This window comes from Pocillopora damicornis, chromosome 2 (genome assembly GCF_964200805.1).
Source record: "Pocillopora damicornis chromosome 2, jaPocDami1.2, whole genome shotgun sequence".
NCBI classification, from domain to species: domain Eukaryota; kingdom Metazoa; phylum Cnidaria; class Anthozoa; order Scleractinia; family Pocilloporidae; genus Pocillopora; species Pocillopora damicornis.
The window spans coordinates 4,571,456-4,642,819 of NC_142671.1; the positions used below are offsets into that span (position 1 = coordinate 4,571,456).

The window sequence follows — 71,364 nt, forward strand, 5'->3', positions numbered from 1 at the left end:
GCAATGACCTCAAGGGAGAGTTTTGGCTCGGATTTGACAAGATCCGTCGCTTGACAAGAAATGAAACAAAAAACAGACTCCTTGGAGTAGCACTCCTTGGAGATCTTGGAGTAACCCTGAATGAATCGCTCCACGCTGAATATGAGTGGTTTGGAAAAGGAGAAGAAAAAGATAAGTACCGGTTGTGCCTTGGAAATCCATCGGGTAAGTCAACAGTCTCTTTGTTTATTATTCGTTCAATTAGAGGAATCGTTGAAGTGTTTAGAAGGAACGGTTCCAATCGCGTCAAGGCCTGACTTCAGTTTTCAGTTTTCAGGCCTGTTTTCAGCAATTTCTTTAATTATAGCTCACCTGTGAAGAACCTTTCTTTTCTTGTAAAAGGCAGTTTCTTATGAACGGATGCATATATATATATATATATATATATATATATATATATATATATATATATATATATATATATATATATTAGTTCACACGGCAACCAGGTGGACAATCAGACATAGTTTGAAGCTACACTGGTTTGCAGATTTAATGAATGTAACCGAAGAAGTTACAATTCATAGACCCAACGTTTCGACACTCCTGTCTAGTGCCTTCATCAGGGGTGATCTAAACGCTGCAACAAGAGGTCCTTTTATATGATCACTAATTAGCGGCCTTTTTTCTGACGAGGTGTAAATAGGCGTCAGGAAGCAGACCGCCATCGTCACGATTTAAAGGAGCGTGGGCGGAGTTAATGTGCCAAGCCTCCAAACAAAGGCGCTGGTGGTAACGCCGATTAGTGGTGATAATTTTAGAATTATCCCACCCAATTGTATGGTTGGTTAGGCAAGTATGCTCTGATAAAGCTGAATTTTCCTTTTTGCAAAGAAAAACCGCTTTTTGGTGCTCTTTTAACCGTGTACCAAACTGGCGTTTGGTCTGTCCGATGTATTCGTTATCACAGTCATTGCAAGGAATAGAATAAATGGCGTCGGTTCGTTGTTCTTTCGTGACAGGATCCTTAGGTTTGGCGAAAATATGCCCCAAAGTCTGAAAAGGTTTTTGAGCAACTTTAACGTTGTGGCTATTCAAAATTCTCTTGATTGTCTACCATCATCACTCGATTCGAAGGCTGAGGAGAGGAAATATGTTTCCAATGTCCTAAAGGCAAATGGCTATACAAAAACTTTTCTCCGTAACTGCCAAAAACCAGTTATAAATAGTAACGCTCTTGATGAAAGGGAACCAGCGACTGGTTTTGCTGTTATTCCTTACATACAGGGTGTTACTGAACCCATCAAGAGAAAATTGACATTGGAACGGAAATGGACAATGAGTAAAGACAAACCCAAAGAAATAACACGTGATAAATCCACGCAGATAGAGAATATTTTAAATAGGCGAACAGTAAACTTATCTGACATTCAACTTACGCAGTCGGAAACAAACCTTCTACGTAAGAGACTTAACTTTTGCCCAACACCACCGCCACCAGGAAAATATGACATCAGCAAGGACATTGATGCCTTTGCCCGCAGACTAACCCTTAAAGAATATCACACTCCTGAGACTATAGAAGACGTAATAGACGGCCCTGGATACCAACCATCGATTCTTCAAAAATTGAACCAGAAGGAGCGCAAGGTGTATACTAGACCTCAAGGGAACCATACCTTAATACATATATTGACAAATTAAGGCAAGAAATCAGTGATGAGACTTTGCACAATCTACGATCTCCACGTAATAATCTAACCAAACGTGAGGGAGCAGCTTTGCATAGACTAAGCAATAACACGGACATAATCATCAAGCCCGCAGATAAAGGCGGAGCTACGGTCATCATGAATACAAAGGACTATGTAAAAGAGGCTAAACGCCAACTAGACAATGAAGTATATTACAAGAGAGTAGGAAGAGATCTCACTCTTGAACACGAACAGCTCATAAACCAGTGCTTAGACACACTTATGGACGACGGGGAATTAGAAGAAGAAGTAGCTAAACTCTTAAGACCAGCACAATCAAGAACTCCTATATTCTATATGCTCCCCAAAATACACAGAGTTAACAATCCAGGGAGACTAGTAGTATCCTCCGTAAACAGCCACACGGAGAAGCTATCAGCTTATGTGGACGAGTTTTTGAGACCTATAGCAGAAAAGCTACCGTCATACATACAAGATACCAAACACTTCATTAAGCGAATACTGGCTTTGGGCAAGTTACCCGAAAAGTGTTACTTAGCAACACTGGACGTATCAAGCCTATATACGAATATAGACACAGACGAAGGACTCACTATTGTGGAGGAAGAGCTGGGCAAAACGAACCAGAATAAGCCATCACCGAAAACATTATCGTGTCTCCTCGAGAAGGTTCTCAAACTTAACAATTTTACCTTTGGCAATGAACACTACATTTAAATCAAAGGAACAGCCATGGGAACCAGAGTCGCACCCAACTTTGCAAACGTATACATGGGAAGACTTGAAGAAAGAATCGTGTATCAAACAGAGTGGGTAAACCATATTATACTCTGGGTACGCTTTATAGATGATATATTCCTTATCTGGAAAAGTGATCAAGACTCTTTGATTAATTTCATAAATTACCTTAACAGTGTAGCATCCTCAATCAAGTTTACACACGAAATCTCTGCACATTCAGTGAATTTCCTTAATACGACCGCTCTATAGGATAATCAAGGCAACGTTAGTACAGATGGTTATCAGAAACCAACTGATACTCATCCATACCTCCACTGGACATCAGCACATCCACCTCATCTGAAACGGAGCATCCCATACAGTCAAGCCTTGAGGTTGAGGCGAATATGCTCTTCAACAGACACATTGAAGAAACGAGTCCTGGAATATTCGGATTTCTTTGTAACGTGTGGTTATGTACAACGCAAAGTTATCCACGAAATGCAGAAAGTGCTAACATTGACTCAAGAGAAATGTTTACAGACCAAAGAACGTGAACCAACAGACCGAATTCCTCTGGTTACTACATTCAACCCCCATACCACCTTTATTACAGAAATTGCTAAACGAAATTGGAACTTTCTCCAATCAAAAGAAAGATTATCACTCATTTTCAACAAGCCACCTTTAGTCGCCTACCGACGACCGAAAAGTCTACGAGACAGACTTGTGCGTTCAAGATTTGTAAATGAAACACCTCAAAATTATACCAAAGGGATGTAGAGCATGTGAAAGAACGAAGTGTAGTTGGTGTAAAATGATCAACCAGACCACAACTTTCACCAGTCCCAATAACAACAAGACCTTTACCATATTCCATACAATGGACTGCCAATCGTCATGGATCATTTACATAATCGAGTGCAACATTTGCAAACTTCAATACATTGGCAAAAGCGAAACGGCATTTAACCTACGGTTAAACAATCATAGAAACCATATTAAAAAGGGAGTGAGTAGCTGCGAACTCACTAAACACTTTTTACATAACAAACGAACTCACGACTTTGACAATAATGTTACCATAACCATTATAGAGCAAATCAGAAAAAATCATTTAGAGACTGACAAAAAGAAAGAAGTCCTTAGAGAAAGAGAGATTTTCTGGCAAAGAACATTAAACTCCATTCAGCCATATAGACTAAACAAAAGAACTGGATAAAGCTTTTACGCGAAAGCCTTTATAAAGTTTTGGGTACATAAATTGTTTGAAACATATGTTATAAAGGTTTTAAAACTCTTAACCAATTAGAAACACTAATTGTTTCCGAGAGATTTTACTCAGGATTTAATTAAGCAACACGCATTGTACTACGTCACACAATTAACCAATTACGACTCTGTAACAATTGCATGTTAAGGCCCCTGAGGAAGGCAAATGCCGAAACGCGTCGGGTCTTGAATAAAGCGTTGAAAACGGAAGCCCATTCTCCATTGTGCAAATTACATATATATATATGTGTGTGTGTGTGTGTGTGTGTGTGTGTGTGTGTGTGTGTGTGTGTGTGTGTGTGTGTGTGTGCATCCGTTCAAGCATATACACTTCTTAAGTGCTCTAACCGCTTCCTGCGTGCTTTACAACAGAACAGAGCACAGTCAAGGCTTTCCCGCGCATTACTTTCAAAATAAATTTTAATTCCAAAGTGAACATCAGTGTCGTTAGCATGCTCTATACTCTCATAAAGTACGCTACAATAAGGCAATCAGAATCGTTGATATAATATTTCAAATAATCTGATTGCCCGTACAAGACTAAATCTGTCAAAAATGTTAAACCATCAAAGTTCGGTGTTAACGTTAGAAACGACCCCGTTAAAGTTGATTAGGATATATTTATTGGTAAAGAGTGCTCTACCTACGCATCAATTTGCTAGCTCAAACGCGTTAAGCAAGTATTATTTACCCTTCCAAGCAGTCGGAGACACAAAATCCCGCGTCAAGGGATGAATTTTTGACCAATTTCTGAATATCATTGTTGTTGTTTTTTATTTGTTTTTGTTGTTTTGTTTTTGGTTCTTGTGTGAATTGTATCACCTCAAATGGCTCAGAACAACTCTATTTGACTCCCTTATCTATATTTCTTCAGGTAAAAAATGAGCGCACTTTGCGATCAAAAGCCTAAAGGATTTACATTGCTCGATCAGTGCTATGACTGCTATTTTTCATATAGACTTACTAGACACATGATCGTTAAGAATATTGGGACGTAGTGGCGTAAACCTTCTGCAAGGGAGACAAGCAATCATGGCGTAGTTTAAGTTTTTTTCGTTTTTTTTTTTCTTTTTTTTTCCTGGTACCTGTTGTCTGTTGTGCGTACCTCTATCAATCGATATAAGATCATTACTCTTTTTAGCGTCAAAGGGAATATCAACTCTAATAATCTATTGTTATCGTATAAATGTAACTGCCAACTGTTTTCATCTTTCGTTTAGCTCTTGCACATCGGCGTTGTTTTTGTAAGTGAATAGGCGCGATTCATTAGCAGCCATTCGTTCTTACTGAAGTGAATAAGATAAAAGTTTTGTTCGACTTTTTGATGCCATTAGCTGCTTTATCCTATAACGTTGTAGTTTTAAGAAAATGAACGACACTTTTTAAAAACGTGTTTCGACAGTTCTTCTGTCATCTTTAGTTCTGAATGATACAAATTACAACGTTGAATCCAAAGTGTGTAACAGACTGCTGATTGGACAAGACAAACAATAGTAACAGAATAATGTATGCATTTACAAGGAAAGTTTGAAATTAACATGATAAAGTTGATGATTAAGTATAGGTTTCTCCCACTAAATGTGGATAGCTTCTTTGATTTTAAGTTGAAAAGTCGTGGAAGCGTGATCTACATGATTCTCTCTAATAATCAGAACTGAAGATGACAGAAGAACTGTCGAAACATGTTTTTAAGAAGTGTCGTTCATTTTTAAAATTCGTTACATATCTGCTTCTATCAAGACCTTTTGATAATTCTGTTTATTGAATGCACTCTACTGAGAAATAAGTATTATGGATTTAATCAAAAATGTGAATTCAAAATGCAATAAACTGTTAGATGGTTCTAATGTTTGGTGCAAACTCGTACAAATGTAAAATGTCAAGGGTAGGAATTAAATTATTACAATTTTTTTCTTTATTTTACGCGTTTCAGGTTTTTTTATTTTTTATTATTATTATTATTATTTTTTTTTTTTTTGCTAGGAAGATAGGAACTTCTCATTTTTCTTCTCCAAGCTGGCTCAAGTTCAAAACTGACACCATCAAACATTAGTTATATAGTAACTTAAACTAGCAACAGATAAGTTCACATTATTTGGATATCTTATACAAAGTTAAATTGAACCAGATGCCCCGTCCCCATCAGTGCTCGGAAGAACTGTAAGCTTAAAAATGTTTATTTATATATGTACTTTTATGTGAACAGATAAGAACTGAAAAAAAATAAAAAATAAAAACAGCTATTTGCAGGATTTTTTTTGCACTGGTGTGGAACAACGAAGGAGTTTGTCTCTTGTTGGAATTGGAGTTCCGCCCAGTTTTTATGTGGCTGTCAAATGCTCTGAAAAATGGCTGCAAAAATTAAAGAATGCGGCAATCTCTCTGTAAGTATATGTTAATTAGCTCTTGCTGGAATAACTGAGCATCATCCCTAGATTCAACCTGTCATTTCTGCAATTCTTTTCTTTGATTCATCAATTTCAGAGGACATGTACTAACATAAAAGAAAATAAACTTACTGGCAGATTTGGAGTGAAGTGGAAGCAGGGAATACCTATGTTCAAAGCCCGTGCCATGTATTTAGTCAATACCGAAAGAAAATGCTTACTTTTGTCTAAGGCTATCTTAGATCGACTAGGTTACGTTTAGTTTCCTCTGCAATGTTTCCTTAATCAGATAGTTATCAGTTGTTATCTTAATGTGGATTATTGCAGTAACAATTCCAGGGCGAACTGTTTCAAAATCGGTCTAAAGCTTAGCAATGTTTTAGTTTTAGCTTGCTAAAGCGACTTTAGAATCAATAAAGGTAATAAGAAACTTTCATATGATCTCATCTTCCTAACATCATTTGGCCCATTTCTTGATCAAAATCGATCTTAATATAATTTAGAGCCTTCATATAGTCTTCTCAATTTGCGCGCGAGTTGGTTGGTGTGATGTCTGTACAGATTTTACCAACGTAATAAAATTAGATTTAGATGTAAATGAGATGTCACTGTCAAATATTTGATACGCGTAACATTCGAGAAATAATTGACAGCTTTGCACGTGGTCCGTATTATCATCTTTTTAAGCGGTATGTGTTTATTTTGTTGAAAAAAATGCAGATCGAGACCAAAACTTTTCCTTCGACTTTATATATTTTTGACGTTAGTAAATCACATCATATTAACTTACCTCCGTAAATCATTTGTCCCAGATAACAAAATCAAATCAGCTTGCTAACGATGGTATCTGAATTCGTCCTTGGCCAAACACAAACGACTCCACAAGATCACTTTCTCCAGGCATCGAAAACACACACAAAATCGCCCATAGTTAATTTTAATCAGACATTCATCTAGAGATAGCACCGAGCAAACCGATCCAGGAAAATATAATCGGCGCACTCTAAAATACATGAATCTTGCAACACAGCTTACCGTTAAAGAACTGCTCAAATCAAAATGTTTGGTGCAATTCATCAACACCTCAAGTAATATTTGATTAAAAATTTTTCCACCGCTCTCGTCATGAAGGAACAATAACCATGATCGTGCTACAGTGCACAAGACTCCATTTTCTCTCGAACAACTATCCACCATTTTCACAGCATGAGTAACACGTTTACTATAGGTAATCTGATATATTTCATCTGTCTAGCAGTATCGCATTTCTCATAAAGGGCGACAAAATAACAAACTTCCACTCTGTATATTTATATTCTGTAAGAGTTTACGCCGTTAACTCATGGCGTAATTTGGCTCAGTCGGTGATATATACTGTGATTTTTTACACCGTTAACTAACGGCGTAATTTCTTCGGTCTGTATATCTATATACTGTAAGAGTTTGCGCTGTTAAGTAACGGCGTAATTTGGCTATGTCGATGGAACACATACTGTAGGATTTTTAGCCATTAAATAGCGGCGTAATTCGAATCAGTCGATAAATATACATACTGTAAGATTTTACGCCGTCAACGGCATAATTTCTTTCAGTCGGTATATGTACATACTGAAAGATTTCATGCCGTTTACTTCGGCACATTTCAGCAATTTAGTTTGAATGGTTTTCGAAACAACCGTTATTTGATGAATTTCAAGAAAAGGTTTCTGCGCATTGAATCATAAAGGCTGTTGAAAAGAATGATTCGCCTTCAAATACCTTGATAACTCAGCGTATTTTTCTCGGATGGAAATGCCAATAATTCTCGTCATGAATATAACGAGGCTCAGTTTATAAAAGTACAAAGAGGACCATACTAAAACAGTTCGGGCCATAACCATTTCTGGATATCGGTTTCGAGCTTTGTGATTGGGTGAGATCAAAACCAAAACAAAGCAAATTTGGCCGAGAGGTAATGGAAACAAGAAGAAGCTAATTTTTTTTTTTTTTTTTTTGTGGCGGCCATGTTGTAATGCGGTAGTAAGGTAGTAAGCTGAAACAAAATTCGCTAATAAGGACTGGACGTAAGGTACCATTAAAAATATTCGTTTATTTCAAACATTCAACATGCATGTCCTCGACATTCTCGCATTCTGGAAGAGTAAAGCGGATTCTTTCTAGCCCAAATTCTTTGTAACGCTGTGGTCCTTCCACCAAGAGCGTCACAGGAATGAAAGCTCCTCCGCCAGCCTGTTTGTATCTGGAGAACTTCTGGGTAAAGCTTGACCTCGATGTTACTGTCCGTTCTCCGTTGATTTCACTATTTTGGGTTACAAGAAAACCAATTAAATAAAGTTGAACCAAATAACGCGCACTGATAACAATTGGGACGAGTGAGGTGTGAGATCGCGGAATCGGGACAATTTCATTTCTCTCCAGTATAGGTCGAGGAAAGACAATATCTTGCTTCTTTCCGATTTTTAAATAGAAATTATCAATTTCAGTCCAGCAAGCCTTTACGAAAAAGTAACAGTAAAGCAAGAAAACAGTAACTCACCCTTCAATTCCTGGTTTTTTTTTGCCACATCGAAGCAAAGCATGCAGCTGTATGTTTAGAAAGTGCTGAACCGTGCCGATCTGCTGCCCTTTGACATCTCCTAAAGTGTATGTCTTTCTCTGCGATTTGCTGAAAATCTGGACTTCTCGTAAAGCCTCTGGAATGCGTTCCATTTCTCGTGGAAGAAGACAAGCCAGTGCATGCGAGTCATACGTGTCGTCGTCTTCACTTTGAATAACAAGCGGTGTTCCACGTGGAGCTTTGATCTTGAAATTATGATACCTGGAAAATAAACGGCAATAAAAACATGAGTGGGATGAAATAAAATCAAGTAGTCACAATCTATATTAAGACAAATACACATGATCGAATTCAATGCAAGAGAATCATACAAGGTATTTTGCGCGCTATTAATCGATTCGCGGGAGAATCTAGGTCTCAGAACACTACAAATTCGGTCCTACAGCTTTTAGTCAGCAATAATATGTCCTCTACAATTACCCTTTGATTTGAACACCCTGCATAGAAAGTTTGTTTAGGTAATCACTGCAAAATGTGAAAGCACGAGCGGTGTTTCTAAACGAGTTTCACAATTACAGACAAGTCCCTTGTGGTTTTAGACGAAAATTTCACTCTCATCAGTTCGTGTAGTTAAACTCTAACCTTTGTTTCCGGAATGCTGTAATAGAGACACTTCGGCAAGGCTTTCCACCAATGTGATTTCTTTATTTTCATCTTCATGCCGCTCTTATCGCACATTTCCCGGATACGATACCTAAAGGTGTGAGAGCTCAGTGAACGAATACCTCTTTGTTTTATATTTGCCCGAAGGAGCACTTACTCGCTGGATAATCACATTTATGTGTTAGATCCGTGGTTTCCTGAAATTATTTTTTAGTGTGCATTCGCCTTGGCTGAATGAATCTCTCTAATGTCAAGATCGACATTGATTCGAAATTTCATCCAGAGCTCCGATTTAAAAGATTCTGTGTTTGTAGCACTGACCCAGGTCCGTGGCAGATTTGTGCCACAAAGACAACAAAGTGTCTCGAGATACTGAATGTGTTCATCCATGCTGTTGGCTTGATATGAAATTCACAATGTAGGATTATAAAGGTCCGATAAATAATTGTCCTTTTACTTTAAATTGGTCGGCCACATCGTATGGTTAAAATTTATGGTTTACACGATACTCCGATGGATCTGAACAAAGGAATCCGTCTGGTAGTTTGCACACTAACAGACTTTCAACATTCGTGCACTCGAGCAAAAACCTCGTGCACTCGATTGGAATTTTGACAAATTGGAAGCAAATTTATTCTAGTTTTTTAAAAGATTTTTTTTAGGAATCAAAAAAAATGTTGCATACCTGAAAACCTCAACTAAATGGAGGTTATTCCTCGATCGAGCCCTTCGCAACATGGACCTCCACCCGACTTTTCATCTGAATTTTTCCTTCTCGTCATCGCGACCACCATCATTGCTTTTTGTGTGTAATTGCTTGTCTTCTGTAATTTTGCAAGGTTTCATGTGATATGGGTAGGGAACTATGTCGCTAGGGCTCGAATAAAGTAATGAGTGAGTTTCCTCGATGTCCCACTACGACATCCATGTTGGTGACGTCATCAAGTATCCAGAAATGGTTATGGCCCGGACTGTAAAAACGTGTAGAAAGATTTCGACTTCTACGAATCCTGATGATAACCGTGGAAGTTCAAATTTTAACACTTCACTTCATAGGGCCGGAACCTATGCAAGAGTTTTTCCTTTTTATCTCGTGAATTGCGCGCATGCGCAAGAGCGAGTTGTAGATATGATGTGGAGAATGGCACTCGCTCGCTCGCTCGATTGGTCGATTCCTGTAAACTTTTTTTCGATTTTAGGCTTTTGAGTGCATTTGATAGTGAAAATGGCAGCCTTTGTTGCTAAGAATAGTGGTGCGATGAAAAGAAGCCAGTGATAATCTTAAAATAATTTTTTTTTCGTTTTAGTTTCAACAAGCGGCGCCAGCGACTGGCAGGCGTCCGAGGATTCACACTGAATTAAGAGAACAACCTTCGTTTTTCATAAAATTGCAATTTACAATTCTTGAACTTGAAAGCAATCCGAAGATTTATTAAAAATATCACTTTCTCCGAAGCGCTCCCGAGTTTAAAGGTGTTCAAAAGCTTTCCTGTTATGGCGTGAGATTGGGGACAAAATCGATCATTGCATTTCGTATCGAGTGTTTTTCGATGTGAAGCAACATAAAGTTGTGAAGTTGCCGGCGACTGACGAAATTACAGGTTAACACGAAAGTCAAATAACACAAACAAATAATTTTGGCTACCGATTTTCAGTGAATTTTTAAAGAACAATTTTCTTTTAAGTTTCAAGACAATTTGAAGATTCAAAATAAATATTACGTACTTAAATGCGAAAATTGTTTACCACAAAATTGATAAATAGGCCTGAAATGAAATTCTATCTTGTTCTTGATTATGCGTTGCCTAGCACGTGACCAAAATCTACCCATGCGGAAATCCAAAATGACGGTGGCAGTCTGGGCTTAGTTATATCACTCAAAACTCGTTCCCGTTTGTCCCATATGATAAAGAGGGAATCATTAATGTTTTCATTAAGACAATATTGCCTTTATTTTCCAATATTTACAATGATAGACAGTAAATTTCACTTTTCACCCACATTTACTTCCAACATTTTCTTTTGAACCAGAAACAAAAATGATGTGTTTAAAACACATGACATCATGATCATTTCGGTTGTAATGCCATCTTATCCCAACGTTACTTTGTTTCTTTGCTACATTAGAGAACACTGAACTACTGCCTGTGCTCTAAATATGACAATCAATCACACAATTCACCAAACCAGATAACATTAAACATAATTAAAAAAATCATGTAAGTCATCTGTCAATTCACGAGTTTGCTCACAGAGCACTTTGATTACTTTTTCTGCACGAAATATGAAGAAGACTGGAGAACACAGAAAAAATACTAACGACTTTGCCCTACCAACACAGCAGTTGACGCAAGGAAACTTTGAATTCACAATTTAATCAGAAGTTCTTTCACAATAAGAAAAGGTGAAGTCAATTTTTAATTTTTACCAAAAGTTAGACGTAGAGCAAAATGAATTGAAAATTCATCTCTGGTTACCGCTTCTTAAACTAGTAGTTCAGAAATGGAAAGATACCTAATTACACCTTTTACACTGTACTATGCCTTTTATTCTCATTGAGTAATAATAATTTTTGTGTCAAAGAATAGAACATTGTGAATGTCATGTTAACAAAGGAAGTTCTCTACTCCTACCCCTTGCATCTGTTTTCATGTCGTTTCCATGGCAAGGGGCACGTCAACAATGACTAATCGCTATTAAAAACTCGCTCGTCCAGTTTCATATAACACCTTCGAAATTAAGCTTACTCGACGCCTTAGGAACCCACATACCTTTAATTATCATAAATTAAAGTCAGGGTTTCCTCTTTACATTTTATTTCAGGACTATCTTCCTCTTGCCGATTGATCTTGTCTGTCACAAAGCTCCTTGATATTTTTTTGTATCTAAACTGCGGATAAGAACACGAGCTTCACGAACATAACCCGGCCAATTTTTTCTGAGTTATTTCCTATCGCCGATTACGCCCATGAAAATGAAACTTCAAAATCGTGAGGAGGGATGTTTTTAGTCTTGTCAACACTGTGGGCACATTGTAATAATTGTGTTCTAACATGAGGAATCAAACCTCGAATCTTCGGATACTCTATCGATGAGCCACGGAGATTCTGTGGTTAGCAAGGCTGTAACAAGGTTCATTTTTAAACGGGCATACAGAATTCACGCCTCTATAGGACACGAAAGATATCTGGGTCAATAACTCATGGGCATTCATATCTTTTTGTGCGTCCCAAGCTCTCGCCGAGACGAAAAGCATCCTCTCTTATATTATAATTAGCGAACTAAAAAATCATATCTAATTCGTTAACTCACATGGGGCTTAAGGTATTGCTGATCCAAGCAATACTCAGGGCGTGTGTCTCATGTGAAGGTAGTCGCTTGTAATAACGTTTGGTCAGAGAAAAATCGGCGGCCAAGGGATAATCATTATCCACCTTGAGCTTCGTAGATCGTAGGTAATCTGATATCTTTCATCTGTCTAGTAGTATCGCATTTCTCATAAAGGGCGACAAAATAACAAACTTCCACTCTGTATATTTATATTCTGTAAGAGTTTACGCCGTTAACTTATGGCGTAATTTGGCTCAGTCGGTGATATATACTGTAATAATTTACACCGTTTACTAACGGCGTAATTTCTTCCGGTCTGTATATCTATATACTGTAAGAGTTTGCGCTGTTAAGTAACGGCGTAATTTGGCTATGTCATTGGAACACATACTGTAGGATTTTTAGCCATTAAATAACGGCGTAATTCGAATCAGTCGATAAATATACATACTGTAAGATTTTACGCCGTCAACGGCATAATTTCTTTCAGTCGGTATATGTACATACTGAAAGATTTCATGCCGTTTACTTCGGCACATTTCAGCAATTTAGTTTGAATGGTTTTCTAAACAACCGTTAGTTGATGAATTTCCATTTTCTCTCGAACAACTATCCACCATTTTCACAGCATGAGTAACACGTTTACTATAGGTAATCTGATATATTTCATCTGTCTAGCAGTATCGCATTTCTCATAAAGGGCGACAAAATAACAAACTTCCACTCTGTATATTTATATTCTGTAAGAGTTTACGCCGTTAACTTATGGCGTAATTTGGCTCAGTCGGTGATATATACTGTGATTTTTTACACCGTTAACTAACGGCGTAATTTCTTCCGGTCTGTATATCTATATACTGTAAGAGTTTGCGCTGTTAAGTAACGGCGTAATTTGGCTATGTCGATGGAACACATACTGTAGGATTTTTAGCCATTAAATAACGGCGTAATTCGAATCAGTCGATAAATATACATACTGTAAGATTTTACGCCGTCAACGGCATAATTCAACGGCATGGTAATTTTTGGGCTACCCGGAAAAATAAGCATATTAACTTAGAAATTCGATCAACAGCCGTGTTGGAGTTGACCCTAAAAAAATTCGGCATTTTAGCTCGTCATTTTTTTGAATAGCACTTGATTCGCATGTATTCTTTTCTTTTCTTAGTGGAGATTATCCGTTTCCCTTTTTTTTCACTTTTATTTTGGTTTTCTTTCTTTTCTTTTCTTTTTTCTTGTTTTTTGAAAACAGAACATTAAAAAATGTTAACTGCCCGTGGTGTTTGTTTTCTTCTTTTCAAGACATTCAAATTTATTCAATGGTTCGTGAACAAATACTAAGTAAGTCGCCCATTCGAATTCGAACCCTGGACATAAAGGCTTCATTTCATCGATAAGACAAACGAGGAAAACATTACGATCCCTCTTTTAAAACCTGGCTAGACCTAGTCAGTACCATCGGCGGAAGTATCAATTCTCCATCAGGCTTCAATGAATACGAAAAATAAGTGGGCCAACATCCTAATCTTCTCCACATCCTGGTATCTAGTGTTTAATTGAATCCGTCAACTTTGAAATTCTCGCCCACTAAGGTTCAGTCTTGGAAACAGCTGGCATTCTTAACTCATTTTTAATTTGGGCCTTGACCTGTTTTACTTCCTTGAATAGCATGTTGATTTTTACTTAGTTTGAAGTTCACACCCCCCTATTTGAAAACAGCTGGCGTTTTTTTTTTTATGTTTTTTTTTTTTTTTTTAACCTAAGTCAACTTCAAAGAGTGTCCACTGCACTGTAGAAAATATGGGAAAGACATCATCAATCTTCCACTGACTAACACTAAACAATTTCATCTTAATTGTTGTATATTCTGGCAACATTACACCGAGAACCAATAATATCACTATGAATCCAAAATAAAACCTGGACATAATTTTTTTTCTTTTTGACTTGGTCAAATGAAAATTTTTGAACAAAAAAAAAGGAGAAAAAGAGCTGGTTACCTATATTACGAGGTGAAGTAAGGGCCTTTATGAACATATGTTCTCCTTTCGGAGCAAATTCCTACTGAAGAGTAAATCCACCGTTTGAACCTACAGATATTAAATTAAACAATTGTAAAAAGGAACGCGAAGCATCAAGCTTTATGCTCATAAAATTTGTGTTCAGTAACATGAAGCATCAAACATGTATGTTCATATTTTCTTGAGCATAGTTAAAAGAGGAAACAGTCGCGAACGTTGGAAGTCTAAATATTGAGCAATAGTTTCTTCAAAAACGAAATTTAAAGCGTGGGATGTTTTTCGTTCCTTCCACTAAGCTTCCGCATGGCCATAATAAGAGATCATTGAACTTCTATTTAAGCAGCTATCTAAAATTAAATTGTTGAGTGCGTTGTACTAAAATAGCTGTTTAGCACTGACAAGTATTCTCTTCCTTAAAAATGGGTTAACATCAGGGAGTATAAATTCAGTTGGCTGCAGCAGTTCTGCCATCATAACTTAGCACTCATTACTTTCAGAAGTTTAAGTCTAAGGTGGATTCAACATTCGAACAATGCCACTGTCTCTCCAGATTTTTTTGCTCCTAACGTTGGCTTCTAGGAATCAAATATTGAGTCGTTCAATCACATCATTTGCGGGTGAGTACTTCGTTATTTCTGTTTCCTTGCATAGAATTTATATTTCCATACAGCAGTACCTACATGGAACTACTTTTCTCGATAAAACTTTCCATTGAAACTTGGCTTTGACTGTGTCCGTTAAATTTTTTGACTTATCATATTTTTTTACAGCTAATTGTGCTGAGCTTTACAAGGCTGGAAATACAACCAGCGGTGTCTACACGATTTATCCTGATGGTTTAAGTGCCTTTGATGTGTACTGTGACCAGAGCACAGGTGGAGGAGGGTGGACAGTCATCCAGAAGAGAATGGACGGCTCTGTAAATTTTGATCGTAGCTGGTGTGACTTCAAGCGTGGCTTCGGTAACTTGAATGGCGAGTTTTGGTTAGGACTGACCAAAATAAACCGCCTCACTTGGAGAACAAAGAACAAACTTAGAGTAGATTTGGAATTTAACCTCACCCAGGGCATTCAACGAATTTTCCAAGAGTACAACTTGTTCGTTGTTGAAGCGGAATTAAAAGATTATGCCTTAACTATTGGAAGTGTTTTAACAGGTATTCACATCTGTTGGGTGATGATTATTATCATTCATACAAAGTCTGAAAAAATGAATCAATTTACCAACTGGATGTTTAAGCTTAGAAAATTAGCTTTATACTGAAAGCGATGACAGTCGAATTGTAATGAAATTTGAATAATTTCGCAGTGTTTCGAAGCAGTTTTGCTTACGTTGTAGGCAAACCATATCAATTTGGCTCATTAAATTGACTGAACAACAACTAAAGTCATTATTTTGTCTTCAAAAATTAACTGTGATACGAGCCTATTTTCAGCTGACTGAAATTGAGCGTTTAATAAATGCCGTTATGATTCTGTTGATTTTTTTAATTATTTTTTTCTTTTCTTTTCGCTCTGTAGGAAACGCAAGTGATTCTTTTGATTACAACCGCAACGCTTCGTTTTTTACAATGGACAAAGACACGCAGCACGGTTGTGCTAAGAAATTTGGAGCTTGGTGGTATCCCAATAAAGAAATTTGTGGTAACTCCAACCTTAACGGTCAATACAAACAAACAAACGGTTTAAGATGGGCACTGTGGAGTCAATATAAGCCTGATGAGCCTCAATATAAAATCACCAAAGCCGAAATGAAGATCAAGCCGGATTGCCTAGGATAATTTTTTTTTCTCTTAATGTGTATATGTATATTCATATATGTCCGTAAATAAAATTTGAGAATCAAATTTATCTGCAATGTGAGAGGAGATTTATTTATAACTCGTTAGAAGTGTGAAGTGTAATAATTGAGTTAGCATATGTAATGGCAATAGGACTGAGTGGGGTCCAAGAATAGCCAGGTTATCAAAGAAAGGGAAAATTTGCATGAAAAGTCTAAGTCTGCACACTGTTTCAATGGCGATTGAAACAAGGGCTGGGATTGGTTGATTTAAACTAAAATTTTGAATATGATTGGCTCCTCCAAGTGAACTGTCCGATAACAACTTAACGAATGAATAAGGGTTAAATAGAAGTTTTTCGAAACCAATCACAATCGAGCGAATTGCAATTGTTTGATTAGTACTGATTGTTTGATTAGTACCTAACGTTCAAGGCACGCCCTGATTGACTGCTCGAACTACGAATATCTTTTGCCCCCCACCTCCGAGAAACTCGCGCGGGATTCGCGGCTCGATAAATATCCATCTCTAGCCACGGAGGTTAATAGTTTTTAATTTATGAAATAAGTAAGTGAGAGGAAAAACGGGAAAATATTTCTGACCAAGGGGATGCAGCGAGATCGGGGGGTATTGACCGTCCGTGATAAGCGTAATGACCGTAAATCCGAAGACAAGAGAGAATTTCAATCCTTTTCCATAAATGTTCTGTAAGTTAAATAATTATCAGCATGTTAAATATAGATGAGCGTTAACTAAGAGGTCACCCCTAGTTTCCTCCTCTCACAGTAAGCTAGGAAGAAACAGGTGTCCATTTAATGCCTTTTAAATATTGTTGTTACTTTTCCTCATTAAATACTAATAATTACCGTGCTCGATTAGAATCGTAATTCATGTGTCAAAGAATGACACATTTAGAATTAATAACATGTATTCTTAATTCCATTTTTTCACACCTGTTTTCCTGGTGTTGCATATAAAGGTGTCAGTGGCGTTTAGTCGCTCAAAATTCCGTTCTTCCTGTCTCTTACAACATCCGCACGGCTAAACTCAAAGCCTACTGAACGCCCACATGTACTCCTATTTTTAGTTTGCATGAACAAAGTAGCCGAACTCACGAAACTAACTGAAATGCAACCGGGCCTACATTTCTGTCATTTATTTCCTACCCCTACTGTCGCCCTGTTGAATTAAAAAAAGAAACAAAAAAATGCTGTATTCGTTCAAAATATTGTAATGCTCTTGCAAGTGACTATGCAAGCAAAGTAGATCTTATTAAGGAATAGCAATATCAATAACCTATATTACGAGGTGTAAAACAATATTCTGAGATGTAGAGAATAATACATGGGCACGCGTAGATCATTCGAAGTCGAAGTCGAAGAGAAATTCCATAGTATGGAATTTCTCTTCGACTTGAACACGAGAAGAGAAACGGCATATCTACAAGCAACCAGGTATTATTTTGTTTATCATAGAAACACAATAGCCCTTTATTGACAAGAAAAGCCGACTTCATTAATGAATGAAAATAAAAGAATCCACAATCCTCGAATAACAGATCGTTGATAGCGTTGGCGCTGACCCTTAAGATGGAAAAATGCGTGGAATCATGATTACAAAAACAGCAATGGTCGTAATTTTCAATTTACAAAATTCTCATTTACTAACTTTGTCCTTGCCGACAGAAGAAGTCTTTCAGGTAAACGGCAAAAATCGGCCGGTGGCAAATCTTCCAGTTGTCGGTTTTCATTCTCAGCCCCGCTTATCTGCCATTTCTGCAGGCTAATTTAGGATAATCGCAAGATCTCCTCATCATTCGCAAAGGTAGCATGAAGCCAGATCTTCACAAAATCGCTTTGTCCGTCTTTAGATTAGCTCTCTAGAACACAATTGATCTCAAAGTAGACTGGGTATCTAAATCTCTTAACGAGCACGTGGTTGGCAGGTTCATTGATCGCGATGACTGGGAGGTTTCCTTACATTTTTTCACTCAGGTGGATGGTATCTGGGGTCCCCATTCTGTCGATCGGTTTGCAAATTCCCACAGCTTTAAACTAAGCACTAGGTTCTATTCGCGCTATTAGAATCTGGTGGCGAAGGAGTCGATGCCTTTTGCTACGACTGGTTTGGGTAAACTAGTTGGCAAGTGCTAGCTGTGTCCTTGATTGATTCCTCGGTTTATTAGGCATTTTGCAAATTGTAAAGCTGCGGGTACTCTTATCGTACCCGAATGGGTTTCGTTCCCGTTCTGGCCCATGCTCTTCGAGTTTGAGCCTCCTTACCATTCCCCTGTCGAGGGCATTATTAATTTCACTGACGTTGCAGTAATTTTTATAAGGAGCTCCTCCGAGTCCATTTATGACGGAAGCAAGTTTAAGTCTTAGTTTTTCGATAATCTCCCAGATTTGTTCTATTATGTCTACGTTATTGTAATTTTCCACCTCTACATATTCACCTCGTTTTATATTCTATTACATTATATTGCAGTTGTTGTAACTCGTTTTCTGTTTCTCATTCTTGCAGTTCCCATCAGGGATTTTTTCTTTCTTCCTTTTTTTTTTTTTTCTTTCTTCCTTGTAGGCTTGAGCATATCTAAACTTTAGCCTGCTGGGGACCCAAGTGAAAGGAGGAAGTTAACTTGAAGATCTCTAGCTGCTACGCTACCAGTGGACCACAAAGCTCAAGTTTGTTGTTGCAAACCTCTTCCAGTCCCCTATTCATCTTCCCTATACCATAGTTTGGTCGTCTTTTTGCCCGCCTGACCGCCTTTATCCACTCCTGCTCAAAAGAAAACTTCAGCTCCAGTTCACTTGCGTTCCAAAATGTTTTTCCCCTCTCTGAAAAATGTGTTTGGCCTCTTATATCGAACACGACTACACTTAAATTCGCCGCCATCTTGCTTTACGTTGGAACACTAATGGCAATTACCGCAGACATTCACTCGCCCGCGCTTCCGGGAGGAAAAAACTTAGCAACGAACCACCGTGTATTACCTACGCAACCGATGCTAACGAAACCTGACCAGAATGTAAATTGAAGGTCTGAATAAAGCCTCATGAAAACAGCCGGTGGGAGATTTTGTCATGAAAGACCCAAGGGAAAAACGTTAAAGAAATGAGAAAACCTCATTCGCTTACCCTGTTATATTTTTTTATGATCGTTGTTGATTGTTTTAATTTATATTTTTGTCAAATGTCATTTCCCACGGAATAATTTAAGAAAGTCTTGCAAAAGCTTAAGATGTTCGTCATTTGAAGAAATGTCAAGTTTCTCTCTGATCACTAAAATTGCTGAATCTCCATGAGTTTTTGGCACTTAGAGACAGCTTTGGTGAGTTTTCGCGAAAACAAAGTATTTTAAAATAAATAAAAAAAAATTAATAAATAGTAAAAGTCATGATGCGAAAAAGGTCATTCAACCCACCTGAAGTCTTTTGCTTGCCACAGCAGACAAGACAAAGTGTGAATATACTCAACTTTCATACGTTGAAACAAACATAAGGGAAACAAGTGTATTTGCCCACATATGTCACAATGTAGGTCTTTTTCGATCCAATAGTATACCTAGCAGCTATATTTCAACCTATTTGACGCTGCAGGAGGCCATGCTTAGAGACCATTTAGGCCTCCACTGATGTCCATTAAACATGTAAACGTTTGCTACTAATTGCTATGATATCTGACGGTTATGTGATTAATATTAGCTGAGCTGCACTAGTACTTACGCTGATAAATCGTCCGTCAAGGGCGCATTTTTTCGTTCGCCATGGCTTTGCGTTGTAACCTTACTTGAGAACAAAATTGAATGGGAGATCTCTCTATCACAGTGGAATTAGTTCAAAATATCTGGAAAAACAAGCAAAACACAGTTCCATGAAAGAGACCTACGAAAGCTCGCTGTTGTCCATGCTGGTAACTATATTATTGTAGAAAACAGTAAAAAATGCATAAAATCTTGTGACAGTCAACTCGGTGTAATGGCTCATTCCGAAAATTCTGCCTTGCATAAGTGTTTAGCCTTAAGAAAACATGCCTTTTAATGATTTTGATTCGGTTCCTATCTCGTTCCAGTCACTCTCACACTTTAAGTAGGCGAAAACTTTCGTTGAGTTTCCAAAATAAAACTCTCTTTTGTTATTCATTCGGTTTACCAAAGAGGGTTTTCGATAAGTTAAAATACTTTTCCATCGTAACATCGCCGCACATGCTAAGCCAGGAAACTGTTTGAAATAATTTATTTCTGTTTGCCCCGAATTTGGAGGTATTTAGTTATCCTGTAATAGGATTCAAACAAACAGTTGTTTCTTAGCCCACTTCCTTATGTACTGTGCTCCGCTCACATATCGAGAATCTGGAAAAATGTCGAGTAGGAATTCTCGTCAATTTCAGTCGTACATAACAGTTCCCTAACACACTTAACATACGCCCCACGATCAGTTCGAGAACAACGCTAATAACGGCATTTTTCTAAATAAATTCCCACAATCTTCTCTATTAACTAATTGGAACTTCCACTTTCTAAAAAGTCTACAATCTCTCATTACTTTCTTAAGTAATATTGAATTGCAAATTCAGGGAATTCACGTATGCCCTTGCTAGTTTACGGTTAAGTATAGAACGCAAGAGTAAGAGTATAATTAATTAGTTGAACCAACAGAGAAAAAAAAGGAGTTTGTTAAGGTGAAGCTTTGTTCACACTGATACATTTTTGCCGTTCTGTTAGTCAGGTCATCAGTCTCATTGTTGTCACCTGAGGCACATGTCAAGGAACAGCAATGAATAGGATATGATACAAGACACATTCAACCTTAATTCGAGGGTGGAAAAAGCCATGACGTAGATAGATAACTGAGTTATGGCGAAAGATAGATCCAGAAATAATGATTTTATCAGAATTATCGCCAACAAAGAGAGAAAAATAGCCGTCTCCAAAGTTCAACGAGGAATGAGGTTGTAGCAAATACCAGAGTCCATAGAGCGACAGAAATTTAGCCAGCATAACAGAGATCGTTGTTGAGAAAATAATATGGAATGCGGCCGTAGTGTTATTTCTGGTACAGCTCATCTACCTCCATTAGATTGGTTTAGTTTGGAGTACCTTAAACTGGTCAACCTAACTGCAGACAACATTCAGTTTTGACGTTGTGTGGAAATGAAGAAAATAATAATAATAAATAAGTAAGCGAATTAAAATAATATGAAAAAAAGGTTCAGCATTAGACAAATTGGTGAGCCTTGAAATGCAGTAACAAAGTATTCTTAAACATTCTAGAAGCATACGGAACAATTAATGTCAAACACCATTGAAAAAATATCGATAAGTGATCCAGAACACACCATATCATAAGAAAAGGTAAAGGCGTTGGCGTGATCCCGTTCGAGCTAGATAACTTCTTTTTGAGGATAGATTTCACATATTCGCTTCGTTTGCCTTTATTTTACTCAGCTTCGCGTGGTTTTAACCGCGCTCGCCCAGAGAACAACAATCTTGGAAAATTCCGTAAAAATTTGATCCCTAACTAGCTGTAATCAGGATTCACTTGCAATTGCATTCTGTAATTGCAAATGACTCCGTTTTTTCAAATCGACTTTTTGTTAGTGATGGTATGTACCAGATTCTGCTACTTTTCTTTACGCGCGACCAATGGCGAGTCGAGTTTTTATCAGACTTAAACTATAACTTTAGTGACAGCTGCGGTAGATCAAATCCTCTTAGCTCTCAGAGTTGTTCCTCTAAAGGAATATCATGGTGGAAAATCATCGAAAATTGATAAGGAAGATTAAAATTTTCAATACGACTTTTTGCGATCATTCGAGTTCGCCTTTTTCCAGAAACAACTATCTGCCGATTATGTAATGAACGCCTGATATCGAAAGAAGAGCAGTGAAACTACCTTATTGTCTGAGTACGGTATAGAGGATCGAGGAATTTGTTGAGCTGAACACAAATCCCTGTCGGGAAGCGCTCAGTAGTAACACCACCTCGAGTTATCCAAAGGGTGGCGTGGAGAAAGGTTTTTCTTTATAAATTTTGAGATCAACAACCCCCCTAAATCTGAATCCCAAGTGACGCCGGATGTGGTGAACAAACATTTTAAATAGCTGATTGTCTTCCTAGGTCGAAAAAAGACAACGGCTGAGGACATTTCGATAGAGTTTTCGGTTAAACCTTCTACGTTAAGACAGCAAAAAGGTGCAAAATATGTTTGGAGAGCCTGGAGTTTACATTAATGTTTCTGGAGTTCTAAAACCAATGGAAATTGTCGAGATCTTTGGCATACACGTCAATCAGTAATATTTTGTTGCGAAAAGGTCATAGTGCATGCGCGACCAACACCGCTTAACCAACAACTTCGGTAAAAGCAGCCCAAACTCACAATTTGAATACTCAGTCAATCAGCAGTATACTGATGCCTTTCTGATATTGCTTAGCATAAGAGCTTATTGAATTTTATGGAAAACGCGAAATACTAAAACAGAAAAAACCTTGTGTGATATTGATAATTCGCAATGCTTACAAAATTTATACGAGATTAGGCCTCCTGTACTTGCGGTTTATGTTCATACCACCCAAGGAAAGTAAAGCAAGGATTTTACTCCGAGACAAATTATGCACTGTCATTTAATTGAAAATTTTTCTTCTCTAGACAAATTTGTGCAGTTGTGTCCTATCTTTCTCTGACAGTTTTCACTTATCGGGTTTCATTTGATGTATCGTTACGGCTTAGATTGGTAGCTTTTGTGGTTAAACATTCTTTTAGAACAGTTGTATTATTTGACTGTAACAAAGGTGCCTTGTTCTTCTCTCAGATTATAAATCAATCGCGTGACTGTTTTCAGAAATGTTGTAGAGGAGTTACTCTTGGGTTAGGAGACTTCTTAAGTTCATGTGTGAACTGAAACAAATAGCAGTGTGTGGTATAAGAGGGAATTTAAATACTCTGAAACAGTCAGATCATTCTCTGAACCGTAATCAGGGAATTTGTTCAACGAAAAAATTACGAAAAAAGCAGCAGCTGTCCGCCTATTGTCCACCACATGATTAAAGGTACACAACAGCATCACACGAATATAAACGGTGGGCCACAAACTGAGTTAATATAGGTCTTTGCTGCAGATTTCATCAAACCATACAGAAATAAGTAACTCTTATCAAGCTCTTTTTCTACATGTATTTATTCCAACTGTAAATTGACTTTTTTTTGTCAATGACCAGAGGTACTTTCACAAACTGTACTCTTAAAAGGACGTTTTTTTCAACTCAAAATCATGTCTGTTTTTATGTAGCCCTAAACAATTATGAAACACCAGGAGACAATGGTAAGGGATAATGTCGTGCCTACCAGTTATAACCTGACTGTGATATCTGTTTTACTTAAATCTTTTTACCATGGGGATGTATGAAAATAAAACCATTCGTAAATGAGAAATAAATCGGAGCTCGTTTTAAGTAATAAAGGCTGATTTTCTTCGATATACCCTGCCATAATTGTAGCTCAATTACGCCTTGTTTCAGAATAGGTCGTCTTCTAAAGAAAGACAAATTAAAACAAAGCAAAAAGGATCCCTCTTGGAAGGCAGTATTCCTACGATTGTAAATCTTTATTTTTTTTTTTTTTTTTTTTAATTTATCTTCGCTCAGCCAAGAGATCAGTGTCTACGCTATTTATCATAGCTCGTATTATTATCTTTCTTGTTATTTTTGGACCGAATTAATTGAAATCCACTGGTCAATTCAGTGTTTGCAGGAGCACTTGCGCTGGGAGTGCCTCCTAAAAAGTCCCAGTAGATGCGGCTCAAGGGAGTTTCTGTTCCTCTACGCGGATGAACACCATTGATGTTTCACGTTACCGCGTATTTTTACCATACCATCAGCCTCCCCAGCGTGTGTCGTTGTCCTTCCCATCACCAGGGTCTCTTTCCCAAGTCCCACATGTACGGTCTTCAAAGTTAAACTCTAATCAGGATACTTTGCGTCATGATGACAAGGTGGCTCCTCAAATATTGCTCTTAAGTGCGGTTAGTTTTGAGGGATGTTCTTACGTATGTTCTTAAGGTTGGGTAACCACTGGAACCCGGTTGCGGTGACGTTCAATTACGATATATTCCACTTTTTCGAAAAATTTCACTCATGGAAGCACCTTTGAATACTGTAAACAGCTCGCCGTAGTATAGCAGGAGGTCTTGTGGGCTCGAGTACTGGACGCTGTTCTGTTTAAATTGTAATGATCTCGCAATCCTCCCCAATCATAAAGTAAATACCTAGACACGAAATTCTATAATTAAATGAACCTTGAATTTAAAGTATTTAACCCCCTAAGCTATAAAGCTCTTCTTTCTGAAAACAAATATCGATACTTCTGTCGTTGGTCAGTGTTGTATTGTTGCTAATTGGCAATTTTTCTCCGCGTTTTGTTCGGTTTGACACAATTTTTTCGCTTATATTCACATAAAGTTTCAATAACTCAAATCGCTTTGTGATGCACCATGTTTTAACGAGTCTTAGATATTCTCTATAGAATCTCCTGAAGACTGCTAAGTGTATTTAGTTAGGGTGGAAAGTTAAGAGGAGAAGTGCTTTTTTGACAAGTAGTATTGAAAGCTAATCATCACACAAAGAAAATAAACTAATATTTGTGCACTAATGGATTTTTTTGTTTTAAAAAAGGATTGTGGATTTTAAAAATTACATCGCTTCAAACCAACAGATTTCCTATGTTCGATCTCGTGTTGTGGATAGAGGCAGCGTTGCTTTTACAATAAACATAACACCAGGTAAACAATCGATTTATTAAAGTTCAACCAAAAGAAAAGGAGATGAAATTTGTAAGAGGGAAATGTTAAAGTGGGAAAGAACTAGTTTTCTTCCGAGGGGAAACTCACAGTGGTTGTAGAGAGCTATGGGGTGAAACTTTCGGTTATTAGTGAAATATTTACGCAAATGTTAACTGAATTCGAGGATATTCGTGCCAACCAGATCTTGAGTGTTACCAGAGGCAAACGCACACTTGAAACTTAAATGTTGGTGCAATTAACGAGTGTACTTAGAGGAAATAATACTGTTATTTTTATGCCAATAGTTAGTCAAACGTCTAATGAAGAGGATGTAACTACTATCTTCATGTATAATCGGCAAGAAAGAATGAAGCATGAAATAATACCCACGCAAAAGTAATCTTATCTGGCGAAGTTTTCCGCTTTGACTAAGAACTTGTCTTCACAGATGTCAAAAAAAAAACAAAAACAAAAACAAAAAGCAATAAGATCTTATCTAACGCCCGATCAATTGAACTCAATCGAATTCGTTTGGGTTTAGTGATCTGTAGGGGAGATAATCAAGTATCATAATCTTGATATCCGACTCGCTAAAGCACAGACAAAATGCAGACTTCCGCCGTTTCAGAGCACGTCCGCAATACTGGACACTGCCTTCTCTGAAACGAAGTAAATTTTCTTCATAGGGATTTTCACTGTTGCAGTTTCCTTTCATCCTTCTTTTTCCGTTTTCGTTGTCTGTGTAACTGTCAATCTCGATTCTTATGTATTCAATATCAAGTCGATCCATCCGTTCGTCATGCAGCACACTTTCGAAACAGCTAAGGCTATCCAGATTTGATTCTATACCCAGCTCTTTGCATATTTTAAGCTTCGTGTCAGTTATGGCCTTAGAGCAACCATAAAATTATACATAATCTGACATATTCGCTCTAAAAATTATACCCTTGTAGGGTTCCATCTGACTAATTCTACGATAAAGCCAAACATACAAAAGCAAAACTAGGACAAAAATAGCATGCTTTTCTTTAATTGAATGCAATTAGTTTGATAAACCATTCCGCACTCATCCTGCCAGCTTTCCACGCAAGCAGTTTACACAGACGCCAGGCCCTGTGGTATAAATATTTCTCGTAAAATCTGGTTCAATCAAAACAGTATTCTTGACAAGCGTACTAATATTTTTCTTTGGGTTTATTTATATTAAGTTACACAAAGCAAATAACTGAACGGATTGTGTTCTAAACATTTTATTGCTAGATTTCTCCTTGCAACTGATATAAACAATCGGTCTAATGATCGCATTTTGTTCATGAAGTAATCGAATAGATGTAAGTGGACCATTACATGTATGAAAGAAAGAGTTAAGGAAAGTCCACAGTTTTAATTTTCATTTCGGATGTCGTTGGAGCGGTTTCTCCTGCAGTGACAGCTAAATTACCCCAATGGATCTTTTGCTTAGCCCAGACCCTGGCTGTGGTCTTGTTCTCCTTTCCACAATGCTGATGAGCACCATTGAGATTTGACAACACAGCACACTTAGTACTTTTGACGTACCACCAGCCTCCCGATATATTATGGACACAGTGTTCATTAACTTTATCCCGGGTACCAAACGACGAGCCATTATGATACTTGAGAGAGTCATGGACAGTCGCATCTACCAACAATAACAACAACAACGATGATATTGATAGTAATAATATTAAAATAATAATAATAACATAATAGTAATTAGGATGAAGAAGACGACGATAATGATATCAAGAACAAATTATGATACCATTTAATCATTAAGTGATGGTATAGTTATTAACATCGATATAAGTTCGAGAATGACGAGATTGATGATGAAGCTCGAGTTGCACTCAGCTTCGAATCGAGCGACTCTTACGCATCTTTCGTGCTCTATAGACTTCCCGACTAGTTCGTATCTCGACGAATGTTGAAGTATGAAGCTCTTTTTAAATAAAGAAGCGCAATACAGTCGTTTGGGAGACATGCATGTGCCGTAAATGCTAGTTATTGAGGTTGTCATGGCTGCAGTTGACATAATTGCCTTAAGGAAGCTAATTGACTTACTTGCAATATTTCCAAGGTTTAGCTGGTACATGGCTTTCTCGTCTCCGATCTTGAACCACGAATATTCAGCGTAGACCGCATTGTTCTTAACTCTTCCCAGATCTACTCGAAGTCTGTTTTCCGTCTCATTTTGCGTCAGACGATAAATCTTGTCCAATCCGAGCCAATATTCACCAATAAGAAAATTACCAAAGCCATGCTTGTAGTCAGCCCAATCGCGGTTAAAATCCAAGCAACCATCCAGTCTCCTCTGAAACACTGTCCATCCCCCACCTGCTGTTGTCTGGTCACAATACACTTTAAAGGGACCTAAACCATCAGGGTCTATTGAATAAACGCCGCTGATTCTTTCTCCGCATTTGTACAGCTCAGCACAATCCTTAGCTGTTGAAATTAAAGTGTGTAGTGTAAAGGTAAAGTGACGAGAGGTTCATTATAGTACTTTGAAAATAACAGGCAAAGCGTGAAAGAGAGAGAAGTGAGGGGGGAGGGAAAGTAAACGGGCGGAGATAAGGAAAAGAAGGATGCAATGTCGAAAAGTGTGTTTTAAATTCCCGTTCCAGTCTCTGAGGTTTAGAAAAATAAAATATATGATAAATCTCTGTCCATTTCACGGAATTTGCGAATAAACCTCTTTTTTCTCATGAGTGGCAAAGGCATTAAACGTTTTCACAAAAGAAAAAAGTTTTCTCTCTATAAAAAGCCACTACCTTACTCTCTTACCTTGTTTCAAGCAGTTTCCAGGTCTATTTTTGTGGTCTATCGGAGCGGTACTCGTTGTTGCTAATTTTTGAATCAACGCAAAAAGAGTCACGAGCAGCAAATTATTAGTTATTTGTAAGGACTTCATTATGGGATGCACTGGCTCACTCCAAGTAGTTTATAAAGATACAGGTTGTAAAGCAACACAACATGTGCAAACAACTGCAGAAACTGAAAGGTCATAATCGTGTATTTATATCTTTTCGAGCGGTTTCTTATCCTTTTCTGGAATTTTGGGTCATCGGCGTGTCTCACGAAAAAGGGACTTGAACAAATAAATAACTTAAATATCCTTTTGTAAACGGATCAGTAAGACGATCACAATAAACTCCGTGGGAAAAAAATTGAATTAAGAATTTATGACTGGGTCAGTGACACGTAGCAGGTTGAATATACTCGACAAAGTATAGAATCGCTCCCTAAAATCCACACCTCCTCACAAATCTGAAAGGGATTACAAATCAGTTTCACGGATCATTTGGATGTGGTTTCCATGGTGACGATTAGTCTGAGATTAACTCACAATACAAGAAACGACATACAGGTCCTGAGACTCTATTGCGAAAAACCGTATAAAAAACTCGGTAACAGCGCAACACCTTAAATCCTAATACCCCAGTTAACAGTTTGTTTTGTGTTTAAACTGTTTGGTCCTAAAGCAAAACTCCGTCTGTTAAACACCTGTAAATATATGAAATCATATATGCAACTGCGGTTTTAGAAATGAACTTGGAAGCATCTTCGCAGTACTGTACACTACTTTTAAGTAGTGTTCTAGTGTTTTTTACTGTTTAAAAGCAGTAGTGAAAATAAGGCCTGTACGGGATTTGACCCCATGACCTCTGCGATGACGGCGCAGTGCTTTGCCAACTGAGCTAACAACCAAGAATTTTTTTAGGCCTTTTTAATACTACGTTATCCTGTTTACTCTGAAAATGTCGCTAAAACTTTCACATGACTTAACTTTCAAGGAGCTTTGCGTGCTCAGGAAATAGACCTCCACCTTTTAGGAGAAAGGGACGATACATCTTGTGTTAATAATAAGTTTCTACCTACTTTTATGTAACCTCTCGACTCAAATGTATGTTTTATCCCTTCACTTTCTTATATCGAAAAAATTAATTCGTGTCACCACTGTTAATTAGGAAGCTGCTGTGCCTTTTCCTGGGCGTTTCCGTAACTTATCTCCGTAAACCACAATCCGTATTGCATCAGCAGGACTTAATATGAGAATTTGAACGTTGCAGGTAAATGTTTTTTGGGACGATAGAACACACATCCACTCGCGAAACTGTACTAAATGTGTACTTTGTGGTTAAAGGCGAGATCTCTGATAATGAAATCTCCACAAATCAATGAAGCACAATGAAAGGAACATTGCTCATTTCGTAACTCATTGCCAGAAAAGTCGAATCAACATTTTCGTGGAGTAGCACTTTCTTAGAATGCACAACTGCCTAGTTATGATCATACATTTCCGATGTTTTTTCAATGCTTTGCCTGGCATGAAACAAACAAATTTCGGTTCGGTTTTGCGAATTTTGTTCAGTTGCTTTTTGCGACGCCGTATTGTATGTTATTGAGTCAATGATCTGGGCAGATGCGACTTCAAATTTCTGTTTTCTAATCATATGAAAGCGTAACAAACCTTTAATATATCCATTCGATAAAGAGCAATATAAGACGATTTTGAGGCTATATTTGTTAATTTTTTTAATTTGGAACTCTGACCGGTTTTGAGGGTCAAACACGTCTCGATGCGGCTAGAGGATTAACAGCTCATTTGACGAGGCCACCGATTTTGGATCCACTTTTCTGGCGATGACAACTTATTGTTAATTAAATCGTTCAACGGTGATATCAGTCAGATTGATTCGCCATAATATGAATGTTAAAATAGAACATTGTTATGGGCGTCCTCCGTACAAAAAACTAGGACTGTATTGTTTGATTTATGATAACCTCCTAAGGGGGATTAACAACCCACCAGTGCTCTTGAGCTTAAAAAAAAAACGCCGGCTAAAGCACGATTTTATTTTATCTCCTCTCCCCTAACCTCTTTTTTTTTTTTTTTCTTCGATTATTCCGTGCAGCACGTGCATGACTAACTCAGCTCATGAAACTTCTAACAAGTTTTTAATTTCAGCAAAAAGCTGTGCTCAGCTGTACAAATTGGGTGAGAGAAACAGCCGAACCAGCAGTGTCTACACAGTCGACCCTGATGATTCAGGTGCCTTTGAGGGCACGATACTATACGATACTTTGAAGCACAAACAACAGCACTCGAAATTTACACGCCATAATCAGTTTGATGCAAACCAGCATACTCTGGTGAAATGGTGTGGCTTTTTTTTCAGCAACGAAAAAAAATGGCTTCACCGAAGCGTTCTCTGCTGACGCAAATACGAGTATATATATTCCACTCTCTATGTCCTCCATACGACAATCCGTGGGCGTAACTAACGTTAATCCGATCAATGATGCTTCTTCCACTTGATCATAACCAATACGTTGAAGCGGATAAAGGAGAACTATGCTCAAAGGCTTCCCTTTATAATTTCCTTTGTACGAACCAACTCCTAAAGTTTCAGGCTTTTCCTAAGGCCATTTGGCAACACGTCAAGTAGATTCTTTCCAGAACCTGTGCAGAAATTGCTTCTTTTTGTTCCGATTTTAATGCGGGAGACATGTTTAATTCAGAAAGACACGTAAGAGAGTGTCTCTGTAAGAGCGGTCCGGTCGATTTTGCTTGAGACACAGATTTCGCCCATTTCTTGTGTGTTGTAAGACATTTGTGTACCTATACTAAAACTACAATCCGTTTGATCGGATCTCTTTATTTTTCAGAGTTTTACGGAAATTAAAATTCACTCGAGCAAAGGCTTGTCGTGACACTTTTCAAGACTTTAATTTAAGACAACTTTAGAGGACAATTTACAAAAAACTACGGAGCTCAGCAAAATAAAAATACCCCAGCTATATATATTTACTCCATCTTATCTATCGAGAAGACTTTCGTGAACATCACGTTTTAATCAAGCAAACAGGAAGACTTGAATGACAACTTACCGGTTCGCCTAAGTCACACACGCGAAAACCGATCAAATTCAAGGTAAATTATAGAGTATAAGATCTTTCGATCTACTCGTGGGCAGTGCCCGAGAACTCGCCGAATCTGCAAGCAATTTCTATGACACATTTGGAAGGCCACTTCCCTGGCATGTGAGAACCAAATCCTGGTTACATTTTTGAATTTGATTGGTGCCTGATTATTTTTATCGGTTCATTTATTGAATTTTACCCCAGTCTGAATCTACATTGCACCATAACCGTTTTCAGTTTATACTGAGTTTGATTAAGCTTCAAGCATGAAAATGACTTCTGTTTCCTTAAGTTGGACTTTACTGCTTGCGGCGCTTTTCGTGATGACAAAACATCTTGCTTCGACGTATGGAGCCCCTTGCCATAACGACACCCGAGGATTCCTGAAAGAAATACAGAAACAACTTGGACAGCTTTTAATTAATTGCAAGTTAAAATTCTAAAGGAAAACAAAAGAGAAGGAATATGTAAGTTTAATAGATCATTTCTCTTGTGTGTAGTCACGTAATGAATTCACGCTTTTTGCGATTTTCACGAGAGTAGGAATTCACAGTAAAATCGCATTATCAGTTGTGAGATATAATCATGAAATTTATTACACTTTTTTCGGAACAAATATAGGCTGACCCATTCGACAGATTTCAGCGATTATATTAGCAGCAATCTATCCCCAATCAAGGGACAATAAATCCTCCCTTGCTCACTACTGAATTTACCTGCTAAAACTCCTGACTTAACTTGATGTGTTCCCAGCTTTTAATAGTAATACATCTGAAGACCTGTATCACTCCATACACTCCAAAGGGGCAGCTGTCTATTAACTCCAATTACCACATACAAGTTCTCTCCAGCGATAATGTTATCCTTCATCGTGATACCGGGATACTAATGTAAGAACGATTCTATTACGCAGTTCGCAGAACCGCATGAGCGTAAGACTCGAAAACAAAAATTCAACCATTTATTTACAGGTGTTCCAATGAAAATCCACAAATGTTCTAGTAATCAAGCCGAATAAACACACAGTTAGACAATAAGGCAGGTTTTCTACGAACAGAAATTACAACTTAGGCGAGCGAAATTGCAATACACACGAAATACGATAGAACTTACCGACTGTTTCGAGTTAAGACCATTATTGACCATAACTCAACAATTTTAGGTAGTACAAATACGGCGACAAGTTCTTTTTCGGCAAAGCACATGGCTGATGTCCCAGATGTTGACGTCAAAATGCAGGCACGCAATGGGAGCTACAGATTCAGTTTGTATCTGAAAAATAAATAAATAAATAAATAAAGGAAACTTAACCTTGCGTGCAGAGAATTATAAGACCTTCAAGCTTGAAAGCAAAATGGACATAAGCATATTAGGCTTTTATCATCCAACTGCACAAAGTAGAGTACAAATAGCACGCGAATAGAGCACAAACATTTTGCAATATTGCACGGTTATATGGACAGTTTGTTCTTTTGTTCTGTAAAAAAGCTTGTTTAATTATAACCAGTCGGCAGCGCACGCTACGCTTCTCTATCCGCTTCGCTTTTCTACCATATGAGAAATGAACAGAAAGACTTGGCAGAAAAAAAAAGTAGTTGGATAATGAATAACTTGTTAGAAGTTTTGGTGTGTAGTGTGTTGAGTATTTCTCCTCATTCTTTGCCCATAGGACGAGTCAAAATACGGTACGACGCGTAAAAATACTTAGCGATACTACATCCCAAAACGCCTAATACGGCATATTTAAAGGAATATTTCATCCCCCAGAAGAAACAAATTATTGAAGGAGCCTTGCGTGCAGAGATATAGATGACCTTCCGACTTCAATGAGACACACTACTAAAACGGAAATGGCTGCTGAAAGAAGGGAGGAGACTCAAACTTTCTGAGTTTTCTAGGTACATTACATTCCTGATATGTAATTCCTGATATCCCACTCGATTTTTTGTTTTTTGACCTGCGGGCTCGTCAAAATACGGCACAACTCATAAAAATTCTCAGCGATACTATACACCAAAACGTGTAATAAGATATATTTCTCCCAGAGACCTGTGTAATGATCGCTCGGCACAACGCAGAACAGGAATCATCTATTTTATCAATCCCCTAATTTTTTCACTTAACAAACCAAAGACGTGTAATAGAGAAATAAAAAAACAAAGCTGAACTTATGAGTTAAAGGGAAGTTTCAATTTAACTCGAATCACTTCCATGAGAAAAATTGGACATTTTGTCAAATTCGTATTTACAGATTTACCTAGCTTTGTGTGCTGAGAAATTAACTTCTAACTTTCTATGGTTGAATTAGATGTTATGTCCTATCGGATAAGTAAGAAATAAAACAGTTGAAGAAAGATTGTTTGACTTTTCAACTTTTAGATGAAAGAGAAAAACACGAAGACATTAGGGGAATGTCATCAATGTTTCAGAGGTATTTTCATTTAGACTCCTGGACGCCCCTGGATAATTAAAAATCACTTACCAAATAAATATGTGGAGAGGTCAGATTCCGAGGCACCTACAGTTAAAGCGTGTAGAAAATTTGGCGGAACCAGAGTTTTTAATAAATGATTAACATGGGATTCATTGTAACATTCTCTGCGCAAAGTTCTTAAGATACGTAAGCATTTTACGATGGCCCATAGAGGACACGCCATATTTTTTTTATCGCGTGATAAAATCAAAATATCGCGCGATAAATGGGACACTTGCCAGGTCTCACATCATCGACTGTCACGCACGTTGTTTCCGTGGACTACAATTGCTGCCACAGTTGAGGAGGTATGTTTTGAGGTCAATAGTTCGTTTTATTTTCGTGAAAAGATTATTGAGCAATACTTTGCAATACTTCTACGACACATAGCTCTGTGAATCAGTACAGTAAACCTTCATTTTGCGAAATCTTAAGAGACACTTCTTCACAAGGCAACTCTTATAAGTGAACCAGTTTGGTCAGTCGTTTTGCCTTCATAAACAGCTTTATCATTATGAGCTACTAGCATGCATCTAAGGCGATTCCTTGTTGCTATTCTACTTTTCCTCACGAAATCTAAATACTAAGACGTTAATGTCGTTGATACCTTGATGTTAACTTTAGAAACGACTTCGTGTAATGTTGATTGGGATATATTTTATTGGTAAAGAGTGCTCTACTTACGCGCCAATTTGATAGCTCAAGCGTGTTAAGTATTATTTTCCCTTCCGAGTAGCCGGACACACAAAATCCCGCGTCGAGAGTTGAATTTCTGACCAAATTTCTGATCATTGTTGCTATTGTTTTTTTATTTTGTTTTTGTTTTTGTTGTTTTGTTTTTGGTTCTTGTGTGAACTGTATCACCTCAATTGGCTCAGAACAACTCTATTTAATTCCCTTATCTATCTTTTCTTAGGGAAAAAATGAGCGCTCTTTGCGATCAAAAGCCTATCACACATATGATCATGATCACTAAGAATGTTGGAACGTGGTGGCGTAAACCGTCTGCAAGGGGAACAAGCAATCATGGCGTAGTTTTAACTTTTTGTTTTTTGTTTTTTTTGTTTTTTTGTTTTTGGAACCTGTTGTGCTTGCTATTTATCTATCGCTGTAAGATCATAACTCTTTTTATCGTCAAGAAAATATGTGACCCTCCACGGGATTTCCGGGAATAAGGTGAACATGCACATGGTACGCTCGCACGCTAAGACAAAATGACTAGCTTTTACCACATGAGCTTCGTCTTGGTTACTTGCTTCGTTAATTTTGCAGCCATTGTCTTGCTTCGCACGGTAGAAGCAAAGGAACTTGTTAAGATCTTGCTCGCAACTTTGCTCGATACAACATAGTGACCGTGCCAATTTTATAAGGCGCCCCTTAAAGTTAAAGTTGCTTTCGATTTGTACATGGAGCCGGAAAGCTTGGCTTATAAACTGCGTAAAGCGATAAGGATTTATAGTTTACAAGGTAAGAATTAAGTTTTAAAAGAGTAATTCATGTGTTCAAACTGAGCTCCTCTGGGTCTTGTGAAACACGTCGTGCTCACTGAATTCCTTGTGAAAATCTTGAGGGAAAGAGCCGTGATTTGCCGTGAATGTTTCTTTTTATTACAACTATCGGATAGGACAGAAGATCTTTATTTCCGCTTATATTCTGTAAGTAATATACTTCACAAACACCATTCTCACAATTAAGATGATGGCAAATACAAGTAACAAAGTGAGCTAGGGTGTACAAGATAAGCTGGCCTGTTAAGGAAAAAAGGAACCTAGCGTGTTAAAAACAAAACAAAACAAAACAAAAAAACCTAAAGTGTTATAGAAGCAAAGCTCTACCGTGTTAGCCAGATATGAAGAATGACTACGAACACGCTATCCAAAATCAATTATTTTTATGCGTATATATTCACGGTAAGAGTGTGATGCCATTAGCGTGCGAGCGTGTTATAACGTGCCGTGTGCGTGCGTTCACCTTATTCTCTGAAACCCTGTGGAGGGTCACAAATAAACTCTAATAATCTATTGTTATCGTATATCAATAACTGCCAACTGTTTTAGTCTTTTGTTTAGCTGTTGCACAGCGGCGTTGTTTTTGTTGGTGAAAAGGCGCGATTCCTTAGCAGCCATTCGTTCTTACTGAAGTGAATAAGATAAAAGTTTGTTACACTTTTTGATGCCATTAACTGCCTTATCCTTTAGCGTTGTAGTTTTAAGAGAATGAACGACACTTTTTAAAAGCATGTTTCGATAGTTCTTCTGTCATCTTCACTTCTGAATAATACAAAGCACAAAGTTGAATTTAAAGTGTGTAGCAAAATGCTGATTGGACAAAACTAACAATAATAACAGAAAAATGTATGCATTTACGAGGAAAGTTTTAAATTAACGTAATAAAGTAGATGATTAGGTGTAGGTTTCTCCCATTGAATGTGGATAGCTTCTTTGATTTTAAGTTGAAAAGTTGTGGAAGCGTGATCTAAGATGTTAAAACACTCATTAGAACAAAGAGTGCGACATTGTGCGACCTATGAACGGGCTGTAATGCTTGCTATGTCGGTGAAACCTCTCGGCATTTATCCACGCGCGTACGTGAGCACTTGGTCAGTGATAGGACCTCTCACATTTTAAGACATCTATTTAATTATCCACAATGTCGCACTCTTTGTTCTGATGAGTGTTTTGACATCTTAGATCACGCTTAGACCTTCGTTTGCTGACTTCGTAGAACAACTAGAAGACTTTTTAAGAGAAGTAAAGGTGGGTAATATTGATACTAAATATTAAATTTCCAATCCCTTCCTTCTCCCCTCAAATCCTTTTGATTTTAATGCTTCATCAAAAAAGACTCGATCAGATTAAATTAGATTACATAGAGAAATGTCTAACCCCTCCAATATTCCAATCAACGACTTGCAATAATTTAGAGAAATCAAATCAGTCGAAACACTCCTCAATGTTTTAATTAATGGCGAAGTAAATTAATTGTATATCAAGATTGCCTTCAAAGGTGAGATGAAGCAATTGGAAGTATCAATAAGGTAAAGTAATTTTGTAAAAAAGGGAAATTTCAAGTCATGAGAACAGTACCCCTTAAATATCAAACAAGGTCAGATTATATTGAGCTCAAATACTATTTAATTGATTGCCTGCTTATTGCAGTTGCACGTGAGTTATCTAGTTCATCTTTTTTTCTCAAATATTGGCTTGTTTATTGTCTATTATCATTATCCTTATCACACACTTCTCTCATAACTGAGAATCATTCCTAAATTCAACCTGTCATTTCTTCAATTCTTTTCTTTGATTCATCAATTTCAGAGGACATATATTAACATCAAAGGCAATTAACTCACTGGCTGATTTGGACTGAAGTAGAAGCAGGAAGTACTAGTGTTCAAGGCCCGTGCCATGTATTTGGTCAATTCCGAAGGCAAATGCTTCCTTTTGTCTAAGGCTATCTTCGACCACTAGTAGGTTATCAGATGGTTATCAGTTGTTATCTTAATGTTGATGATTGCGGTAAAACTTCCAGGGCGAGCTGTTTCAAAATCGGACTAAAGCTTAGCAATGTTTTAGTTTTAGCTTGCTAAAGCGACTTTTAAGAAATTTTAGAATTAATAAAGGTAATAAGAAACCTTCATGTGATCTCATCTTCCTAACACCGGGTGCCCGTACACCTCTTGTCGACATTGTGAAATCTGGGAAAAAAACCTTTTTGATTTAGATATCAGAGTGGTGCTCTGTGAAAGAAAAGCAGACTATTCAACAGATTTAGCTCACGATGCTATTGACGCGTTACAAGAACCTTTCCTGTACAATAATACAGACAGTGTAATCTTTTCATCCCTTCCCGGAGAACCAAATCCGCCTCTCGGTAACTTTCTCGGATAATTCAACGATACCTGTTAGTACAAAATGCAGACTGCAGACTGCAGACTGCAGACTGCAGACCGGATACAAAATGTAAACTAAGTACAAAATTTAGACTGCACATTGCAGAGTGGGTACAAAACGTAGACTGAGAATCTTAACGCTTAAGAGTTTTTTCGTCTGGTATATGATAACATATCACTTTACAACTTACCGAGCGTCACGCAATCGCTTTTCCGCGATCAGCTTTCACGATTATTTGCACTATTGTGGGATATTCCTGACCCATTTCTTGATCGAAATCGATCATAATATAATTTAAAGCCTTCATATAGTCTTCTCACTTTGCACGCGAGTTGGTTGGTGAGGTGTCTGTACAGATTTTATCAACGTAATAAAAGTAGCTGAAGATGTAAATGAGATGTCACTAATGAATATTTAACACGCACAACATGCGAGAAACAATTGACAGCTTTGCACGTGCTCCGTATTATCATCTTTTTAAGCGGTATGTGTTTATTTTGTCGACAAAAATGCGGACCAAGGCCAAAAATATTTCTTCGACTTTATATATTTTCGACGTTAGTAAATCATATCATATTAACTTACCTCTGTAATCATTCGTCCCAGATAACAAAATCAAATAAACACGCTAACGATGGTATATGAATTCCTCCTTGGTCAAACACAAACGACTCAGATCACTTTCTCCAGGCATCGAAAACACACACAAAATCGCCCATAGTTAATTTTAAACAAACATTCATCGAGAGATAGCTCCGAGCAAACCAATCCAGAAAAACATAATCGGCACACTCAACAAATCATAAATCTTGCGACACAGCTTGCCGTTAAAGAACTGCTCAAATCAAAATGTTTGGTACAATTCATCAACGCCTCAAGTAATATTTGATGCCAATTTTTCCACTTACTCTCGTCGTGAAGGAACAATGATCATGCTACAGTGCACAGGACTCCATTTTCTCTCGAACAACTATCCACCATTTTCACTGCATGAGTAACACGTTTATTATAAGTAATCTCATATCTTTCATCTGTCCAATAGTATCGCATTTCTCATAAAGCGCGGTAAAATACACGTTAAAAACACAGAAAAGCCAACATTTCTCATTTTTCAAGATCATTCTATTTTACGGACCGCTCTCTCCGAATCCCCCATTACTTCGGTGAAATTTGAACACTTCTCAAACCAAAGAACAAAAACGACGCTCTGATTGGTGCGAGATACATACACTAATGCGGCGATCTGATTGGTGCGAGCAACATACCACTTTTTTTTACGCTAACATAGATGTTATCAAAAAAAAATGAATAGTAGCCATGTTGACTGATTTGTATATATATCCGACTGTGCCAAATTGCGCTATTAGTTAACGGCATAAAACCTTACAATATATATATCTCCGTCTGAGCCAAATTACGCCGTTAGTTAACGGCCAAACACAAACATACACACACACAGAAGAAAAAAAAAAGACAAGACATTCGAATTCAAATAAGGCTGTAATGAATTTCGGCGCGGTTCGGAACCAATAGAAGCACATATACCACTGTCTTTAGGGTTACGATTAACTACGGTGAGAAAGTTGTTACAAACGCAATGCCCGTGAAAGTTGTCGCATACCCTTCACTTTTCAAGCTTGACTGAAAATTTGTCGCGCCACCCGCAATGCAACGGATATTGTAGTTGCAATGAATGAATTGGATACCCGTACAAGAGTTCGAGAGAGTTTTTATTTATTAGCGAAATGAAAAAAGAAACAAGGAGTACCTGTGGTGGATAAAGCCTTCTGAGTAGTAATGAAACATAAAGTATACATACTGTAAGATTTTTTTCCACAACCGTAATTGGGCTCAGTCGCTGTGAGTAAATACTGTAAGATTTTACGCCGTTAACTAACGGCGTCATTTGGCTCAGTCGGTATAAATACATATTGTAAGATCTTACGCCGGTAACTAACGGCGTAATTTCATTAGGGTCAATATCTTCCGCTCTGTATATTTATATTCTGTAAGAGTTTATGTCGTTAACTTATGGAGCAATTTGGCTTAGTTAGTGATATATACTGTAATATTTTACACCGTTAACTACCGGCGTAATTTCTTCCGTTCTGTATATGTATATACTGTAAGAGTTTACGCTGTTAACTAAAGGCGTAATTTGGCTCAGTGGATGGAACATATACTGTAAGATTTTTAGCCGTTAAATAACGGCGTAATTTGGCTCAGTCGATAAATATACATACTGTAAGATTTTACGCCGTTAACTAACGGCATAATTTCTTTCAGTCGGTATATGTACATACTGAAAGATCTCATGCCGTTTACTAAGGCACATTTCAGCAATTTAGTTTAAATGGTTTTGTAATCAACCGTTATTTGATGAATTTCAACAAAAGGTTTCTGCGCATTGTAACATAAAAGCCGTTGAAAAGAATGATTTCCCTTCAAATACCTTGATAACTCAGCGTATTTTTCTTGGATGGAAATGCCAATAATTCTTGTTATTAATATAACGAGGCTCAGTTTATAAAAGTATAAAGAGGACTACACTAAAAACGTGCTGACAGATTCCGACTTCTACGTATCCTGATAATAACCGTGGAAGTTCAAATTTTAACACTTCACTTCATAGGGCCGGAACCTCTGCAAGCGTTTTCCTTTTTACTTTTTCTGCACGAAATATAAAGAAGACTGGAGAACAAAGAAAAAATACTAACGACTTTACCCTTTCAACACAGCAGTTGACGCAAGGAAACTTTGAATTAACTATTTAATCAGAAGTTCTTTCACAATAAGAAAAGGTGAAATCAATTGTAATTCTTACCGAAAGTTAGACGCAGAGCAAAATGAATTGAAAATTCACTTCTGGTTACCACTTCTTCAACTAGTAGTCCAGAAATGGAAAGATATCAAATTACACCTTTTACAGTGTACAATGCCGTTTATTCTTATTGAGTAATAATAATTTTTGTGTCAAAGAATAAAACATTTATATTGTGAATGTCATGTTAAAAAAGGAAATTATCTACTCCTACCCCTTGTAACTGTTTTCATGTCGTTTCCATGGCAAGGAGCGTCAACAGTGACTAATCGCTATGAAAAACTCGCTCGTCCTGTTTCATATAACATCTTCGAAATTAAGCTTACTCCACGCCTTAGGAACCCACATACCTTTAATTATCATAAACTAAAGTCAGGGTTTCCTCTTTACATTTTATTTCAGAACTAACTTCCTCTTACCAATTGATCTTGTCTATCACAAAGCCCCTTGATATTTTCTGTATCTAAACTGCGGATAAGAACACGAGCTTCACAAACATAACCCAACTAATATTTTCCGAGTTATTTCCAATCGCCGATTACGCCCATGAAAATGAAACTTCAAAATCTTAAGGAGGGAATTTTTTAGTCTTGTCAACACTGTAGGGCACATTGGAATTATTGTATGCTAATATGAGGAATCAAACCTCGAATCTTCGCATGCTCTATCGATGAGCTACGAAGATTCTGTGGTTAGCAAGGCTGTAACAAGGTTCGTTTTTAAACGGGCATGCCGCATTCATGCCTCTATGGGACAAGAAAGATGTCTGGGTCAATAACTCATAAGCATTCACGTTTTTTTGTGTGTCCCAAGCTCACGACGAGACGGAAAGCATCATCCCTTGTGTTATAATCAGCGAACTTTTTTCTTGTTTTTTGAAAACAGAACATCGAAAAATGTTAACTGCCCGTGGCGTTTGTTTTCTTCTTTCCAAGACATTCAAATTTATTCAATAGTTCGTGAACAAATACTACATAAGTCGTCCATTCGAAGTCGAATCTTGCACATAAAGGCTTCATTTCATAGATAAGACAAACGAGGAAAATATTACGATCCCTCTTTTCAAACCTGGCTAAACCTACTCAGTACCATTGGCGGAAGTATCAATTCTCCATCAGGCTTCATTGAATACGCAAAATAAGTGGGCCAACATCCTAATCTTCTCCACATCCTGGGATCTTGTGTTTAACTGCATCTGTCAACTTTGAAATTCTCGCCCACTAAGGTTCAGTCTTGAAAACAGCTGGCATTCTTAACTCATTTTTAATTTGGGCCGTGACTTGTTTTTACTTCCTTGAATAGCATGCTGAGTTTGACTAAGTTTGAAATTCACACACCCCTATTTGAAAACAGCTGGCGTTTTTTTTGTTTTTGTTTGTTTTTTTTTTTAACTTAAGTCAACTTCAAAGAGTGTCCACCGCACTGTAGAAATATGGGAAAGACATCATCAATCTTCCACTGACTAACACTAAATTATTTCATCTTAAGAGAGTGTCTCTGTAAGAGCGGTCCGGTCGATTTTGCTTGAGACACGGATTTCGCTCGTTTCTCGTGTGTTGTAAGACATTCATGTACCTATACTAAAACCACAATCAGTTTGATCGGATCTCTTTATTTTTCAGAGTTCTACGGAAATTAAATTTCACTCGAGCGAAGGCTTGTCGTGACACTTTTCAAGACTTTAATTTCATACAACTTTGGAGGACAATTTACAAAAAACTACGGAACTCAGCAAAAAACAAATACCACAGGCATGTATATTAACTCTATCTTATCTATCGAGGCGACTTTCGTAAACATCACGTGTCAATCAAGGAAACAGGAAGATTCGAATGACACCTTATCGGTTCGCCTAAATCACACACGCCAAAACCGATCAAATTCAAGGTAAATTTTTGAAAAAGTGAGGCGTTCTTAACTGATCCAACTAACATAGCTAGGAAGTAGGTGCCATAGAAATGGTAACTACAGAAAAAAACTTTGCGGCCCGACCTTTACGAGAACTTTATAACTCCGTGAACTTACCTAATTTTCGGCATTCTCCAAGTTTGGCCGCCATTTTGAGGGACTTGTCAACATGAAGCGTAACCGATATAAATCAAGCAGGTAGATCTAAAACCGTCAGAAATACATACGAAAGCAATTCACATGAACTTTACTTTTAATTCAAGCCGCAAAATTTGAAATTGTTCGTTAAACTTTCAATCCCCATGCGACCATTTCTTTCAACAATTCAAACACTACAACTAGTGTTCGAATTCCCCTCGTCGATTCCACCGCAAGAAATAACCTGTGCCACCCAAGCTTCGACTCGAATGTGAAGTACGAATCAAGTAACATATATGTTGCTCCATCTTCGCAGCAATATCACGCTGGTATTTTGATTTTCCGATCGACAAGAACGGTGATCAGGAATCGATCGGTTTGTTTACCTCATAAACGTGACCGCCGACCAGCCGCTAAGTGAAAACAGCATAGCGCGGGCTGGGGTGGGTGGCGGGCTTATCGTCATAAGATATTCGAATACATGCTCAAAAAGCTCTAGGACTATCATTCTAAACAGTGAAGGCATGCTTCGTGGTACAGACAACTTTTATTTTATTCTCATAACTTTCTCCTTTAAATTAGAACTGGTATTAATTAATAGAGTTATCAATATATTTTTAACCGGGTACCTATATAACCTTTTTGCTTGTCATCAGTAGTATAAAATAAGGTGTCTTTTACACCAGAACCTTTTATTTATGCCCCATTGCACGGAATGAACACTATACTCAGAATGTTTGTTCTAAGTAATTTTTTCTGTTCCCAAGAATGTATGCAAAGTGATAGAGATTTGATTCATTCCGCTGACACGTTCTTTTAAGTTATGGCGCGTGCAGGTTTTTTCTATCAAAAGTCGCGCATGCAACACACCGGAATTGAAAATTCGTCGTAAAATTGCACGAACCTTAGAATGAGTGTAGGCAACTTTGACTTCTGGCGAGATTAAGTGGATTGTTCAAAAGACCCCTTAATATTTTTTTCAGGACTATAACTGAGATTTGTTAATAACTATGATAATCGTCATCATTAGCGGACGGTGCTTTTTGCCCATTGTTGTCATCATTATCGTTATCACGCCGGGAGAAGTATAAAGCCGGCATGTCGCCTTATCTAGCTACACAGAAAATTGTTCTCTCTTTTGCTCCCCTTGGATCCTGGAAACTGTTACTATTAAGACGATCAACAAGAAAGCCTTTATAATTATTGAAACTTTTGATTAACAGAATGTAAGAAAAAATCGGTGGGAAGAGTTTTTCGCGTATCTTATAATCTGAACGATAGTTTTAAATAAAACAAATAACACTTAATTCAATTTACCTTAGTTGTCTCGTGTTTAAAAGTGGCGTTTCTGGGGACCGTAGATTCTTCTCTAATTCTTCTTGTCTTAGCCAAGACTCACTATCATCAACTTTTTTCTTGTGCTTCTTACGGTATGGGACACAGAGAGCTGAGGTAAGCGATTGCAAATTTCTCAGTTAAAGTAAAGCCCAGTAGCATCCATCAGGAATTAAAAACCGACATGCACTGTTTACTTTTATTATTCTTAATCAAATAAGGGGTGTTTTAGTCTGCAAATTTAATCATACTGGTTAATGAGAATCATACAAACTGAGGAAAACTGACCGCAAATAATCGTGAACCGTACGCACGAGTAAGTATATTGCGTTGGCACCTACTTCCTAGCTATGTTAGTTGGATCAGTTAAGAACGCCTCACTTTTTCAAAAATTTACCTTGAATTTGATCGGTTTTGGCGTGTGGGATCTAGGCGAACCGATAAGGTGTCATTCGAATCTTCCTGTTTCCTTGATTGACACGTGATGTTTACGAAAGTCGCCTCGATAAATAAGATAGAGTTAATATATATGCCTGTGGTATTTGTTTTTTGCTGAGTTCTGTAGTTTTTTGTAAATTGTCCTCCAAAGTTGTATGAAATTAGAGTCTTGAAAAGTGTCACGACAAGCCTTCGCTCGAGTGAAATTTAATTTCCGTAAAACTCTGAAAAATAAAGAGATCCGATCAAACTGATTGTGGTTTAAGTATAGGTATATGAATGTCTTACAACACACGAGAAACGAGCGAAATCCGTGTCTCAAGCAAAATCGATCGGACCGCTCTTACAGAGACACTCTCTTAATTGTTGTATATTCTGGCAACATTAAACTGAGGACCAATAATATCACTATGGATCCAAAATAAAACCTGGACATAATTTTTTTTTTTTTTTTTGCCTTGGTCAAATGAAAATTTTTGAACAAAAAAAAAAGGAGAAAAAGAGTTAGTTACCTATATTACGAGGTGAAATAAGGGCCTTTATGAACATATGCTCTCCTTTCGGAGCAAATTCTTACTGAAGAGTAAATCCACCGTTTGAACCTACAGATATTAAATTAAACAACTGTAAAAAGGAACACGAAGCATCAAGCTTTATGCTCATAAAATTTGTATTCAGTAACATGAAGCATCAAACATGTATGTTCATATTTTCTTGAGCATAGTTAAAAGGAAATCTAAATATTGAGCAATAGTTTCTTCAAAAACGAAATTTAAGGCGTGGGATGTTTTTCGTTCCTTCTACTAAGCTTCCGCATGGCCGTAAAAGAGATCCTTGAACTTCTGTTTAAGCAGCTATCTAAAATTAAATTGTTGAGTGCATTGTACTAAAATAGCTGTTTAGCACTAACGAAGTATTCTCTTCCTTAAAATGGGTTAACATCGGGGAGTATAAATTCAGTTGCCTGCAGCAATTCTGCCATCATAACTTAACACTCATTACTTTCAGAAGTTGAAGTTTAAGGTGAATTCAACATTCGAACAATGCCACGTTCTCTCCAGATTCTTTTGCTCCTGGCGTTGGCTTCTAGGAATCAGATATTGAGTCGTCCAATCACATCATTTGCGGGTGAGTACTTCGTTATTTCTCTTTCCTTGCATAAAAGTTATATTTCCCATAGAGCAGTACCTACATGGAACTACTTTTCTCTATAAAACTTTCCATGAGACTTGGTTTTGACTGTATCCGTTAGTTTTTTTGACTTATCACATTTTTTTTACAGCTAATTGTGCTGAGCTTTACAAGGCTGGAAATAAAACTAGCGGTGTCTACACGATTTATCCTGATGGTTTAAGTGCCTTTGATGTGTACTGTGACCAGAGCACAGGTGGAGGAGGGTGGACAGTCATCCAGAAGAGAATGGACGGCTCTGTAAATTTTGCTCGTAGCTGGTGTGACTACAAGCATGGCTTCGGTAACTTGAGTGGCGAGTTTTGGTTAGGACTAGACAAAATAAACCGCCTCACTTGGAGAACAAAGAACAAGCTTAGAATAGATTTGGAATTTAACCTCACCCTGGGCATTCGACGAATTTTCGAAGAGTACAACTTGTTCGTTGTTGAACCGGAATTAAAAGATTATGCCTTAACTATTGGAAGTGTTTTAACAGGTATTCACATCTGTTGGATGATGATTATTATCATTCATACAAAGTCTGAAAAAATGAATCAATTTACCAACTGGATATTTACGCTTAGAAAATTAGCTTTATACTGAAAGCGATGGCAGTCGAATTGCAATGAAATCTGAATAATTTCGCAGTGTTTCGAAGCAGTTTTGCTTACGTTGTACGCGAACCGTGTCAATTTGGCTCATTAAATTGACTGAACAACAAATAAAGTCGTTATTTTGTCTTCAAAAATGAACTGTGATACGAGCCTCTCTTCAGCTCACAGAAATTGAGCTTTTGATAAATGCCGTTATTATTCTGTTGATTTTTTACATTATTTTTTTCTTTTCTTCTCGCTCTGTAGGAAACGCAAGTGATTCTTTCGATTACAACCGCAACGCTTCGTTTTTTACAATGGAAAAAGACACGCTGGACGGTTGTGCTAAGAAATATGGAGCTTGGTGGTATCCCAATAGCAAAACTTGTGGTAACTCCAACCTTAACGGTCAATACAAACAAATAGACGGTTTAAGATGGGCACGCTAGAGTCAATATAGGCCTCGTGAGCCCCAGTATATAGCCACCAAAGCCGAAATGAAGATCAAGCCGGATTGCTAAGGATAATTTTTTTTCTCTTTATGTGTATATGTGTATTCATATATGTCTGTAAATAAAATTTGAGAATCAAATTTATCTGCCATATGAGAGGAGATTTTTTTTGTAACTCGTTAGAAGCGTGAGGTGTAATGATTGATTTAGTATATGTAATGGCAACAGGACTGAGTGGAGTCCAAGAATAGCCAGGTTATCAAAGAAAGGGAAAATTTCCATGAAAAGACTAAGTCTGTACACTGTGATTGAAACAAAGGCTGGGATTGGTTGATTTAAACTAAAACTTTGAATATGATTGGCTCATCCAATAAAAACTTAGCGAATGAATAAGGGGGTATATATAAGTTTTTCGAAACCAATCAAAATCAAGGAAATTGTAATTGTTTGATTAGTACTGATTCAGTGGATAACGTTGAAAGCACGCCCTGATTGACTGCTCGAACTACAAATATCTTTTACCCCCCACCTCCGAGAAACTCGCGCGGGATTCGCAGCTCGATAAATATCCATCACTAGCCACCGACGGAGGTGAATAGTTTTTAATTTATGAAATAAGTAAGCGAGAGGCAAAACGGGAAAATATTTCAGACCAAGGGAATGCAGCGAGATCGGGGGGTAATGATCGTCCGTCATGAGCGTAATGACTGTAAATCCGAAGACAAGAGAGAATTGCAATCCTTTTCCATCAATGTACTGTAAGTTAAAATACTAATCAGCATGTTAAATATCGATGAGCGTTAACTGAAAGGTCACCCCTAGTTTCCTCCTCTCACCATAAGCTAGGAAGAAACAGGTGTCCATTTAGTACCTTTTGAATATTGTTGTTATTTATCCTCATTAAATGCTAACAATTACCGCACTCGATTAGAATCGTAATTCATGTGTCAAAGAATGACACATTTAGAATTAATAACATGTATTCTTAATTCCATTTTTTCACACCTCTTTTCCTGGTGTTGCATATAAAGGCGTCAGTGGCGTTTAGTCGCTCAAATTTCCGTTCTTCCTGTCTCTTACAACATCCGCACGGCTAAACTCAAAGCCCACTGAACGCCCACATGTATTCTTATTTTTAGTTTGCATGAACAAAGTAGCCGAACTCACGAAACTAACCGAAATGCAACCAAGCCTACATTTCTGTCATTTATTTCCTACCCCTACTGTCGCCCTGCTGAATTAAAAGAGAAACGAAAAAATGCTGAATTCGTTCAAAATATCGTAATGCTCTTGCCAGTGAATATGCAAGCAAAGTAGATCTTATTAAGGAATAGCAATATCCAAAAAAAAAAAATTGGGGGGAGCCTTACAATATTCTGAGATGTAGAGAATAATACATGGACGCGCGTAGATATGGAATTGCTCTTCGACTTGAACACGAGAAGAGAAACTGCATATCTACAAGCAACCAGGCATTATTTTGTTTATCATATAAACACAATAGCCCTTTAGTGACAAGAAAAGCGGACTTCATGAATGAATGAAAATAAAAGAATAGACAATCCTCGAATAACAATCGTAGAGTGCGTTGGCGGGCGCTGACTCTTAAGATGGAAAAATGCGTGGAATCATGATTACAAAAACAGCAATGGTCGTAATTTTCAATTTACAAAATTCTCATTTACCGACTTTTTCCTTGCCGACAGAAGAAGTCTTTCAGGTAAACGGCAAAAATCGGCCAGTGGCAAATCTTCCAGTTGTCGATTTTCATTCTCAGCCGAGAGAAATACTGACACCAAAGCCACTAAATACGTAACTTTCGGTTTTTCTTTTAGTATATTAGTTTTCTTCCCCTTCAAGGAAAGTTTGAACCTTACTGTCTGTCAGCAATAGGGAATTTTCAGCGTTTTAGCCGCCATAATTCGAGGAATCTCAAGACAAACAACTTGTATTGAGAATCGTGAAGGCTTTGCCGTTCATTCATCAACCTGACCGAGCGGACGCCAAAGGCGATTGACGTGTCAGCAGCCGATTAGCTATATCAACAGACGTGAAAAAATACGATATTTTTTCGCGTGTGTTGTTACGGCTTTTCTCAGGGCCTGAAATCCCTGTATAACACCGCGGTTTATGAGATAAAATTAGGTTATTAAAAAGTGAGGACAAATAAAATTTTCCTGTCAATTTCATTTGATTCAGTCTCGTCCATGTTTCTGAGGAAAGCTGAAGCGCTCCTTTTTATTGGGAGGGAAATTATTATGGGTAATCCTGAACGAGCGAACAAGTTCAATGTTGCAGTGGACTGGCTGCGCTACGATGTTTTTTAATTTTTTCGCAATATTTTTACTATTGCAGCTGGCTCGCTATTGGCGTTACCTTGTCACTTTCTTTGCTCAGTAACTGTGAAAATTATTGGATGCCATCGTGTATTGTAGATCTGAACTTACAAAGGTTTTAATAGACCACCTGAAATGCCACCCAAGGAGACGTATAAACACAAATCATTTTAAAGTTTAATTAGTGCACACCTCTTAATGACAAGGTTTCTTTTCTTTTTCGAAAACTATAGTCTAGCCTTATGAAGAGGTGGATTGGCGGGGCCAAAGTGCAATACATGAATGCGCACGTTCGGAGCGTGAGAAAGAGTGTGATGCGCGAAACAAAGAAAATCCGCCTTTAGTCGCATCATTATTTATGCTCTTCCAACCGTTTGCTTGGCGAACGGTCTTCGGAATTAGTTGCTTTAGGTCAAGTGACATCGTGTTTTGTGACCTGTTCTTCTTAAATTTCCATGTCAATTATTTCAACGGTAGCGTGACTACAGGCGATTTATGGTCAATCGCAAGATCCCCTCATTATTCGCAATGATAACATGAAGCCAGATCTTCACAAACTCGTTTTGTCCATCTTTAGATTAGCTCTCCGGAACACAATTGATTTTAAAGTAGACTGAGTACCTAGATCCCTTAACGGGCACGCGGTTGTCATTAGCAGGTTCATTGATTGCGATGACTAGGGGGTTTCCTTACATTTTTTTCACTCGGGTAGATGGTATCTGGGGTCCCCATTCTGTTGATCGGTTTGCAAATTCCCACAACTTTAAACTAAGCACTAGGTTCTATTCGCGCTATTGGAATCTGGTTGCGAAGGAGTCGATGCCTTTTGCTTTTGCTGGGTTAGGTAAACTAATTGGCCAGTACTAGCTGTGTCCATAATTGATTTCTCGGGTTGTTAGGCATTTTGCAAATGGTAAAGCTGCGGGTACTTTTATCGTACCCGAATGGGTTTCGTCCCCGTTCTGGCCCATGCTCTTCGGGTCCGAGCCTCCTTACCATTCCCTTACCGAGGGCATTATTACTTTCACCGACGTTACCGGAATTTTTATAAGGGACTCCTCCGAGTCCATTTATGACGGAGCTAAGTTTAATTCTAGTGTGCTAGCAGTTCGTTTATTCGCTTGATAGTTTTATGATAATCTCCCTGATTTGTTCTATTATTTTTTGCAGTCCCCATCAGGGATTTTTCTTTCTTCCTTTTTTTTTTTTTTTTTTTTTTTTTTTTTTGTTTTTTTTTTGTTTCTTTGTTCCTTGTTAATGGGAATAGGCAAGAGCGTGTCTCAAACTTTAGCCCGCTGGGGACCCAAGTCAATCGACACTTCAACCGGAAGGAGGAAATTAACTAGAAGATCTCTAGCTGCTACGCTACACTGGCTGTAACTAGAAAATTAAAGCAGTTAACTCCCTTCCACGTCCGAAAGCAACTAGCGGAATGCCTGATTTTATCGAAAATTAAAACTAAAGTGAGAAAGTATCTTATAAAAAGGGCAAATGCACGTTTGGTTTCTTGATTTGTACATATTCTAGATTACTTTATTTACTTTTAATGAAAAAACAATTATTTAACTCTTTAATATTAATGTAAATTTTACAGATGAAGAGCCACCTTTTAGTAGAAATACTGTAATAAAGTCATTGTTGTTATTATTTGTTCATACTATTCCTACCGGCCTTAACTTGGTCATGATCTACAGGATCATTTCCAGTATATCCCACTTTTGTGGGCTCCCACCCAATTTTCTGGTTACAGTTCCTTTTAAACTCTTTTTTTTTGTGTGTCTTCCTAGACGTTTTTTCCAGTCCCATGTGGTTCGAGCTCACCCACCTTCAAGATCCTTCCTTGCGTAAAAGAGAAAAAAAGAAGAATGGTCAAAGATAAAAGAAACGAAAATGACACGTACTGGCAAATTAGGTCATCATTCCTCACTTGCGCGCATGTCAATCTTACCCCTCTGAATGCCTGAAATGGCGGAAAAAGCTTTTTTTTTTCGAAAATCAGCATTGGCAAAATACATGTGCTGTATTGAAGGGATAAGATTTAAAATAGGGTGCTCGAAAAAAATCAAATAAATACGTCTAAACAATGAAATGGAGAAAATGTGAGAGATGAAAACTCTGAATTTTTTCAATTATCAAGCCTGACCCTTGATTAGGTATAGCTCAAATCAGTATCTCAAATTTTGTTTGTGGTGAGGCTTTGGAGCGTGACATATTGGTTTGGGAATCTGAATCCTTTGGCGCTTACCAATATCTTTCGTTGTAAAGGTGGGGCCTCTGGTCAATAAAATGACTAAAATGTCTCAGCATTAGCGACGCCGACTTAATGGGCTTTAAATTCTGAGGTGGGGCGCGTATTTCACTTACTCTCCAAAAAAACTCAATGAGTATTGAAGGCAACGCTGATCACGTGAGCTTAAAGATACATCAACCTATCATTTTGGAACAGACAGGAAAGTGAAAGTTGTAAACTGATAGTTAGTGAAGATAGTTTGAGAGTGCGGAAACCAATCCCTCTCCTAGCTTCAGTCCGCGCGGCTATCCATAGAGGTTTAACTTTCGCGCGGATCATGCAAATAAAAGGTGCAAGCTCGAGTTGAATTGTAATCGTAGGTAACGTTCTTATGCCAGCCGTATTCCAAAATCGTCAAGTAAATCGCCCAATCATATAGTTTCTTGTACTTCTTATGTTCTTCGTATTTCCTATGTTATTTCCAATCTTGCAATGTACATTACTTGGAAACCACTGGCAATGACGTGTAAATAGAAGAGTTCGGTCGAATCTTCAGGAAATAAAACTCCTCTTAAATTTATTGCTGGTACGATGGTTATGGTTTCTGACGGAAACAAAGTTTCTGTGAAAGGTCAAGGACGTTTACGAGACATTTCGACAAGAATCGCTAAAATATAAATAATGGAATATCGAAAATTAATAATATCGTTAGTGACGCCGTTTTGCATTATGCACAACAAAAGCGCGAGAAGAACTTCTTTTTTCTATGAAGGAAATCATGAATTTATGATTAAGAGGGAAATGGTACTGCAATTCCAACAGCCAGGATGATACTGAATTGAAAACTGCCAAAGAAGAGTGCGGTTTTAAAGGCTATGTCATGAGACCATTTCATGCCGCACGGTTTCAATAACAGAGAATTACAAGCAACTTGCAAAATGGAAATTGCGGTAATTGATACTCTGACCCCATTCTTTTACAGAGAAAACAACGAAAAGCAACGGTAGCTTTTTCAGTTAGTTTTTTTTTTCTTTTATGGCAAAAAAACTCTGTTTTAGCTTGTAGAGTGGTATGTTGCTCGCGTCAATCAGATCGCCGCGTTAAGGTGTGAATCTCGCACCAATAAAGTTGTCGAATTAGGGTATGTATCTCACACCAATCAGATTGGTGCTCGAACCAATCTCGAACCAGTCGTATCACAGCATTTGGATATCAATCTGTGCACAAGAATGATATTAACTAGAAATTCGGCTCATTTGATAAGTAAGTGTTATGATTGTGGCCCTTGCAAGAGCCTCGCCGAGAGAAGTCGATATCTAACGGGATATGAAAGGTTCGCATTTATTTTTATTGTATCATTTTTAAGTTAAAACGTGTTTTTCCGCTCCTTTTCTCGCAACGCACATGCGAAACAACTTACATTCCATCACGTACTATGAAAACAACGTCCAAAGTTGAATCCGAACATACCCAATCATTGCACTTCATGAACATGAGGCAATTTTTCACGCGCTTTAATTGTATTCTACCAATCAAATTCTATTTTGCCACAGTAGACTTCGCTCCATCACATTCCATTTCCTTGTAAACAACTTACCTTATGTACCTGAAAAAAATTAACGTAAAACTTTATGCTACTGATAGTGAGTTTTCCACGGATTTTCCCGCGTACCTTTAATGCCTTTACTGTGACGAAGCTCCCTTTATCCCTTTAGCGTTCTCCTTAATTAAAGGATGTAAAGAGGGAATATAATGGAAAATACTACTGCTTTTCAAATAATAATAGAGAAAAAGCATCAAAGCATTCTTGTCCACAGAGGATCTGGGTGAGACATATGCTCTATATTTCTTATCTTGGCATTAAATTCTATTATGGAACTACCATTCCTTTTGGGAAGGCAGTTAAGATTATTTGAAAAGAATGCTTTAAAAAAGCACTCGCAAAAAGTGTTTTAGAACAGCTCACTAGTGTAGATTCACAAAATTCCTTGAGTACTGGACATTACTATGTTACAACGAGCAGCGCCGCGGAAATATTTCCTCATTATATACAAATCCTAGCGGGCAGATAATAAGGTTTCAGTTTCTCGCGATATGAGACGAAACTACTAGCTGCACCAAATAATGCGCTTAACAGGTCCTTGCGGTGTTTAATCTCACTATTTTTTAATTATTCTTCTTACTTCAACATGCGTTTTCAACTTCAGCCTCGTAAATTAAGGAAAAACAACGTTCTTTCTCCCTGATTATTGTGCTGGGTGTGTGTGGTGGCACAATATTCGCACTCATGTGTGGATGGCGTTTTTGTGTCGACGTGCAAGAAGAAATCACGAGGTAACACTTATTGAGCGCAATCGAACTTGATATCGTCTAAACGTTAACTTGATCAAACGCCCAAAAAATTGTTTTTTTTTTAAACCGTAATCGCTGTTAAATAAAATTTGTAAGAAGACTAAAAGTGGAGAATAAACTATCATTTTTGTTTTGAACAATTAGGCATTTCGATCGCCAGAGCATTTGTGACGATGTCTAACACCTTAAAACTGCTCTCAGTTAAACATGTTGCACTTCTATCGGTACTGGTATCAGGGCAACGAAGGTGTGGAAGAGATTTATGTGGCCTGCATAGACAACAAAGATTTGGCTGAGGTGATAATGAAAGATATGAATGCTGATACTGAAGAAAGTGCGCTTTTGGAGGAAAATGCTCTTATTCCGTTGCTAGATGTTGAAAATGACAATACTAATAGTAGCTAAACAAAAAAACGCACACGCATGACGACGGGAGTGTTGATTCGATACCGAGAGTATCGTGCGAGGAAAGAGGTACTCCCACTCCATTAGAAGTTGTATATAAAAATCCCATCTTTGATCATGTGTTAACATTACAACGTAACTAACTTATGAATAATGATCACCTTTGTCCATTATTTTATTTCATTTTATTTTTCAATTATTATTCTTATTATTCAATTATTATTTCAATTATTTCATTTATTTTATTTTATTTTATTTTATTTGCTCACTTGCGAGAGCTGCGTTGCTGAATGAGATAAGGAGATTTTGCGTCCTTTCTTTCCCAGGGAGTATTTCCTTAGCTTTAGGCTTAGCTTATCAACTCAGGGCGGAGTTAAGAAACAAAGGCATCGCAAGTTATTGTTTGTGCTTTCGTTTCCTTTCCCGACTTTCAATGCTCACTATTCAAAATGTTAAAGCCCACCAAAAGCCGTGTGCAACTTTAATTTCTGCCCAAGGCAATCATATGCCTAAATCTGGACCAAGGTATCCTTTTGACCGTTCAAACTTCATTTGTTTATCCCTTACGTTGACGATTTTAGGTTTTCATAACAACTGAATGGAGAATAGTTCCCGAATGGTCCTAAAACGTTGTATAAACGTGATCTGTCGTGACGCTTGCGTGACTTACATAGTGAACAAAAGTGGTGGGAAGGCGCCTCCAAAATAATTTTCGTTGAATCAGGTCACGAGCCACGCACAGTATGGAAAAAGATCAAAATTAAAGATTTTTATATTCGACATACCGCGTAGTTCAAAGGGACACACAAACAAGTTAAAATACGTTACAGTGTTATTTACGAAACAACACGCATGCATTCTGGAAGAATTCTTGCAGTTTCTTCCTAGATTTTTCATACGAAACTGGCCCTCCGTTGTGCAAATTTCTTTCCATCATAAATTAATTTATGCAGTTATGGACCACAACAGTCTTGAGCGACAAGCAAGTACTTCAATTGACTCGATACGTTGTCGTGGCATTTCAGGAAAGAAATTAGGGCTGCAATAACCGCAGCCCCCACAATCGCTGCTTTCTATAAAACAAGTAAATATTTTAAAAAGATATAATTCTCAGTAAAATGTAGAATTCTTCAATCCATTTCATAACTTCGTTTTATTAGCTGGTGTTTGGTCTCACTTTTTGTACTCGGCAAAGAGGTCATATGTCAAGGGAAATTAGCATAATCACGCCACGCAATATGTCTAATTGGTTTGGATGGTCGCAGGGAAATTTTAGTTTGTTATGACCAGAGTGTCAAATTTTATTCTTCAACTTTGATCTTCTCCACACTATGGCTGGTTCGTGGCCTGATTCAACGAAAATTATCGAGAAGGCGCAACGTTTTAGGACCATTCTTTTTGTCGATATCTAACCTACCAAAGGTATATGCTAACTTTTACAGTACTCCCTAATGTGCATGCTGGTAGGCTACTTTCTCACGTCGTCGAGTTCCCATCAATTTGTAGCAGCAGATTTGTTCCTGATAGACGACTTTTCTATCGTCAAAGACAATTCTTGTCATCACCGGATTGGTTCATGGTGGTAGCCTTGAAAGCTTTTTGAGGTGCAAGGATTACGGAAGTAACGAATATGCGAATGTGCACTGTAAGCTGAATGACCAACAGCTGCTGAAAATTGCTCTACAGGTGGCCTTGGGAATGAAACATTTGGAAGAGCAGAAGGTTAGCCTAAACTTTTCCTAGCAAGGCTCTTTATTTTAGTAACTAATATTCAACCAAACGGATGGAAAATCCTCAGGTTAATGTAGTGACTTGTTGGCTTGTTCATTCCAGTTTATACAAGTTAATGTTACAAGATCATGCACCATTTTCACTGGGCCAAGTTCCATGGAGATGGTCGTCTTTAGAATCTCTGCTAGATCGAGTTTATACATCCAAGAGCAACGTGTAAGTGACGCAAAAATTAGGATATGAAGGCTAACTTGGGGGGCGGGGAGAGTGGGTGGTTGACTACTCATATGCTTTTGGCCGCTGAGATTTTCGCCATCCCATTCTCCCTCACGTTATTATACCCCCGATGCAAACGTAGAATATCTTGTAACGAGAGCGTTTTAGGATTGTTCCAAGCCAGGTTTGATCGCATTGTCTGAAAAGCAATAGTCAAAAAATATTTAGTGTTCGGTGCCAAAGAATGATAATTAATGACTCTCAGACACTTTCAACTATAATTGTTGGTTGTTGGTTTTTTTTTTAATTTTTTTTGTCCCACGCTTATGACAAGAAGAAAAACATGTTTCCTTAAGAAATGTTACTTGTTATTATCCCCAGAAAATTTATTATCTATTTCGCGGAAAATAATTGATTCTGACTGCACTCACATGGCGACTTTAACACGGACAAAGTGCGTAACTTGAGTGGGGTTCGTGCATATGTATGAGCTCTGTTACCTAGTAACGCGTGAGGTATTTTACGTCACGCTCCACTGAGTCTTAGATAGAAGCTGTGTACCTGTTTGGATGCGGTCTGAGAAACTAGGATAGATCGAGAAGTTCGAAGTGAACTACGTCTGGTGTTTTGATTGTAATTTGGAAAGCTTTGTTTGTTAAGTGGATAAAGATAAAGCAGATGTAGTTTAGAAAATGGTTTTGATCTTTGAAATTAAAAAAGATTTCGTCCATGAAAGATTATGCAAATTCACGCCTGAAATTGAAGTGAACCGTAATTTGAGCTTTTTGTTTACATAAGTTTGGGTGATATTTAAAAGTAAAAGTTGGTCTTCTTAAAGCGAAAACATTGTTCACTGAAGGGAAAAGTTTCTTCGCTTTTTTTTCTGATTAGGCAATGATCTCTCGTGGATCACAAACGCGGCGATTCCAATCCGCATTCCAGCCGTCAAAGGAAACGATCACGTAATCATAGTCTACTTCTTCAACAGTGAACGCACACCAAACTCCTTCTTCATCGACTACTTCAGCTTTGAAGCCCACAGTTTGTGGAAGCGCCATAACGTTTTCAGTCAACCTTGCGGTTAGGTCATGCAATCAAAACAGGTTTGCGATCGATAACGCCGGTCAACTTGTTTTGATGAATCAGTAATCAGTCGCTAGGATACTTAATGGTGTCCAGTGTCCCTGGGTAATTCTAGCGCCCCATTGCGCGTGTGTCGATTAAACCGGAATTCTTAATTAATTACACACGTTGTCCGTGTTGAAGTCGTAGTGCACGAGATATTCAATGTGAAAAGTTGATTTAGAATAAGTCAGTCAGTCTTCTAGCTTACGCATCCTGATACAATCATAACATGTGTACCCTAAAACTAAGGGTTCTAGAAATGAACCCGTGCTACGCTAGATACGGAAAACCACATAAAAATCACTCTATAGATGTGGCCAAAAAAATGTGAAACGTATTCCTCATCTGATGCAGCAGCACAATACCTCGAGGAAAGTGTAAACTAACCTGGTTGCTCTACTAATAACAAAGAAAAATCAATGATTGTAATGATCTTGTACAGGGAGTTGGAAAACCAAAACTACAAAAAATACCAAAAAGAAAGTGGTCAAGACTGACCGACCTAGAATGACCTAGTTTTCCCGCGAAACGCTTAAATAATCCGAAATTCCATGATACCACGCGAACCTCTTCAACGTGCCATCAGAATAGTAATTTCGGACTAATTCTTTCCCATGTCAATCAAACCTCAGCAAGTACATGTATGCTTAACTGAAAGCAAGTCATCAATCATTGCTTTTTGGCTATCAGCGTATTTTTTTTTTATCGCCCATGTGTAGGTGGTCGTTTGGCATAGAGGGGGGTTACTTTAATAAGTTGAAAGATTCTAGGAACAGCATTATCAGGTTTCCTTTGCAATTCTGAGCTCACAAGCTATATGTCAACAGATGTGTTAGAGGGATAGACAGCTTTAACTATATGATCAGTTAAGGTCAAGTTACTATTGTTAAGCAAACTCTCTTCTTTGTTATTTTGCTTGACAGGTGACTCACCATACCCTGACATTCCCAACACCACTTGCTTGGATAAGTCGGCTTTCTACAGGCTACCGGATGTCATGTCCTCATCAATGCTCGGAAGAACCGTAAGCTTCTCGATCATTTTCAAGTATGTGTTTTTACATGCTTACATTTATTCTATCAGTTAACAATTTCGACATTATTTAAGTAATTCGAAGCATTTTATCCAGGAGAGGATTATTAGTTAAGGTTTTGTCTCTTGTCAGATTTGGAACTCCACCCAGTTTACATCGCCCTGTTAGAGCTCTGCAGTTTCCCTGTATTTAGATTGAGTGATTTAAATGAATAAATAGGTTCAAAAAATAAATAAATACTGCAATATATTTGTAGATATACGCTGATGAGATCTTGTTGGAACGAGGATCCTTTGATGAGACCTTCGTTTGCTGACATCGCAGATCAGCTGGGATACTTCTTACGAGAAGTAAAGGTGAGTGAAATTGAATTTAGGCAATTCCTTAGCCCTTCCTTCCACTATTTCCGATTTTTATCAATTAAGCAATACATTAATTTGATTTCGTTTGATTATACAAAAAAAAATCAAATCGTTAAAATGAGTAGACTTTGCATTAATTTGAGAGGAGTCATTTGAGATCAACGGAAGCGGCGACAAATATTGAAACACTTTCCATTGTACAAATGGCGAACTATATCATTTATATTTAAATTGCTTTCAGAAGGAAGATAACACAAGTAAAAGCATTGCTGAGATAAAAGGTAGGTCAAATTATCATGGTTCAAACGGTGTACCACTGCTTGCCTTGTAAAAAATGGTAAAAACCATGCACAAAACCATGATCGGTTTGTTTTCGTTGCAAAGATTAAACAAGGATATTAAAAATCCTTTTGCAGAAACGTAACGGAAAGGAACAACAGCGGAAACGTCCTGACTTAAATATGACGGAAACATGACTTGACATTTCCGTTCCGAAAACATGACGGAAACTTGATCGAATCGCCAAGACTTGGCATAACACGTTTCCGCAAAACGTAAATGTAGCGGAAACATGAAGCTCTATGCCTCTGTCATATTTAAGAAATGCGGAAACGTGAGATTTCGTCCCGTGAAACTGCAAACACATTTTATTTTCAACTATTTTTACACGATATCGTACATTTTACACGAATTATTCTCCTGGGCAATCCGACTTGATCTTCATTTCAGCTTTGGTAATGGATGCCGCAGGGACTTTACCCCAGTAATCCCATCTTAAACCATTCTTTTACTGGTAATTGTCGTTGAGGTTCGAATTCCCACAGCCATCTAAATCTTTTGAAAACCACCAAGCGCCAAATCTTCTAGTAAACTCTGGGTCGTCTTTATCTATTTTTGAAAAGAGGGGTGGTTATTTCTATCAAAAAAATCGTTGGCACCTCCTTCAGAGAGAGAGAGAGAGAGAAAGAACAAATATATGATCAAAGTGATTTGATATTATCATTTATAGAACGCTTTTCTCATAAATGTTCAAAAGCGCTTATCAGAGTGTGCGTTTTAAATAAAATAAAACCCAAGACAGAATTTACAAGCTCATCACTGGCTTAAAATTATAGGTTCTTATTCTAAATATTGAAATACAATAAATTACCACAAAATTAATTACCATAGGCCTGTCGAAATAGATACGTCATGATCACGGCGGGAGACGAGTTTTTTCACCCATGCGCGAGCACGAACGACCTTGGCGTGATGCGCAGCCCGTGTGCAAAGTGGCAATAGCAGACACCGTCCTTAATGGAGAGAACATTGTGTTAATCTGTGAAACAAAGACAAATGTATTCTATTAACCGCTAAATTCAAAGACTTTCGAAGCAGAAATCGAATGGATACGAACTTGTTCTCAAACACTTGTAAACGTAATTATTACCAAACCTTACCGAATGTAATAACTTGATCTATAATGGTTGGGATGCAATTTTAAATCAGGCATAAGATTTTACACTAAAATGGTTCGACAGGAAGATCAATTGCCACTTAATTACAGCCCTTTCGAAGTCGCTAGATTTATGCGCCCAAATACATGCTATTATGCATTAAAATATGTTATACATACATATATATATATATATATATATATATATAAACATATCTTTGTATTCTTTCTAATTTGATTTTGGATTCTAAAAAATGTTTGATTCGATTTGATTTAATTCATCATTCATTCAATAGTTTTTCGTTTGAAATGAATCATTTACCTTTCCCTAATTTACATGAGCTTATTTAGATGTAAAGGATAAATAGTTATTTATTGTGTGTTATAACTGTTTTTTCGTTTTCTAGAAGTTCTGATCCATACGAAAGTGTGTGGAAAACTCAGTTCCCATCAGGGAGAGTTCTTACAAAAATCATAGAAGCGCTGTTTATTAAAGCCTAATCTCGTCGATGACAAAAACGAGAAAAAAGCATCGTGATTTCCGCTTTGCTCAACCCACGCATTACAACTTTTTGCGGAATGATCAGTTCTTGAGAACGCTTTCTGTACTTAAATTTGAAGTTTATCGTAAAACTGATCAAAACTAATCAAACAGGAAAGGATGTGTTTTACTTCCTTGAATCAACTGTTCGCCTCCCCTAAGCACGAAGTGCTCGCCTACTAAGACTCAACCTTAGGAGCAGCTTGCGCTTCACATTGGGCCCTGACATGTTTCACTTCCTTTTTTCTTTCCAAAGTTGAAGTTCTCGTCCCACTATTTTGAACATAGGTATCGTCAAAACCAAATAACTAACCCCTTGAGAAAAACAAAACAACAATAGCATTTGGAAGCGATCAACCTCAGTAAATTTAAGTAAAGGGAATTTTAAGTTCAAATAATAAACACAATCATCATCATCATCATTATCATCATAACTATAAAAAAAAATGCGATATCAGAATTTGGTTAAATTTATGAAGAATGTGAACGCATATATTCCGTTGCATTGTTGACCCTGATACTAAGTGTAGCGGATGTACTTAACTTCTTCTTTCCTTCGATTCATTACCTATGAAGGGGAAAATATTAAAGAAAACTCGCTTTACATTGAAGGACAATGGGCAAACCTGGCCTAGCAGGCTTCGCACAACACGCTTTTTTAAAACCTCTGACTTAAACTTTCAAGGATGGATGTCTCATTACATTGAAAGTGCATGAAAATGTGCCAAATTCTTTCAAGGCTGAAAAACTATTTTATAAGTTGAACTGAAACATAACAATTTGTATTTTTTTTCCTTTCATATATATTTATGTTTAAAAACGAAACAGTTATGAATTTAAGAAGAAAAATGTTAATTTCTTGCATTAATTGTTGTAAATAGGGAAGATTAAAGGCGTGGGCTGGTTTCATTCCTTCCTTTTGGGCTCCGCAGGACGTTTCTGTTAAATCATCCTTGGACTTCTAAGTTAGACACTTTAAATTCAAAGAATTGTTCCGTGCTACGAAAATAGGTGGTTAGCTCTGAACTGAAATATGTTCTTTTTATAAGGCTTCCATCGAGGAGTATAAATTCAGTTGGCTGCAGCAGTTCTAGCTTATAACTTAGCATTCTCGCTTCTTTAAGAAGTTCAAGTTTAAGTTGAATTTAACTTTCGTACAATGTCTCGTGTTTTCCCATGTTCTTTCCGAATCTTTTTGTTCATCGCGTTGGTTTCTGATAGTCAGATTTTGGTTCATCCCGTCACATCATTTAAAGGTTTGTGCCAGGTTATTCTTTTCCCATACAGAATTTTTTTTTATTTTGAGCTGCAGTAAGCCAGGTTGACGTTATAGTGTCCATTCTCTTGTGTTCAGGAGAGTAGACCTTCTGTGCAACCATGTAATAAGGATTTAACGTGTTTGAACATCGCTTTTTCTTTCATTTCTTGTCTTTTCATCATTCTCATCGTTATTTTCGAGTGACTGCGTTTTTTGTTTCTTAAGCGTAACATCTGCTTTTTGCCTGGATTAAAATCAACTTTAACTTCGTCATTTTTCTTATTGTTTTTTTAGTTTAACTTATCACCCGAATCTTTTATTCAACAGCTAATTGCGCTGAGCTTTATATGGATGGTAATACAGCCAGCGGTTTCTATAAGATTGATCCTGATGGTTTAGGTGCCTTTGAAGTGTACTGTAATCAGAGCACGGCTGGTGGAGGATGGACAGTGATCCAGAGGAGACTGGACGGATCTGTCGATTTTAATCGTACTTGGTGCGACTACAAGCATGGCTTTGGTAACAAGGATGGCGAGCATTGGTTGGGTCTGGACAAGATAAACCGCCTTACTTGGAGAACAAAGAACAAGCTACGAGTAGATCTGGAATTTAGACGAAATCAGGAAATTTATCATCCTTACGCCGAGTATGACTTGTTCGCAGTTGAATCGGAATTGAAAAATTATTCCTTGATTATTGGTGGGATGTTTTCAGGTAAGTTATTTGCTAAGTCATAATTACTATGATAAGTATAAAGCGGATCAGCAAATCAGTTCATCAGCTAGATGTTTTACATCGAAAATTACCCTTATTAAATTTTGAACGGTGTGTTACGCCTAAAAATAAGACAATCTCTCCATGCAGTCTTGCACTTTGATCATTGGAGGGACTTCAAAATATAATTTTTTGTGGTAGCTCATAATTATTATGATTCGTGGACTGAAGTAGCGTTTAAAGTAACAAATCAATAAATCAACTAGACTTTGAGGCGAGGAAATATCCATTGCTTGAAAGTGATCTGATAGTCGAATTGATGATTAAGATGAACTTGGTACGTACGATATTGATAAGTTCTATTCAGCGGACACGGACACTAGAATAAGGCCTTGATTAAGCCTTAATTGCTTATACATACGTAGCAGATTGGAAAGTAAATGCGCAATTCGCAACTTACCTTAGGTAGACAGCCAATATTTTTTTTTCGGATGTTCACTTACCACAAGTTATCCTGAAGCCCCTGTATGCTACATTAAGAAAGCCAATACGGATCATTATTTAGATCCTCAAGGATATACGACTATGTGAGACTTAAGATTTTAAAAAAGATTAGACAGTGGAAGACGTACCTATTTCGACAGGCCTATACCAATCGTTTATAGTAATTAATATAGTAACGAGTTTGTAAATTCTGTCTTAAGTTTTATCATTTTATTTTATATGCGTACTCTAGACAGCGCTTTTGAACACGAGAATAGCATTCTATAAATGATTATTATAATATTAAATTACTTTGATCATATATTTGTTCTTTCTCTCTATTTGAAGGAGATGTCAACGATTCTTTTGTTGGCAATAACCACGCCCAATTTTCAACAGTAGATAAAGACGACACTGTACTAAACTGTACTATAAGATTTGGCGCTTGGTGGTTTTCAAAAGGTTTGGAGCACTGTGGTCACTCGAACCTCAACGGTAATTACCACCAAACGGACGGTATGAGATGGAGTAAGTGGAATAAACGCCCAAATACGCTCATCATCAAAGCTGAAATGAAGATCAAGCCGGATTGCCCAAGAAAATAATTTATGTAAAATGTATGAGATCGTGTAAAAAAAAAAGATGACAATAAATATGTTTGCAGTGTACTAGTTGATTCTTGTGTAACTCGCTGGATGAGCGAAGTATGTCGAATCGAAGTGCGCAGAGGTTATGGAACCACTCAGCCACACCAATTGAGCCTCGAAACCTCCTTTTGTCTACGAACATATCCTATTGGTTTGTGCATAATATGTTCTTCATTTTTTCTTACTCTTCCAAATCGCAAAGCGTCTCCAAATGGAATTTCCGTAGCCAAAATACCACATACTTGCTATTTTAACGTTACCATACTGCCATACGCACTGAAACTTTTGTATTCTGGCAGTCGGAGGAACAATTCGAATCTTTTTCACCTTGTGCACAGCGGACATATGAAAATTTGACACAAGGAAACCTGGAATCTGTTGTGTAGATTGTTAAATTACAGCATTTAACTATGAGGAGGAAATATGTACTTATACGAAACTATGCTTATCTGTACCGATATAGGTTTTGAACGCTTTTATGAAATTTTTCAAGAAAGGCGGAGGTCTTCTTTAACCAAAACATAACCGGTGAAAGGCAGGCACTACTCAAGAACAGACTTAATGATTCACTGTATTTTAGTCACAACTAGTTTATGATAAGGTATGATAAGCTCTACAGTAAAGGGTTTGAGCCCAGGAGTAACTTATGATAGTTTAGTCTGATCGTCCGAGTGAGTGTAGTCCGAATAAGGACTATTATCGGTAGTGGTGTCTGACGTTAGAAAACCTAAGCGGAAGTCATCACCAGAGTCAAGTGAATAGTTGCTCTTAATAGAATGTTCTAAGACCGGTTTATATATACTGGCATGATTGGTCAGTTTTGCCGTGATTATATTGGATGTAAGACTCAAGTGGCATAAGTCGGTCTCGATTCGACTGTAAAGTTGGGTTATTCTGTCTAACTCATTACGGACGACAATTTACAGGAAACTGACACATACCGACAGATTACTAGACGAGCCATTTTGGAACCCGATATCACACAAAGCCGCAACTATCAGGACTCTTCATACTATTTGCGATGGGCGAAACGTCAGTCACCACTACCGACAACAGTTCTTCTTGGAATTACTCTCAACCGGACGATGAGACTACACTATCACAAACAGTAAGATACTCGTAAACATTTCAGCCGCACGTTGACAAAACTAATTGAAGGGTAACGAACAAAGTAGCCTCCATTTCGCCTGAAAGTATGCTCGTATATTTGTCCTTGGATATTATGTGTTCCCCGAAGCTTTACTCTCGGAAAACTGTTCACATCTCGGAACAGATAATGACTGCCGACAAATACCCATGCATATGTTCGCGCTAAATAAAGGCTATTGTTTATTTAGTGCATCAAAGCGGTGCATTTCTTAATAGAATGTTTTACAATTTTGCAAGTTTTAAGAAAAATAATTTTTCCAAGATTTTTGCTCAAAAAAAGAATTGCACAATCACAATCAGGATAGATACCTAAAGAGTGAAATAACGGTACGATACTTCGCTTCATTGCATAACGAAAAAAGAGTTTTAAAAGGGAAAAATTTCCTGCAATAGAGCACGACATTGACAGGGTTTCAAAAGGAAAAGCTTATGAAGCTAAAGTAATAACTATGATTTCAAATGAAACAAAAATTTGTGGCTCACAGGGACAGGCAATAAAAAGAGGCTATAAGGAATAAACTCCGGGAGGTAGTGGAGCTACTGCTCATAAAAACAAAAATTAACCTGACATCATAAGAGATGACTCTTAACGATTGTGAAGAGTTAGTATCTTTAGACGTTGTTTCGCTCTTCACTAAAATCCCAGTTTATCTTGCCGTTAAGGTTGCGTAGGAGAGACTCAGAGAAGATGCTTCCCTAGGACAAAGAACTTCTTTGCCTGTGGAGGATATTATTCATCTGCTGTCTTTTTGCCTCAAAACCACGGAATTCGCACATAACAGCACCTACTATCAACAAGTTTTTGGTACAGCAATGGGTTCGCCCGTCTCTGCTGTCATTGCCAACATAGTAATGGAAGACGTGGAACAAAGGGCCTTGGCCACTTCACCGGTTAAACCCTCTTTCTGGAAACGGTATGTCCACGATGTTATTTCTGCGGTATCCGGAAATGAAGTGGAGCGCCTCCTATCGCATTTGAATTCAGTAGAGCCGTCGATTCGATTCACCCTTGATTGTGAACAGGATAGACATTTTCCCTTTCTTGATTTAAATGTGTCCAGAGGGGTTCAGGGTAATTTAGAGACAAGTGTCTACCGTAAACCTACCCACACCGTCAAATACCTCGCTTTCGATTCTCACCACCCTATCTGCCATAAAAAGTCTGTAGCCAAAACGTTACTCAGGAGGGCTGACTGTCTACCATCTTCACTCCATTCGAAGGCTGAGGAGAGGAATTATGTTTCTAATGTCCTAAAGGCAAATGGCTATACAAAAACCTTTCTTCGTAACTGACTTCTAAACTGTAACTGACTTCTAAAATTATCATCACTAATCGGCGTTACCACCAGCGCCTTTGTTTGGAGGCTTGGCTTATTAACTCCGCTCACGTTCCTTTAAATCGTGACGATGGCGGCTTGCTTCCTAACGCCTATTTACACCTCGTCAGAAAAAAGGCAGCTAATTAGCGATCATGGAAAAGGACCTCTTGTTGCAGCGTTTAGATCACCCCTGATGAAGGCACTAGACAGGAGTGTCGAAACGTTGGGTCCATGAATTGTAACTTCTTCAGCTACATTCATTAAATCTGTTAACCAGAGTAGCATCAAACCATGTCTGATTGTCCACCTGGTTGCCGTGTGAACTTAAATAAAAATTACCCTTTTATGAGTTCAATTATACACAAAGTCAGAGGGCTAGATCTTAATTCCTTTTTGGCGAAATCAGTATTTATTTGCTTCCTTGTATCTCTCAACAAAACGGGTAAGATCTTTCTTTAACAATGTAGTTTGTAAATTCTACAAGACGAAAGATACTATGATTATATGATTGTGACTAAATCCTAAGATTCTAAGCGCTGTTGCTTATGAAATTGTTAAAGTGTAGCAAACTGAAAGTGACACAACTGAAGTTAGTTTTAGATAGTAGGACGCATTTCCCTACATTGTGAACTAAAATGTTGCTCTGGCTATAAACATAAGCTTTCTACATAAGTATGCTTTGGCTCTAGTTCGCTTCAAATCTTCCACTTATTTTATCCTCGGTGATGTTAATATATATCCGCTGAAATTGATGAATCAAAGAGAAGAAGATATTTCAGGTTAGATGCACGAGTAAAGCTTGAAATGAAAAAAAAATTATAATCATATACAAACAGCAGATAGTAAAGAAAATAGTAACAAGGCGGTAGATGAAAAAGAGATATAAAAAAACTCATGAGATACCGCTAATTAGGCAAGCAGTGATACACCGTTTGAACCATTATAATCTGACCAACCTTTCATCTGAGTAATGCTTCTACTTATGTTGTTCGTCTTCCTTTTACGAGCATATTTGGCCATAAATATATTTATAGCCGTTTGTACTATGGAGAGTGTTTCAATATTTGTCACTGCTTCATTGATCTCGTATGACTGCTCTGTATTAATGCAAGTCTACTCATTTGAACACTTAAAGATTTTATTATGTAATCTTATCGAATCGAATCAACATAATGTGGCTAAATGTAATTTAGACAAAGTGAAATTGTGAGCCAATGTGGTCAGTGGTCTCCTCCTCTAGCGTGCGCGATTGTGGAGTGACCGCAAGGGCCTTTTGTTATTTTGGGACTTATGTTGCATCTCACGCTGGCATTTTTTGGGCTGATCTTTGTGGATCTGTCTCGTAAGTGAATCTTTGCGGATTCTGGCTCCCAGCCCGTCCCTCCCCTTCTGTGCAGGTGAGTATTTCCACTGAATTCTTTCAGTTGGCGGCTGCATGCAGGGGTGGTTCCCGTTCGCAGGTTTGCCAAGGATACCTCCTTGCTATGCCTGATGCGTTTAGGCTCCCGTCCAACTTTTAAAGCATCAGTTCCCAAACTCATCTATTAGTGATGAGTTTAATTACTTAAATGATAAAAATAGGAAAGAATGGAAGGAAGGGCTAAGGAATTGCTTAAATTCAATTTCACTCGCCTTTACTTCTCGCAAGAAGTATTCCAGCTGATCTACGATGTCAGCAAACGAAGGTCTCATCGTTCCAACAAGATCTCATCAGCGTATATCTACAAATACGTTGCAGTATTCATTACTTTTTTGCACCTATTTATTCATTCAATTCAAACAATCTTAATACAGCCAAACTGCAAAGCATCGAACAGTGACATGTAAACTAGATGGAGTTCCAAATCTAAGAAGACACAAACCCTTTATTAATTCCTCTCCCGGGTGAAATGGTTTAATTACTTGAATAATGTCAAAATTGTTAAATGATAGAATAAATGTAAACACATAAATACATATACTCGAAAATGATCGAGAAGATTACAGTTCTTCCGAGCATTGACGAGGACGTGACATCCGGTAGCCCGTAGAAAGCCGACTTACCAAGGCAAGTGGCGTTGGAATGCCAGGGTATGATGAGTCACCTGTTAAGCAAAATAACTAATAAGAGACTTTGCCTAACAACAGTAACTTGACCTTAATTGATTATGTGGTTTTAAGTTGTCTCTCCCTCTGACACATCTTTTGACATATAGCCAGTGAGCTCAAAATTGCAAATAAAACCTGATAATATTATTGTTGTTCCTAGAATATTTCAACTTATGAAAATAATCCTTTTGATCCATCGTGATTGACTTATGGAATGGCATACTATTGAATTAATTTTCAGAAAATTGCCTAATTTTCCCCCCCTTCAAAAGCCTCTCCCAGGCTATAAAACAAAGTATTTTGGAATTCTGGAACCAATGTGAAATTGTACTTGCTGACGCTTCACTGACATGGGAACGAATTTGTCTGAAATCAATATTCTGATTACAAGTTGAAGACGTTCGCGTGGCATTATGAAAGTTTCGGATTATTTAAGCGTTTCGCGGGAAAATTAAGTCATTCAAGGTTGGTCAGTCTTGACCACTTTCTTTTTTGTATTTGTTGTAATTTTGGTATATGAAATCCCTGTACAACATCGTTGAAGTCATTAATTAGTAGTGAAACCAGGCTAGTTTACCCTTTCCTGAGGGTACTGTGCTGCTGCATTAGATGAGGAATACGTTTTCACGCATTTTTGGCCACATCTAAAAAGTGGCTATTTAGCGGTTTTCATTTTCTAGAACCTTTAGTTTCAGGGTGCACATGTTAAGAAAATAGAGAAAGAGGTTTTTCGTCTTATCACGAGCATCGGACAAAGAAAAAGACCCCCCAGGTCTGAGGTTCGAATCCTCATGGGGATCAGAACTTTTTACCTAGCTTAAAACTTGCCATCGTTCCCATTCGATTTGAAAATTTACAGCTGAAAAAAAAAACAACAATAACATCCAACAATTATAGTTGAAAGTGCCTGAGAGTCATTAACTATCATGCTTTGGCACCGATAATAAACACATATTTTTTGCGTAGATTAGCAAGAATGTTATTTGGATAGTCGAAATAAGTCTCACCTCCTTGAACCCATGTTCCAATTAGGTTGACAATGCTCGGATGTCGTCCAGCCTGTTTCAACGTTCTTAACTCATTCAGCAAAGCGGCTTTCGCAAGTGTGCATGTATTACCTAAAATAAAAAAATGAACAAAGGTGATAATTATTTATAAGTTAGTTACGTTGTGTTGTACGTAGAATGCAAAGAAAACGAAGAATACTGCGAATGCCCTGCCAGTCTAATCACCTTTCTACAAATATTACGTTGAAGAATTCAGATTGCAATGGGGTAAGATACAATAGTCCCAAAAATACGTATAATCGAATTTTATTGGCTGATCCGCCCACACTGCCGAGAAAACAATAACTGAGAAAAGATTTAAGCCAATAGAATAAGACCCTTATGCATACCTTTCAACTTCTTAACTGCAACATCAGTAATGCTACCATTCCTTCCACCATAGCGACCTTTATAAACGATTCCATATTCTCCTTCACCTAGTACCTCATCGAGTACTTCGAGAGTACCTCGGTCTTTTTCGCTCTCCTCTATCTCAGTGAGGAGAGATGTTTGTATTTCGTCGCTATCTTTGTCACTATCCATCCCACTGTCTTGATACGAAATAATGTTGACATCACAGTGACCACAGCCATCTTCGGCACCTTGGTGACCATTTCGTGAGTTAAACAACTCTTCTGCATGGCCTTTTTGATCAGAGATGGAATTTAGGAAATGTTTATTTCCGACATCTAGTGGAGTCGGAGTCCTTCTTTCCTCGGACGATACTCTCGGTATCGAGTCAACTCTCCAGTCGTCATGCGTATGCTTTTTACTGTTTAGCTGCACATTGTTATTCTTATTTTCACCAACTAACAACGAAGAGATACCATTTACCTCTAAAAGCTCCCTTTCTTCCGTATCAGCATTCATATCTTTCAGTATCACCTCAGCCAAATCTTTGTTGTCTATGCAGGCCACATAGATCTCTTCCGCACCTTCATGGCCCTAATATTGATACAGACAGAAGTGCAACATGTTCAATTGAGAGCAGTTTTAAGGTGTTAGAAATCGTTACAAATCCCCTGGCGATCGAAATGCCCAATTGTTCAAAACAAAAAGGATAATTTATTCTCCACTTTGAGTATTCTTGCGAATTTTATTTAACAGCGATTATAGTTGGGAAACAGTTTTGTGGGCGTTTGATCAAGTTAACTTTTAGTCGCTATGAAGTTCGATTGCACTCAATAAGATTTACCTCATGATTTCTTCTTGCACGTCGATACAAAAACGTCATAATGCATCCGCTCATGAATGCAAGTATTGCGCCACCACACACACCAAGTGCAGTAACCAGGGGAACAGAACGTTGTTGTTCCTTTATAGGCGGGGCTGTAGCTGAAGAAGCATGTTGAAATAAAAAGAACAATGAAAAGACAGTGAGATTGAACACTGTATGGAAATATTAAGTGCATTATATGGTGTTGCTGGTCGTTTCGTCTCATAGCCTGAAAAACTGAAACCTGATTATCTGCCGGCTTGGATTTGCATAAAGCGAGGAAATATTAAATTTCAACTTTCATTTGATTGCTCAGTCGGCAAAAATGATGTTTTTCTTCAATTTAGATAGAGTAAAATCCATACTGAGTTCTGCTACATGATTGACCCTCAAGGAAAATTAATGCAAAGCGTAGTATCAACATACAACCTCATCTAACTTTTTATGAACAGGAAAGTGAGATTTGGAAGCTATTTCCTCAGCGCTGCTCTTTGTGATACATATGTCCAGTATTCAAGTGAACTGTTCTAAAAAACTTTCTGTTAGTGTCTTTTGAAAGCATTTCTTTCAAGTACTTTCATCGCCCTCTCGGAAGAAATGGTCGTTTCATGACAAAATTTAATGCCAAGATAAGAAACATTAAGCATGTGTCTCACCTAAATCCTTTGTGGACAAGAATGCCGTCTTTGATGCTATTTCTCCCGCGCTGTTATTTGCAAAGCAGTAATATTTTCCATTATCTTCCCTCTTTATACCCTTTATTACCAGCCGGCTATGGATTTGCTCGTCGTCGAGGAAAATCTCAGCTACTCTATTCCGGTTGTAATATTGTACAGCAAGTGCGTCATCGTTCTTTATCCATGTGATAGACGGCATGGGATAACCTTTGGCGGCGCAGTCAAAGGTTGCGTTGAAACCAGCGTCAACAGTTTGGTTCTTAGGATCCTCAACAATCTCTGGTGCCAGGGAAGTACACCGGCAATTTCAGATGACGATGGATATTTTTTTTGAAGAAAGAAAGCAAAATTTGAGAAGCCGTCAGTGAGTAAAGAGCAAGTAACGCAGGGAAGGTAGGTAATAAAGGAAAACGCTAAAGGGATAAAGAGAGCCTCGTCACGATAAAGACATCTTGAAATAGTAAGACCACGCCTTATAGAAGTTCTATCATGTCCTATCGATTTTGCTCATGCTTCTGTCTTTTTTCTATCCATGTTACTTATCCACTAGAGCACCCTGACTTCTCTTAGATATGGTAGTTAGTCCATGGAAGATAAATACCAATACGCAGCAAATTTTCAGTACGCACAAT

At 37.7% G+C, this 71,364-nt stretch overlaps 6 protein-coding genes and 1 long non-coding RNA gene across 7 annotated transcripts in view; 4 read left to right on the plus strand and 3 right to left on the minus strand.

Annotated features, from left to right (window-relative positions):
• The first annotated feature begins 1,317 nt into the window (after positions 1–1,317).
• LOC149049620 (uncharacterized) lies at positions 1,318–2,411 on the plus strand. The gene is made up of 2 exons (XM_089198422.1): positions 1,318–1,631; positions 1,685–2,411. The coding sequence occupies exons 1-2, from the start codon at positions 1,318–1,320 to the stop codon at positions 2,409–2,411; spliced, it is 1,041 nt and encodes a 346-aa protein (XP_089054548.1).
• Positions 2,412–2,426: 15 nt separating this feature from the next.
• LOC149049621 (uncharacterized) lies at positions 2,427–3,894 on the plus strand. Its single transcript, XM_089198423.1, has 3 exons — positions 2,427–2,618; positions 2,685–2,876; positions 2,958–3,894. Exons 1-3 carry the CDS (start codon positions 2,427–2,429, stop codon positions 3,195–3,197), a joined length of 624 nt encoding a protein of 207 aa, XP_089054549.1. The 3' UTR covers positions 3,198–3,894.
• A 4,716-nt stretch (positions 3,895–8,610) lies between these two features.
• On the minus strand, positions 8,611–10,265 carry LOC149049622 (uncharacterized). The gene is made up of 3 exons (XR_016183889.1): positions 9,979–10,265; positions 9,273–9,384; positions 8,611–8,891 (listed from the first exon to the last, which is right to left on the minus strand). It is a non-coding gene; the product is annotated as an uncharacterized LOC149049622 (long non-coding RNA).
• Positions 10,266–15,176: 4,911 nt separating this feature from the next.
• On the plus strand, positions 15,177–16,425 carry LOC149049623 (fibrinogen C domain-containing protein 1-like). The gene is made up of 3 exons (XM_089198435.1): positions 15,177–15,261; positions 15,415–15,801; positions 16,166–16,425. The coding sequence occupies exons 1-3, from the start codon at positions 15,177–15,179 to the stop codon at positions 16,423–16,425; spliced, it is 732 nt and encodes a 243-aa protein (XP_089054561.1).
• Positions 16,426–26,433: 10,008 nt separating this feature from the next.
• Positions 26,434–28,209, minus strand: LOC149049624 (angiopoietin-related protein 7-like). The gene is made up of 3 exons (XM_089197179.1): positions 28,005–28,209; positions 27,282–27,665; positions 26,434–26,859 (listed from the first exon to the last, which is right to left on the minus strand). The coding sequence occupies exons 1-3, from the start codon at positions 28,129–28,131 to the stop codon at positions 26,564–26,566; spliced, it is 807 nt and encodes a 268-aa protein (XP_089053305.1). The 5' UTR covers positions 28,132–28,209; the 3' UTR covers positions 26,434–26,563.
• Positions 28,210–45,194: 16,985 nt separating this feature from the next.
• Positions 45,195–46,366, plus strand: LOC113668350 (fibrinogen C domain-containing protein 1). Its single transcript, XM_027184236.2, has 3 exons — positions 45,195–45,279; positions 45,434–45,820; positions 46,185–46,366. Exons 1-3 carry the CDS (start codon positions 45,195–45,197, stop codon positions 46,364–46,366), a joined length of 654 nt encoding a protein of 217 aa, XP_027040037.2.
• Positions 46,367–66,095: 19,729 nt separating this feature from the next.
• The window catches only part of LOC149049625 (uncharacterized), a 9,764-nt gene continuing 4,495 nt past the window's right edge, over positions 66,096–71,364 (minus strand). The window contains exons 6-11 of the mRNA XM_089197177.1: positions 70,712–71,011; positions 70,035–70,168; positions 69,190–69,784; positions 68,801–68,911; positions 67,749–67,789; positions 66,096–67,426 (exon numbers count right to left, since the gene is read on the minus strand). Of these exons, the coding sequence (XP_089053303.1) occupies positions 67,394–67,426; positions 67,749–67,789; positions 68,801–68,911; positions 69,190–69,784; positions 70,035–70,168; positions 70,712–71,011 (1,214 nt within the window). The 3' untranslated portion in view covers positions 66,096–67,393. The remainder of the gene's footprint in view (positions 67,427–67,748; positions 67,790–68,800; positions 68,912–69,189; positions 69,785–70,034; positions 70,169–70,711; positions 71,012–71,364) is intronic.

What these genes read in the sequence shown, in the direction of transcription:
- LOC149049623 (XM_089198435.1), top strand. Translation starts at nt 15,177, where the DNA reads ATGCCACTGTCTCTCCAGATTTTTTTGCTCCTAACGTTGGCTTCTAGG. An exon ending in TTCAATCACATCATTTGCGG is followed by an intron (nt 15,262 to 15,414) that starts GTGAGTACTTCG and finishes ATTTTTTTACAG; the next exon opens with CTAATTGTGCTGAGCTTTAC. An exon ending in TATTGGAAGTGTTTTAACAG is followed by an intron (nt 15,802 to 16,165) that starts GTATTCACATCT and finishes TTCGCTCTGTAG; the next exon opens with GAAACGCAAGTGATTCTTTT.
- LOC113668350 (XM_027184236.2), top strand. Translation starts at nt 45,195, where the DNA reads ATGCCACGTTCTCTCCAGATTCTTTTGCTCCTGGCGTTGGCTTCTAGG. An exon ending in TCCAATCACATCATTTGCGG is followed by an intron (nt 45,280 to 45,433) that starts GTGAGTACTTCG and finishes TTTTTTTTACAG; the next exon opens with CTAATTGTGCTGAGCTTTAC. An exon ending in TATTGGAAGTGTTTTAACAG is followed by an intron (nt 45,821 to 46,184) that starts GTATTCACATCT and finishes CTCGCTCTGTAG; the next exon opens with GAAACGCAAGTGATTCTTTC.
- LOC149049624 (XM_089197179.1), bottom strand. Translation starts at nt 28,131, where the DNA reads ATGAAGTCCTTACAAATAACTAATAATTTGCTGCTCGTGACTCTTTTT. An exon ending in TGGAAACTGCTTGAAACAAG is followed by an intron (nt 27,666 to 28,004) that starts GTAAGAGAGTAA and finishes TAATTTCAACAG; the next exon opens with CTAAGGATTGTGCTGAGCTG. An exon ending in AAACCTTGGAAATATTGCAA is followed by an intron (nt 26,860 to 27,281) that starts GTAAGTCAATTA and finishes TATTGTTGGTAG; the next exon opens with ATGCGACTGTCCATGACTCT.
- LOC149049621 (XM_089198423.1), top strand. Translation starts at nt 2,427, where the DNA reads ATGGGAACCAGAGTCGCACCCAACTTTGCAAACGTATACATGGGAAGA. An exon ending in ACCTTAACAGTGTAGCATCC is followed by an intron (nt 2,619 to 2,684) that starts TCAATCAAGTTT and finishes ACCGCTCTATAG; the next exon opens with GATAATCAAGGCAACGTTAG. An exon ending in TGGAATATTCGGATTTCTTT is followed by an intron (nt 2,877 to 2,957) that starts GTAACGTGTGGT and finishes AAATGTTTACAG; the next exon opens with ACCAAAGAACGTGAACCAAC.
- LOC149049620 (XM_089198422.1), top strand. Translation starts at nt 1,318, where the DNA reads ATGAGTAAAGACAAACCCAAAGAAATAACACGTGATAAATCCACGCAG. An exon ending in AACCAGAAGGAGCGCAAGGT is followed by an intron (nt 1,632 to 1,684) that starts GTATACTAGACC and finishes TGACAAATTAAG; the next exon opens with GCAAGAAATCAGTGATGAGA.